Here is a 70606-nt window from a genome sequence, read left to right on the forward strand (position 1 = left end):
AACCATTTGACACAAATGTGAGAACTACCCAAAGCACTGGGGTAGTGTTGGAAATGGGCATCTCACTACAGCTTGTTCCATTAACAGTAAATCAGGAATGATCTGTTGAGGGAACTGTGGGAGCAATATCCTCTAAGTATAAGCTGAAGGGATGGCCTTCACATCATCTAGCTGTACAACAAATTCCTATCTAGAACATGTGCATCTGAGAGCATCATCTGAGGCTCCCAGTGTGATCAGTGGAGAGAAGGAAGAGGCAGTTTTCAGACATGGTTCATCATCCTCAGTTGGGTAGATTTAAGAGAGAATAAATGCTGCCTGGAATTCTATTGTCTGTACTTTGCAGATTACTGCTGGCTGTAGGATGGCGTCTGTTGCAAGTGCCTCTCTAACTTATCTCCAGCATGTAGATGCGTGTATTTTGAGAGAGGCATCCTACCCTAAGTGTATGTTACTCAAAAAGCAATGTTTTCTTTCAGAAAAACCTACTGAGGTAACAAAACAGCTGGAGGATAAGACAGCAGCAGCAGGGCAGGACATCAGCCTGAGCCGTGAGCTGTCGAAACCAGATGTGAACATCAGGTGGTACAAGGATGGCAAAGCAATCAGAAAAAGCCAGAAGTACGACTTGCAGCAGGAGGGATCTGGGGCCATTCTGATCATCCATGACTCTACCGCCAAGGACAGCGGGGAGTACACCTGTGAGACAGAGGACTCTGAAACAAAAGCCAGGGTCACTGTGCAAGGTGAGTTGAAAAGCACACTGGGGATGGCATGTAGAGAAGTCGAGGTAAATATCTGCAGCCTGTGGGTGATGTTTTTCTCTTCTGTTTCCTTGAGCGGGATCAATTCTTAGTTTTCAGAAAATATGGTGGATTAAAATATTTTAGTTAAAATAATCTCTAAACTGAATGATAAATGGCATGAGAAAGCAAAGCTGAGAACTAAGCTCCAGAAGAGAAAACAAAGTCAAGTATGGCATATTTAGAGACAGGTGAAGAACCCTTGAGCGCACTGAGGAGTACTAGCATACTCTGGAATGTCTCTTGGGCTCCCTACAGCACACATACTTGCTCTGGGGCATGTCTGGATGTCTGTAGAGCTAATTGCAGGGCCCTGAGAAACCTCTGGGGCACATTAGGGGGCACTGGTTTCCATGTGAGTGTTTCCAGGTTCCCAGAAGTCAACAGGGAAGCCTTTGGAGACCCCTTGGGAAGATTCAGTGGGGCCCTAGAGTGATGTAGCAGCTTGTGTTGGTTGCATCTGCTTGGCAGGGAAGCGATTTCCCTGGTGGGAGCTGACTGACTGGGAGGTGATTCCCTTGGCTTAATTAATTTAATTACCTGGATTATAATTAAATAACACTGTTCAGCGTTCAATCAAGATTATATTTTTCCAAAGTACTGCAGTCGTGCATCTGTAGCAGCTTTCCTAAAATATATCGAGTTTATTCAAAATTCCAGTGATGCTCCTAAACCACTTGAAGTGCATTTGAGGTGGCGAGTGACAAAACAGCTCTGAGAGAATCATCATCAAATCAGAACATTGGAACGGTAACTAATAGCAGAGATTCTGATAAGAATATTTAAATTTTCAAATTGCCTTTTTCTAAAGTTGTATTTCACCAAGTTTCATCAATATGCACACTGAAGAGCTGACTTGCTGTTTCTTTTTATAAAAAATCATGTGTTACAATTGAGAAAAGAATGTATAGCATGTAACATCCTCCAAGTAAAGTGCAAAAAACATTTCTTCACAGTTCCAATTAATGTCTTATGTTTTGTTCAGACTCACTAAATGATGTATTTCAGAGTACATCACATGGGAATATAAGAAGACTATTCAGAACAGGAGCTGCAGAGAAAGATGAACAGCAAGTGAAGGTAAGGCCGGGAACCAAGGACACAGCTTTTGTGTCACTCAGCCACCTGTGGCAGAGGTCAGGATTTCAGCAGGGATTTCTGCAGACGTTCCTTGAACACCCCCAGGGTGGGTGACTCCACCACCTCCCTGGGCAGTCCATTCCAGTGCCTGGCCACCCTTTCTGAGAAGTAATATTTCCAAATGTCCAGCCTGAACCTCTCCTGCCGCAGCTTGAAAACATTCCCTCTAGTTCTATCAGTAATGACACGAGAGAAGAGGCCGACCCCCAGCTCACTGCAACCTCCCTTCAGGAAGTTATAGAGAGCAATGAGGTTTCCCCTGAGCCACCTCTTCTCCAGGCTGGACATCCCCATCTCCTGCAGCCTCTCCTCATATGGCCCCATTGTGCTCCAGACCCCTCACCAGCTTTGTTGCCCTTCTTTGAACACGTTCCAATGCCTCAGTGTCTTTTTTGCAGTGAGGGGCACAAACTGGACACAGAATTAGAGTTGTGGCCTCACCAGTGCTGAGTACAGGGGGACAGTCACCTCTCTGCCCCTGCTGGCGACACTGTTTCTGATGAAAAATGTATGTAAGTGTCACATGTGTGACATCCTTTTTGATGGAGTTCTGTGACTGGAGTTCAATGGATTTGAGAGCTGACTTGAAGCCTGTGGGCATCACCCAGGAGTTGGGGTGAGAGGATGAGGCGTAGGAACAGGAACCTCTTTGGTCGTTATTAACTCCCAACTTTTTGGTCAGGAATCTCTGTGTGTTTCTTTATCATGTAAAGAACAGAGTCATTGTGCAGCTTGTGAATGAATTGATTCACACCTGCTGATTGGTGCTGTTCTCTACAGGGAGCTGTAATGGAAATGGACACTTGTGGTCCACTGTCCAGCCCCCTCCCGTGTTGGATTTTCTGGGCTTTGAGACACGTCTTCCAGATGCACTTTGTGTTATTTCTGATGTGTGACCTGTTGAGCTCCAGCCCCAAAGGAGGATTCAAGTACTACCATTGGGAATGTAGTATTTCTTGCTAAACAGAATTCGTGTGCACCCTTGTCTTTCGTCTGCACAAAGGATCTTGTAATCATCTCTGTCTGTGTTTCTTTTAGACCCAGAGATGGAGCAGAGAGGAACACAGACTTGGGTGAATCTTCATTCAGGAGCAGGGACACGTCATGCTCATCTGAGGTGTCTGGCTGACAACAAGAGCAGAGAGGTAAGTTTCATAGGGTCGCGTGCCCATTTTATTTTATTTTTCATTCATGATGCATAGAGGCGTTCCCCAGACAAAGTGAGCATTTCTCAACTGGACTTTCTAGAAATGAGCTAGGCAGTGAAAATGGGTTTGAAGCATTCCTAAGAGCCCCGCAAGAGAATGCTGAGAGTTAATCTGGCACCCTCCTTTGGAAACGTCCGTTGTCTGTCAGCTCTTCAGCTGTGCCCTAACACCTCCCATTGCGCTGCCACACCAGGATAGAATTCCAAGCCCACACTGAGTCCTGGAATGTTGTGGTGCCGTGTTGGAATCAGACGTGACCACGTGGTCTTGGCTCCCCGCCTTGTGGGGGGTCATGGTGGACCAGGCTGTTGGCCGTTGGTGATGTCATAAGCGGCTGGAATGAGGGGAGGAGCGGTGCGTTCTGTGTTCCTTTGTGGGTGAGCTAGTGGTCGGAGTGGTTGGTTGTCTTGTTGTTCTTGTGCCTTTTGTGCCGTTAGTTAGTTAGTTTTGTTAGTTAGTTTTGTTAGTTAGTTAGTGTTGTTAGTTAGCGTTGTTAGTTAGTTACTGTTGTTAGTTAGTGCCGTTAGTTAGTTAGTTCCGTTAGTTAGTTAGTGCCTTTAGTTAGTTAGTGCCGTTAGTTATTTAGTGCCTTTAGTTAGTGGCTTTAGTTAGTATCTTTAGTGCTTTTTCTTCTCACCGTCGTGTGCAGCAGCTTGTAGGTAAGCTGAGCTGACGTGGGATGGATGGGTGGGCAGTGAGGTGTTGAGAACTGCTGGCTGTTTGAGCTCACAGCACCGTATTGCTTACTCTTGACGATCAGACGTAATTTTCCCCGGTACACACGTTCCAAAGGGGGTATCCGTAAAGTTGGCACCTGTCCCGTGCTTCTTCCATTGTCTTTGCTCAGTAGTGGAAGCATTGTAAAGTTGCTGGGCGGACAGGCATCACGTAGCCTGAGACTCAGCATGTCTTGCAGCAAGTGGGTGGGACAGTTGTGCTGTGTGTGTTATTCCATGACTGTCTTAGCCCTGCTCACTGACCTGCTCTTTCTCTCTCCTCTCCTCACCCTCCGCCCACTGCCTCGGTGCAGCTTTTGCTCTCATTTCATCCGAGCAAAGCGACAAGGAACTGCTGCAGATAGCTTGAGGTGATCTCACTGCCAGGTACGTGCCATGTTTTGTCCCCCCGCATGGTTTTGCCGCAGGGTATGCGCGGGTAGCTCTGAAGAAGTCTGTCCATACTGTGCTGTGTGAATAGAGAAAACAGAAGTGTGTTTCTGCTCTGTTCCAGCTGTTCACACTTGCTGTGATGGGTGCTGCGTGCAGTGGGATCAGCCGTGAGCCTGAGTTGGCGGCAACGGAGGTACAGTATGAAGCTCTGGCCAGTCTTTTTTCCCTGTGTTGAGCCATTAGAAGGAGCTGCAGGTGTACTCTCCTGCAGGAAAGAATGGGCCAAAAAGGGCCTGGCCACTTGTCTGTGCCAGTGCCATTGCTGATTAGTCTGGGTAGAGAGAGATGCATCTTTGCATGGCCTGGCAATGCACGCCAGAAAGGGAAATAACTGTGATGAGACGTGCAGCTCCTTCTGAAGTGCTCCTGATAAGGACGGAGTGCATTTGCTGCAGCTTTCTTTGCAGATGTGCTCCTCACCTTGAAATCCTCCTGGTTTGTCCTCATCTCCTGACCACGGCCTGTGCTCTGTTTTGCAGGCTGATAACATGCGGGAGCCGCAGCTGGTGCGTGCTATGTCATCTTTAAACGTACCAGCGATTGCGGCAGCCCATGTTATTAGGAGCCACGTCGCCCAGGGGCCGGATGAGCTCTCTCTGGAGGTAAGCAGTTCCAGGCGTTCCTTGTTGTTGTGCACAGAATTAGTATAGAGTGTGAACGCCTCGGGAATACTCTCATATTTTGTGTCATAGAAGAAGGCTTTTGTTTTAGCTGTGCTGAAGCTGGGATTGATGTTTCAATCTTTTGCAGGTTGGAGACATCGTGTGCATTGTTGATATGCCACCAAAGGAGATGAGCCCCTTTTGGAGAGGCAAGCGTGGCTTTGAGGTAGGCACACATTTTTGACTAGAGAGCACAGCTTCAGTAGAGTCGGGAATCTCCGGTTGGAGCTGCTCTGCCTGCACAGGATGGCTTCTGGATGCAAACAGTGGCCCTGTGTCGGTGTCAGAGGACCTTCCCTTTGGCTCTGGGCTTGGGCTAATGCCCACCTGTCTTTTTGTTCTTATTACAGGTTGTTTTTTTCCCTGGTGAGTGCGTGGAACTCATCAGGGGAAAACTGCCCGAGTCCATCCTACATTCGTTGCCAAAGCCAGGTGCGTATTTTACATTTGACAATGCGGGTTAGTAAAATGGGGTCTGAACGTGGCTTTCAGGGGGTTCATTAATGCCCGAGTTGAGCAAGCTTAGAAAGAGAACTGCATTAAGCTCCTTGGGCACCTCCAGGGATGGGGAAAATCCGTTCTTGCGTGTCTTTGTTGGGAACATGCTTTCTGTTGTTACGTGTTCTGTTGAATGTGTTGCACTCGGCCTCGTCCAACCGAGCCAGGGCTGAAATGAACTTGTTTTTTTGTTTTGTTGCGCAGAGCCAAAGAAACGGGGCAAGTTCATCTCCTGCCTTCGTTCCCTGTTGAAGGCCTGCCCCAGGAGAGCGAAGCAGCCTGAGCCTCCAACATTCTCGGGATCCATGTCCCTGCTTGACATCGTTGAGAGGTATTTAGCCAGCAGGACTTGAGGGCTGAGCTGTAGGAATGGAAGCATCCTCTGCTGTTTGAAACAGAGCGCTTTTCTAAGCTGTGTTTCAGCAGAAACCAGGCATTGCCAGGAACAGGCAACTATTGGCAAGGGTTCGGTGCAGCTCTTCCCTCACCCTGCACCACGACTGACAGCATGCTCTGTTTTCTCTGCAGAATGAGTTCTCCCAGTAAGAGGGCAGAGTCAGCAGCTTGCAGTTGGCGTTCCTGCTTCTGCCTGGGCAAACCATCCCCTGTGGCCAAACGCCAACTGCAGAGCAGTGCCAGGGAGCCCTCTGAAGCTGAAGTCTTGGTCCTGGCAGGTAAGGGTGCAAATCCAGCTTTCAAAACACTGTTTGTCAGCAACACAGGTAGAATTCATGCTTTCAGTGGGCTTGTACATCCTTCTGGCATTCAAGCCTGTGCCTGACATCTTCAGTTGACCCCTGTCTTTCCCAAATGAGTCTCTTGTCAACACAAGAGCTGGACCTGCACGAGGATCACTTTCAAGACAGTGACACTGTTGCTAGAAGCCTATTTGCTTCTGCCCACCATCACTGCATAGCCAAATGTCAAGAACCTGTTTCATGATTCATCTTGTGAAACTTTGACACTAACTGCTGTGCGTCTACTCCTTCCTAGGTGACCCGAGCCCTTGTATATCTCCAAGACGCCAGGCATGTTACGATGCAGCATCCTGTGATTCCATCAATGAAGAACTGTTACTGAGCACAGGATGCTGCAGTTCAGATGAAAGCCTTCCGTATAACATCAGTTATAACGAGAAGAATGCCATCATCGTTGAAGCTCTCGTTCATCCCATACCTGTTGAAGCTGCTGACCTGAGCCTGCCAGACTCCTCAGGCACCAGCCTGAGCCGAGTGCCTTTCGAGGACAGCCCAGCCCAAGCACAGCACGAGTGCCTCGACAGCAGCACAACCATGCAGGCTCAGGTCAGCATTACAGAGGAGAAGCCAAACATCTTGGAGGGGGAGGTAGAATCAGGCCAAGAGTCCCAGGCTCCGGGCAACAGCACGACTTCTGAGACACTCTCGTCAGACAACAGAGAATGAGTCCCATCTTTCCTCCAGACCTCACACCCCCTCCTTTTTCCTATTGAATAAAGGCACGCTCGTGCTCAATCAACGCCTTGACTGAATTCTGAGTTTTCATTCGCAGAGATTGGGATGAGTACAAGAAACAGCAAGACAGCTCAGCTTGCAACGCTCTGGCTGTGGGGTGCGTGCAGGGACACTGTAACCATACAGGGAAAGGCTTCCACTGCTTCCTCAAGCTGTAGTCCAGCCCTGCTACTGCTCTGTGGCACAAAGCCCTGAGGGATGTTCCATATTGTTAACCTAAGTGAAGCCAGCTTCATGCACTGTGTTTTGTTGTTGCTGGGTGAGAGGGGGATGCACGTTGGTGAGAAGATGAGCATTGCTGGATCTGCCACGAGTGTCCCTTCTGCCTCTAAGAATATGTCCTAAGTAGGATGTGAACACTGCTGGCCCTTCCTCATTGCATGTGCTTGGAGGATCTTCAGTTCTTGCACATTTCAGGATGTCTGTCAGTGATTACGAGGAAATTCTCAAGTACTAGGAATTCCATGAAACAGTTGGAACGGGTAAGTGTCATCTTTGTACAGAAACAGCACGCCTAACAGTCTGTCTCACCACTCTAGAATTAATCTGAGAATAGATTAACAGCTCTTGTCAGTTCTCTAAGTCAGGTTTCATTTGTATAAATTTGAAATTCGTTTTTTAAACCAGTTGGAAATTGTAATGTTATATTAGAGAAGAATTCACACTCAACTTTAAGCATCTGTGTTTTGATTTGTAGGTGGTTTTGCCAAGGTAAAACTCGGGCGGCATCTTCTTACTGGTGAAAAAGTTGCACTAAAAATCATGGAGAAAGTTACTGTAGGGGTAAGCCAAAAGGCATTTAAATATGATAATATCTTCTGTTGGAGTTGTGGAGTTCTCAAGAACACGGGGGCAGGTGGGATGGTACATACGAATGCAGCCTACTGGTCCCATTGCCTTTTGAAAGATGCTGTAGAGCTGGAAAAAGTTTAACAGAGCACCACAAATCTTGTTGCTGGTTGTTCAGAGGGCAGAATTCTCTGGCTTTAAAATGGAGGAAGTTATTACATCATTACATTACATTACATTATTGTTACATTATTACAGCAACTTTACCAAAATGCCAATGAAAATGCTGAATGTTTTACTTTTCATTTTTCACAGCTCTGTTTCAGAATTTCTATGGGAGTGATGTCAGTCATTGCTGAGTTGATGTTGAATTGTGTACTGTCCCATATGTGCTTGTTCTGTTCCACAGCAGTCAGATGTGGTACCTGGTATGTCACAGTAGTTAGCGATTTCATCGCTTGCTTTTATGGTCTCTTAAGGATGACTTGCCTCATGCTAAAACAGAAATTGATGCCATGAAGAACTGAAGTCATCAACATGTTTGCCCATTGGATCACGTAAGAGAGACATCAAAGAAATATTTATAGTCATAGAGGTAAGAAATAGTTTCTGCTTTCTGTGCTGTCTTTCTTACTTATCTTTCTCTGATACTCTCTAAATGCATTTTCAGATAACCTTATCTTACAGGGAAGCTGTTTGATTGCATTGTTTCTAAGGACCGCCTTTTGGAAGAGGAAGCTCCAGTCTTTTTTTGACAGACTGTTTCAGCAATTGCTTCTGTTCACAGTCAGGGTTATGCCCAGAGACCTCAAACCAGTGAGCCTGAACTGCAGTCAGTCTTCCATAAATAATAATGAATGTGTTTTTATTTTTCTGTTGGCAGAGAGAGTTACAGTACTCCACTCCATTCCAGTGGACTGCAGGAGAGAACTGAAGGGGGGAGAAGTAACACAAAGTAGAACTCATGGGTTGAGATAGAATTATGTACTGAGATAGAGAAAAGGATAATAGTTATGATGAATGCAAAAGCAATTGCTCACCACCTACCAATCAGTGTCCAGTTAGCCTCCTAGTAGTGGAAGAGATTTACATGAAGTTATACCCCCTTCAAAACTCCTTCCACAATATGTCATATAGTATGGAATATCCTTTGGCCAGTTTAAGTCAGCTGTCCTAGTTCTGTTCCTTCTCACTTCCTTGGGCTCTCAGCTGAGATTGACTGTGGCTCTGTACAACGCTGCCTGGCAGCAACTGTAAGCATCACTGCGCTATCTCCATTGTTTCTCTAGAATGAAAACGTAGTATTATATCAGACACTGAAGAAGATAATTCAGTCCCAGCTGAAACTCAGACAATAACTTGTGCTTAGGATTCTTTCCCTACAGGAAATGTTAGATATTTATTGCTATGTGGTACTGTGTTCTGTAGCTGAGCTGGATTTTGTTATCCTTGAAGAAGTATCTTCCTCTGAAAGGGGAGTAAAACATGATGCTCCTAATGAGCATAATAGATAATCTTGTAGGTATATCACCTGTCTTATGCAAGGGTCTGTAATAGGAGCATGGGGTTGGTGTGCCTAAGGAACCCTCTAAGGAACTGCATGTAGGATGAGATTGTGGATAGAATAAAATGACTTTTGCAGGTGACGTACAAATCCTGTGATTGCATATGCTTGAACTGAATTGTTTCTTGATCTTCAAACTGATTTCCAGAAGCCTTTATTAACATGTAAGATGGGTGCTGGTAAGAAAGAATGGGAAGACTGCCTTACTGATTCCAAGAGAATTACTTGTCCTCAAATGATTTTTCCTGGCCAAAGTTAGAGCCTCTCACAGGTAACTGAGACCAACAGGCTGTTGTTGCACAATCAACAGGCACAATCTAGATGATCAGCTGAGGAAAATAAAGCATCATGCCAAGGGTACTAGATAAGTGAGCAGCTTGAGATCTGCACATTATGTGATACTCATGGTCTTAGACAATATTTGCATAGTGAGGTCACATTGAATGAAAACAAAATCTAAGATTAATGAAAATATACAAAGGAGAAGAAGCCTCTGAGGCTTCTGAAGTGTTATGACCAGAAGACATAAACTCTGTTTTTGAAAGAGCAATTTGCTCTGTTAATTATCCATCATTTTTGTGCAGTCTGTTTTGTCAGACTTGTCTTTAGCTTCCAAGTTGTATGTGAAGACTTGTTTGCACTGTAATGCACAATGTACGAAAAATTGAGAGATGAAAATGTGAAGAGTTTTTCTATCTTTGATTTCATGTCTGGAATTTTGGAACCCACTACTTGCAGTTGTTAATCTGTCCAAACTGGTCTGGTTTGCAATGCCCTCATACTTCTTGAAAAGCTCTGCTGTTAAAGGCGGAGCAATTCCTACAAGTGCCATGGCCCCACTGTTGTTCTAATTCTTGTTTCTTTGTTTTCCACACGCTGCTTTTCAAGCCTCCTTTTTCTTTACAGTCCAAGTGAGAATTGCACTGTGAGGTGTCTGAACCTTGTTGTGCCTCTACATAAAGAGAACAGCAGCAAAGCCTGACAGGTGACTGTGCTGACAGCTCTCGTAGCCAGTAACACGTAACTGTGCTAAATCCCTTGTGACGGCTTTGATTTAATTTTTGCCAGTGAAATCCTTGTAAAAGGAACTGCAGCAGTGTGATGAGCTAAGGTGAAGATGCTGGTTTTAGTAGTGCTCTAAGCTGAGTGGAAGGGCAATTGAATGAGGGTTATATGCTTTCTGTGGACAATAAGGTTGTGGTGCTGTTGGGGTGGGTCCAGAGGAGGGGCCACTGTGATGATCAGAGGGTTGGAGCAGCTCTCCTATGAGGAAAGGCTGGATTGTGGCTCTGGGCAGCCTGGTCTGGTGGTTGGCGACCCTGCACATAGCAGGGGGTTGGAACTGGATGATCTTTGAGATCCTTTTCAACCCAGGCCATTCTATGGCTGTACAGTTCCATACTGGAACAAATATAAAATGCTAACTATGTAAAACATGGAGTCAAACCTGTGTGATTTGTCCACACCAGGAGGTGATTAGAAAACAATTTTTTAAGCTACAAAGCTGCTTGCATGAAAGGAAAAGAAAATAAAACTACAAGAAAAAGGGAAAACCTTTCTTCCTGAAAATAGGAAGAATAATGGACCTGACATGAAATTTGGGTGAAGCTGCCTGATTTTATGAAGCTATACCCATTATTTTCTTGGTGCTGTGTTTCCCAAATGAGTGGTTTCTGGCTGTGCTGCAGCACCAGTCTGCATGTGAACATCAACTCTATTCACCATCTGGGAAGATTAGGACTTCCCTTCTCCCACCAGCACCACTGAATTACAGTTACTCAGTGGTTAAACAAAGGAATCCTTAAAGAAGGGTTTACAGCTGTCGTGTTATCTGAAGTGCTTGGGGCATTCTGATGCTATTAAGCTCTATGTATTAACAAGTTCAAAAAGAAAAGGTAGGCATCTGATTGTTGTGCCAGTTTCTAAGTTATTTGGAAAGCTGTACCACCCAACCACTCCTTCTGTTGATGGAGGTGACAAAGCTCAGTTTAATTTCTGACTGCTGTTTAAATTCTGAAGCTGGAGCTGGTTCCTGGAGCAGAAAAAGCTCGGAAGCTGTCCCTCCTACAAGCAGGCACCTCTGAGCAAAATATGACATCTCAATTTCTGATGGTAAGGTCAGGAGATCTGATTCCAGCGTCTAGCTTTCAGCTTCATGCTATGTTAGTGGGACCTTTGGCATCTAGCACTGACCAACAGCAACTGACAGGCTGGTAACAGTGCACCCCAAAACAGTTATGCGTCTATTTATGTTATGAGGGAAAATTGCATTGCATTGAGATTTCCTATTTTTACACTTTGCAGATCTAACTCGATGCTGGAAGAATCCTGTACGCCATGTTCACACCATTTTCCATGAGCTGGATGAGTCTGTTGTTGGCATTTTAATACCATTGACCAGGCAGGCAATATGTATGGAGTATTTGGCTCTCTCTACAGTCATGAATGTTTGAGTATCTTCAACATGTGGCTCATTGCTTCCATTTCAGGCTGCCCAGAGAAGCTGTGGGTGCCTGTCCTTGGTGTTGAAGGCGAGGTTGGATGGGTGATGGGCAGCCTGAGCTGGTTAGTGGGCAGCCAGCCCATGGCAGGGTGTTTAGAACTGGATGATCTTGAAGGTTTCTTCCAACCCAAGCCCTCCCGTGATCCTATGATTCTGTGATTTCATTCAGGTTTATTAAGATGAGATGAGTTCTCCTAAATGCGCTGTTCTCCATATGATTATAATTGGAGTCTAGATGGATGACTTAAACCAGACTCCAAACTTTTTGATGGCCAAAAGGAAATGAAATCAATCCTTTACTGTGTCAGTAGTCTGTAACTAGAGCCCATCAGGTAACTCCCAGCCTCCTGCCTGTATCAGTGGCTGCACACAGTGAAAAAGTCTGATGGGATTTTAACCTCTAAAATGTTCCAAAGCAACCAGAGGGTGAATATATTCACTATGCAAATACCTGCAGGAATAAGCTTGTCATGTATGTCCTCAGGTAGCACAGTAGTTAATGGTGGGACTCAGTAGGTCATGCTGAAAGTTGAGTCTGCTGATCTTGAAGGTCTTTTCCAGCTTAAATGACCTTATGCTAATATTTCTGTATTTATTTCTGTTCAGCTCCCAGAAAACCTCCCACCCAGCCCCCAGCTGACCCCGTGGTGAAAAATAAAACAGAAACCTCAGTGACGCTGGCATGGTCCCCTCCGAAGATGCAACCCCCATTCCAATCGATGGCTACATTGTGGAACGCAAGAAACTAACTGGCTTCACGTGGGTGAGGTGCCACAAGTCTCATGTCCCTGTCCCAGAGTTCACGGTGAGCAATCTGTCTGAAGAGGCTGATGATCAGTTCCGAGTGTCTGCAGTCAATGCGCATGGACAGAGCCCGTCTCTGGAATTCCCAGGGAGCGTGCACCTTGGTAAGCACAAAAACCCCAATGGAAATGGGTCAGTGTGAGCTGAGCAGCTGTGTTGGTTCCCTAAAGATGTTTCCTTTGACTTTAAGGATAGTAGTGCATTAACACACCAAAGGCTTTCCTTTATTACTAGTTCTCCTGTCAACCTCCAGCTACCACTAAAGTGATACAAGTTCTGTTTCTGTGAGAGAGACATGAATATACTTATCTTTTGATATCTCACATGTGCAAGAGGCAGAACTTTCTGTAACAGATCTTAAGCATAGAAGTGCTTCTTCCAGCACTCATGCAAAGGGAGAAGTAGAAATGTCCCTATGATTTAATCTTCCATCTCTAAATGAGATCCCAGACTTGCATCTAAAGAGCATTAAGACATCCATGTTGTTCTTCCTCAGAACCAGTCCTGGCTGTGAAATCCCCCCTAACAGCTGGTGAAGCTGTACCTGGAGGGAATGCCATGTTTACTACTGATCTTACAACAATGTGTTGCAGCACTTGGTACCTCAGTGGTAAAGTCTTACAGGAAAGCGAGACCTGCATCATCAAGAGAACCCAAACTACTCACAGCCTAATCATAAAGAACATCACCAAGAATGATGGTGGAGCAGAAGTGAAATTTGTTGCCGAAAATGTTGATGTCAGCACCAAGATGAGAGTGAGAGGTATTTGCTTTGATCCTTCTCCTTTCCTCTTACAGTCAAGGCATAGTTGCTGTGATCTGATGATTAGAACTGGGGCTGCAGGCATTCACTACCTGTACCAAATACCTGAAATTGCATCCCATGGACTGATGTGAGTCCTGGTAATGACCTAAACATGATAGCACTGAGTGTAGGGTAAGCCAGTCTACCCAGCTGCTTGGTATCTGAACCAGATTGCTTCATGCCAGCTGATAAATGTCTGCAGTTCACAGCTCTTGGCCAGTGCATTCAGTCACCAGGTTTACCACTGCATCACCATAGAGCAGTACTTTCAGCTCCAGGTTCAGACAGCCTTTTTGATTGCACTGGAATAGTTTAGAAGTAGGGGAGCAATCATTCCAATAATATCTCTGTCAATCAGCTTTGCATGACAAAATAGAACAAAGATTCATGATGGGAGGACCTGTTTGTCATTGGGTGGAAACCTCTGCAGAAGCATGTTTAGAGCATTCTTAATCAGTAGAAGGAGATGTTTGGTTGATTTTTACTTAGTAAATCCGGCAAGAAGACCAAATTAAATATCTTGAATTGCTCAGCACTGACACAATGATGAGTGCAGGAACAGAAGGTGATACTTTTTTAGGGATCTTGCAGCAAACATTGACCACGTTAGCCTGATCTAAATTGAAATAACGAGGCCTTTGCTCCTGACAGGTGCTGCAGTGAGATTTACCAATAAGAGCAAAGATGTAGAAAAGATCTCCGCTCGGCTGCGTGAGGAAGCCAAACTGCAGGCTGAGCTTTCAGACACAGGCGCTACTGTGGAGTGGATGAAGGATGGGAAGGAGCTCAAGGCCAGTGAAAAATATGAACTGCACATTGTGGGGAAGAAACACACCCTGAAAATTCACAACGTCTCAATGGATGATGCTGTAAGTTGTCAGTGCATCTGTGAGGGGGATAAAATGCATGAGTTTGCATGATGAGGCTCTTCATAATCTTCTGCTGGCTTGTCACCCTTGTTGATCCATGGAGAAACAAGAAAGGCCTAGAGTAGTGTATGCACTTTGGCATTGGAGAGCTTACTTAATTGCTTCTTCTCAAAGAACAAACTCCAGAGAGTCATGGAGACATCTCCAAACAGAATTGAATAATGAGACTAAATTGATGGAGAGCAGAACTTCCTGCCACGGCTTGTCAGCTAGTCTTAATTTTGCTTTTCTTCTCTCTGTTATGTTAGCATAATATTTCATACTGGCAGGTCTGCCCAAAGAATTAAATGAATTAGCTGATGGACGTTTCCATGTGCTTTGCACTGTAATGTGACTATCAAATGAGTAATCAATGCTGTTATTTTAAAATCTGTGTTGGCAAGCTGTAAGACAAACAGCTGCTGTTGGTAGCTTGGTTACTGCAGAATCAGCTTTTGTGTATCTCATAGATAGGGAAGAGACCCTTAAGGGTCAGCTAGTTGGACTCCCTTGCAATGAACAGGGGCACCGCAGCTCCATCAGGTGCTCTGAGCCCTGTCCATCCTGACTTTGAACATCCTCAGGCTCACAAATCTTATACCTATGCCACACACTCGCAGTATTTCACCATTCAGCATCACCACTTGTATCTTCTCTTGCTGTAAATCAGAGCGAGCTGGTAAATCATCTGCTGTGCGGGTCAGCTGTGTCTCTCCCATGGGCATCACGTGGCTGCTGGGAGGCTCTGAAGAGCTGCAGCCAGAGGTGTGTCACGCGCTGGGCCTCGTGCCCAAAGGAGCCCACAGGAAAGTGTTGTTGCAGTTTGTCATGCACTGCACTGCCATGAGACTTGACGTGCCAGACATCCTCTGACACGTGAGCTCCTGCATCCAGGCAGGACATCTGAGACGTCTCCTTCAGCCTGACGTGGCTGCAGTTTCACACTGGTTTTACTAAGGAAGGAGAAGGCACGTGGATGAAACTCTTTTCCTGCTCTTCCTGGCATTAGCTCATAGTACAAGTAAAGCACTGTCAGGTCAAGCCTGGAGGAGTAATGCTTGTCACTGACCTGTTCCTGTTCAGGGTGGAGCTGGAGGGTAAAATAACACAAGAAATTGTCATTGAAATTCAATATCTGTGAAATTCAGCTGGCTGCATTCACAGAACCTGGCGTTAAGATCTGTTTTCTGGTTTATTTCTTGAGCCTATTTTCCATAACCCAGTCCTCATTTATGAACCGAAGCTCTACTGAAAACCTTTCGCTGTGTATGCTCATGCTGCAGTGCAGCTCTTGTGACCTTTAACAGCACATTCACATTCCTCTGATCACAGGATCCTTAAGGTTGATTAAGACCCTCTAGTCCGACTGCTCACCCATCTCCACCAAGATGCTCACCATCAGCTAGCTAAAAACTCAGCAGAGATGATAGATCAAGCCCAACACTGGATTTGGGATGGCTAGAGATTCCTAAGATATTGAAGGATTGCTTGCAGGTGGTGTTGGCTCAGGTATTCACCCTGCATCCCACCTCCCGTTCTGTTTGGTTGAGAATCATGCATTCTGCAATTTCACTTTGTAATTCAAAGCCCCTTTCTTTATCTGTTAAAAAACTGATCTAAAACAAGCCGAGAAGACTCCGTTGGAACTGGTTGATGCAGAACAAAGGCATCCCCAAAGGACAAGTTGCACTGTTTGATGAACATTATTGGATGAGAGTTAAGCTAAGATTTAAAAAGTTCTGGGGCTGTCTCTGAGCATCAAATCCAGAGGAAGCCTGCATGATTCCCTGAGAATGGATACCTCCTACTTTGGTGTAGGGTGAAGGGAACACTAGCAGTAACTCCTATCACAAAATGTCACATGGCTCAGACAAAAAAGCCATCAAGAGGGCTTAATTAGGAGCACCAAATGGTCACAAGATGGTCTTAGGGCAGGGAAGTAATCTATCTACGTGACATTGATTGATGCTATTAGTTCTAAACAGCTTGACTCTAGAGGGACTGTTCTTCTTTGGTCACCTAGTTTTACAAGAATAGATGACTCCTGTCTATTACAATTTTTAATGCATTATTTGTTCACTGATGCCATAAATGTGCCTGGCATAGCAATTGGCCTTGGTATATTCAGTGACTGAAAGCAACAGTTGTTGCTCTAAGAAATGCAATGCTAAGCTAGGTCTGCCTGTAGCTGACAGCCATCAGCTTGCTCCTCAGGCAGGTTCTGTCTGGATGGAATGAAGGGCATGAAATACTGATGTGCTCTTCAAACGCTGCTTGTTAGCTTAGAGACAAAGTGTTGAATAGGTTTGTTCATGCATTGCAAACACGTTACTTATCTGCCTTCATTTTAGCTTCAGAAGAACGTGTGCAGAATACAGAATTGATTAAAAGAAATAAGAACTGTCTGCATAGAACTTACTCTTTCCTTACACAGGAGAATCAAGCACACGTTTGTATGTGAGTACCTCCAGAGGTGAAACTCAATCACCCAAATGTAATGAGCAGAGACATTACAATCAGTTCTAACTGTATCTTCATGCTGTGCTGAATAAGCCTGAGTCAGGATGTAAACCACTTTGTCTTTTTTTCTTCAGATGAAGCCATTAATGTTGTCAGCAAGCCCAAAACCACTTCAGAAATATCAGTCAGTCCTTCTGAAGACCTGGAGCTGGTGTGTGAGGTGTCAGCTGCAAGCGGAGCTGTTGTATGGAAGAAAGATCAAACAGAGGTGAAGCAGGACCAGAAGACAACCATCATCTCCCAGGGGACGCACCGCAAGCTCATGGTCAAAAATGTGACCCTGAAAGACCAAGGGAGCTACAGCTGTGAAACAAAAGATGACAAAGCAACATTCCAAGAGAAAGTCAGAGGTGAGAAAATGCTTGGAATCCCAGAGATAAAGGAACGGTTCATTTTGTGTGTCTTGCATTTGGAGGATCAACTGACAGCCTCTCTGGTGCAAAACATTTTGGCTATAGGACTTTCTTGGTCATCTAGTATCATAGCAACACTTTTCTACATGTGATTTACATCCAGGAATGAATTACTGCAACAAAGGGGAGTACAGCTGCGAGGCTGCTGGCTAGAAACTCACCTTCAAGATTCATGTAACTGGTAGGAAACACGTTTTGGTTGATATTCTTTGATTATTCCCTAGTCTGGCCGTGGAAATGTCTGTGTGAACGTGTCCTCTTTATTCTGCCATGAAACTGTTTTGAGAAGGATGAAAAGAAATGCTTACAAACGTGCAGCTAAAATGATTATTTGTTTTTAACAATATTTCATCCAGCTCTTCCCCTACAATTACTTTTATCATCAGCTGTCCATGGATGTCCAACTGTGATTTGTACAATGTGCAACACTGCTCTACCAGTTGATATTTCAACAGTACTATTTACACAGACGTCCTTTTCTGCTCCAAATCCACACCAGCCATGGGAGAGGGAGTAGGTGAGCATCTTCCTCCATTAGCTTGATCTAAATCTGACAGCTTCATCCAATCCAGGGCTTCTCCAAGACCTTTGAAAATTCTGTTACTGTTGAGGAGACAGCAGGCTTCTGGGCTTAGGTTAGAATATGGTGCCCTGTTGATGGGTCCTGAGAGTGTCCAAGCCTTACATAGAGAAAACCATCACTGCTCTTAAGATGTTTTGCAAGCAGGTGAAACTTGATTGAAGTGTGGCAGTGATGCTTTCTGAGATCTCTGGCCCCTAGTTTTTCTAGGCTTTTTGTTTGCCTCTTAAGATACAGTGAGCTGCTCTTAATTGTGGCTGTGTCCTTTGCCACGAGCATACCTCTGAGCACACAGTTATTTTGAGCTCCTCTTCTTCCAGTGGCTCGGATGAGCAATTCTGAGAGATATGCAGAATGGGGATTGCTGTGCTGCTGCTTCCTTTTCTGTCTTAGCTGTGGTTTTCCCTTGCAGGGCACAGTTCTCTGCCTGGGCCCAAGTCTGTGTGGGTCTCTCCATCCACAAAGCTGCTCACCGTGCAGGCGGCACAGGCTGAGAGGAGAGGCCAGAGCAGCTCTCCTGTTGCAACACGGAGCAGCAAGATACAAGTGGAGGAAGGGCCTGCAGCTGTACTGAGGAACTTCAACGCAATCATTGATTTTCCATCTGAAAGATAAAGAAAGAGGAATTCCCTTTCCAGCCCCTACCATCATTGTTCGGATGATTTTTATTGGTTTATTTTTTGTCCATTATATCTTTGAGGATTCAACTAACACACAGTTGCCCTATGGCCTCAGTGGAGCCACACAAGGTGCCTTTCCTTCCTGGTTGGGCAGGCAGTCACAAGATGCAGAAAGCCATGCTGGCGTCTATCCTGTTCTGTGCTGGCTGTACATGGAAATCTTGGGGTTTTCCAGATTTCAGGGCCATGTGCCTGAAACCAATTGTGCTTCTCCTGTAAGCAGAGCTGTTGGTCAGACTTGCTGGCACTAGAAATTAAAGGTGGCAGTGAGCTGAGGCCGAGGAGGTGTTAACGTAAGAGTCAGGGATGCTTTTGAGCTTCCCTTATAACTGTACGGTTCCTCAGAAAGCAGTTACGCCTGCCAGCTCCTTTCCTGTCCGGCTGTGGAGCCTTTGCTCACATGCTCCGAGTCTTGCTTGAAATCATTGAGAGGAATGTAGCCAGCAGGACTTGAGGGCTGAGCTGTAGGAATGGAAGCATCCTCTGCTGTTTGAAACAGAGGGTGTTTCTAAGCTGTGTTTCAGCAGAAACCAGGCATTACCAGGAACAGGCAACTATTGGCAAGGGCTCGGTGCAGCTCTTCCCTCACCCTGCACCACGACTGACAGCATGCTCTGTTTTCTCTCCAGACTGAGTTCTCCCAGTAAGAGGGCAGAGTCACCAGCTGGCAGTTGGCGTTCCTGCTTCTGCCTGGGCAAACCATCCCCTGTGGCCAAACACCAACTGCAGAGCAGTGCCAGGGAGCCCTCTGAAGTAGAAGTCTTGGTCCTGGCAGGTAAGGGTGCAAATCCAGCTTTCAAAACACTGCTTGTCAGCAACACAGGTAGAATTCATGCTTTCAGTGGGCTTGTACCTCCTTCTGGCATTCAAGCCTGTGCCTGACATCTTTGGTTGACTCCTGTCTTTCCCAGATGAGTCTCACAAGCTGCTTGAAACCTGTTTGACAGGCAGCACCAAGCCTTTGCCTCCTTGGACAGTGAAAGTTTGACGCTAAATGCTGTGTATCTACTCTTTCCAGGTGAATCGATCCCTTGCCAATACAGGAACCCACCAGCAAGTTGCAATGATGCACGTTGTGCTTCCATCAATGGAGTGCAGTTAGGATGCATGAGTCACTGCAGTTCCAAGGACAGCCTTCCACGTGACAGCAATGATGGAGAGAAGGATGTTTGACCTATTCAGTTTTGGGCCCCTCCCTGCAAGAAAACCTTGCGGTTCTGGAACGTCTTCAGCTACGAAGGTAGTGAGGGGTCTGGAGCACAGGCCTTACGAGGAGCTGCTGAGGGAACTAGGATTGTTCAGCTTGGAAAAGAGCAGGCTCAGGGGAGACCTTATAACTCTCTATAACGTCCTGAAGGGAGGTTGTAGTGAGCTGGGGTTTGGCCTCTTCTCTCGTGTGATCAGTTATAGATCTAGAGGGAATGGTTTTAAGCTGTGCCAGGAAAGATTCAGGCTGGACATTAGGAAATATTACTTCCCCTAAAGGGTATTCAGGCATTGGATAGCACTGCCCAGGGAGGTGGTGGAGTCACCGACCATGGGAGTGCTCAAGAAACGTTTGGATGTTGTGTTGAGAGGTATGATTTATCCGGGAAGTATTGGTAATGGTTGGACCAGATGATTTTGTAGGTCTTCTCCAACCTTGATAATTCTGTGATTCTGAGCTGAGAAACTTTTCTTGCTCAAGTCCAGCTTCCAAGCTTAACCACCTACAATGAAGTTGATGTCGTTTTTCTGGTAGCCCTCAAGACAGTGTCCGCATTTACCCAAAATCAGGAGGTAACCAGCTGCAGTGAAGTGAGCAATTTCAGTGCCTATTTCTGATGGTGGCAATGAGTTCAGAGGTCACACTTAATTGACGGTGCCTGTTTCCATTCTGACAAAGGATGTAGTTGCAGCTGACTTCCCGAGGCTGCCATACGTAGTGGTGATGCAGCCTTGGGCTTGTGCGTTTGCATGACTCCCACCTTTCCTTTCTGTGTCTTGCAGGTCAGCTGGTGCTGGAAGCGGCCGGTATCTGAGTAGGAATGAAGGTGAGTGCAGGAGCAGCTGCTGAGGGGAGGAAGGAAGTCCATGCTAATGAGCTCTGAAGCATCTGCGGGTTCGGTATCAGAAGAAGCAGAAGTGATGCAGGGGGCTCCCCAGCAGGAAGCTGTCTGATCCAAATGCTTGCTGAGAGTTTGGAAGCCCAAACCCTTATGGTCTCTGTAAGGGTGGCTAGTAAAAAGATGTTAACCAAGATGGTGGTAAATAGTCAAAGATTATTAGCAAAGGAAAACTGACCAATGTTGATGCCTTGACCAGAAAGCTGAGGCAGTCTCAACTGGGGAGCAGTCTCCAAGAGATTCTGCCTTAGTGGTGGTCAGCCTTTAAATGAGGTGAGGTCTCAGAAGAGGTGCAGTCGAGGTCCACCCCTTCTGGGAGCACAGCTAGATTACTCTCACCTGTGCTCCCGCAGCTGACCCAACACTTGCCTCAGCTGATTAATCAGAGGTTCAAACTGTGATTTCCCATACAGTCTCTAAGCTGAAGGCAGCATCTCCTTGATCTGATGGTGGTGTGCCTGAGTGAGGGAGTGATCCAAGCTGGATGCAAAAGAGTCATCTTAATTTCTCTCCTATTTTACTTCAGATGACACCTATTGGGTGTTGGTTTCTTAAAATTTGGATCTAGGAGGTGGCCTCTCCCTTTGCTTCTGGTGAAAGCACAGATGTGCAGCAGGAGTAGAAGACAAAGAGGTTTTCTTGGTGACAGCAACACCAATTATTTGATTCAAATGTAGAACTGTGATGAAGATGGTGAAGAGCAGATCCGCCTCAAAGACATGCTTGATCACATAAGGAATGAGCATGTGATCCAAGACAGTCAGCGTGGCTTTAGCAGGGGAAGGCCATGCCTAACCAATCTGGTGCTCTTCTATGATGGAGTGACGGCATTTGTGGACAAAAGGAAGGAAACTGATGTCATTGACCTGGACTTGAGCAAGATCTTTTACATGGCCCTCCACCACATCCTTATCTCTAAACTGGAGGGATGTGGATTTGACAGGTGGACCACCTGGTGGATAAGGGATTGGTTGAAAGGCCACAGACAGAGGGTGGTGATTCATGGTTCTGTGTCCAGGTGGAGGCCGATAACAAGTGGTGTCATCCAGGAGTCTGTCTTGGGACCAGTGCTTTTTTACATGGTTATCAGTGACACCAATGATGCAATGGAGTGCACCCTCTGCTGTTTGCTGAGTGGTGCGGCTGATGCAGTGGAAGGAAGGGATGCCATTCAGAGGGAGCTCAACCGAGAGGTTGGCCTAGGTGAATCTAATGAGGTTGAACACAGTAAAGTGCAAGGTTTTGCACTTGGGCTGGAGGAATCCCAGGCATCTGTACAGCCTGGGAGGAGCAGTCCTTAAGAGAAGCCCCGCAGAGAAGGACCTGGGGGTCCTGGTGGATGAAAAACAGAACGTGAGCCATCAGCGTGCTCTTGCAGCTCAGAGAGCAAATGGTCCCCTGGGCTCCATCAGAAGAGGGGATGGCCAGCAGGGACAGGGAGGCGATTGATCTTCATGATCCTTGAGGTCCCTTCCAGCCCGGGCCATTCTATAATTCTGTGATTACACTCGCTGTCAGAAATAACAGCAGCTGTACAGAAGCTTGTTTTTTCTTTCTTTTTCTGGCTTTGAAGGAGAAGGGGTGGAGCAAGGGGAGACCCACTGGTCATTTGTCACCTCATGAACAGGATGGATTCTGCATTGACTGTGAAAAACCTGGGCTAGTAGCATGGGCATGTTTCAGGCTGGACTCTTCTTTTGCTGCTTGGTTTCCTTTTGGCTACAGGGAGACAGCTGTCTAAAGGTGTGTTTTCAAACCCACTCTCCAAAACCATGTTTCATTGTTGCAGGTGGTTCAGTGAGCTCTTGCAGTGCAGATGCTGTAGTTTGCTGTAGAATCTGAATGGTTTCTGTTCCTAGGAGAGGACTGGGAGGAGGTAGTGAGAAGAGAATTCAATGCCTAAGGGGAGGGGAGATCGGGGATTGGTGGGAGAGGGAGCCAATAGGAGGGAGAGAGGAGTTGGGCGCAGGGTGATGGTAACACCCCTTTGTGATGTCATAATGCCCCTTTGTGACGTCATAATGCCCCTTTGTGATGTCATAATGCCCTTTGTGATGTCATAATGCTCCTTTCTGACATCACGATGCCCCTTTCTTACGTCACGATGCCCCGTTGTGATGTCATAATGTTTCTTTGTGACGTCATAACGATCCTTTGTGACGTCATGATGCCCCTTTGTGATGTCATAATGCCCTTTGTGACGTCATAATGCTTATTTGTGATGTCATAATGCCCCTTTTTGACATTATAGTGCCCCTTTGTGACATCATAATGCTTATTTGTGACGTCATAATGCCCATTTGTGACATCATATCACCCCTTTGTGATGTCATACTACCCCATATGAAGTCCAGGCAGAGTCAAAACTTATGGACCTGCACGAGGATCACTTTCAAGACAGTGGCTCTGTTGCTTCAAGCTTATTTGCTTCGTCCTGCCGCCACTCTATTACCAAGTATCAGCAACCTCTTGCATGATTCAACTTGCAAACGTTTGACACTAACCCTTGTGTTTCTGTGCCTTCCTAGATAATTCGAGCCCTTGTCAACCCCAAAGATCCAAACCAAGTAGTGATGTGCAGTGTGTTTTCATCAATGGAGAGTTCTTATTAAGCACAAATCGCTGCAATTCGGATGACAGCCTTCCACATGGTAACAGTGATGGACACAAGGGGCTCATCCACGTTCATGCTCTCATATCTCCTGGCTCTGCTGAAGCTCCTGACCTGAGCCTGCCAGACACCACAGTCACCTGCCTGGATTGTGACCCAGCGCCTTTGCAGTGCTGCCCATCCCAAGCACAGCCCCAACAGCAGCACCACCATGCAGGAGCAGGTCAGCATCAGTGAGGTGAAGCTGAGCATCTTAGATGGGGACTTAGAGTCAGGCTGCCAGTCCCAGGCACCAGGCAGCAGCACCAGCTCTGAGCCACTCTCATCTTGACAAGAGGAGTCCCATCTTCACCCTTGACCTCTCAAGCCCTCCTGTCTTTTATTGAATAAAGTCACTCTCATGCTCAATCATCGCCTTGGCTGCATTCCGAGTCTTCATTCACAGGGATTGGGATGAATGCAACAAACAGCAAGGCAGCTCAGCTTGCAATGCTATGGCTGTGGGGTTCGTGCAGGCAGAGCTCTGGGTTCCCATTTTGCATGGCTTTGGGATGTCAGCAGCAAGATCTCTACCATTTTGTATGGCAGCAAATAATCTCTAGCATCCAGGTTGCTGCTCATGATAATCCCAGTCTTCCTGGCTGTCGCTTTGTGATACCTTTTAAAGCCTTTTGATACTCTTTGATGCCTTGGCTGCTCCCTAACACCTCTGTCCTCCTGCCATGTTGACTCATGTCTCCCACTTTGAAGCTGGCTTTGCAGATCATCTCCAGCCCTGTCATCATCACGCTGCAGCAGGAGGTGCTCACCTGGCCCAGTGTCTGGCAGTGCTGCTTGTTCTGCAGATGAGCAGCTGCCTCCTCATCTCTTCAGCTACAGTAGTTTTTCTCAGGGCAGTTAGATGCAGTCATGCTCCTCTGGATTTGGTGTGTTAAATCCATGCTGCATGGCAGCAGTCAGTGCAATACAAAGGTGTTCTGTGTGCCACAGCATTTCTCCAGGGGCTGCCAAAGGTAGAAGCACAACACAGCACCATCCTTCTGACAGTAATGTCTGTGAGTGTTAGACATGTGAGCACTGCATCATCCCCAGCGTGTCAGTGCTTTTCCACACCAACCTGACTCTCACACTCTGCACTGAATGTAACTCTGCTCTTGTGGAGACAAATGCTTTCTGTCACATCCTCCATCCCTGCAACCATTTGCCGGTAGGCAGCTCTTGCAGAAGAATCAAGCAGCAGAACCTTTTGCTCACCCTACAGCATGCAAATGCTATGAAAGCAGAAATAACCTGGCATGCTCTGGGTCTGCAAGGCTGCACAGATGGGAGAGGTAGATTGTGTTTTTGCAGTGGAAGTTTCCAGTATTTTCAGTACATAGTGTAGGCCCTAACTGAATGTATAACCCTCTTGTAAAACAGCTGTATAAGTAGTTTTTCCACCAAGAAAGTTGCTGAACAGAGTTAAGTTCAGACTGGGGGCATTCTGACATGGGGAGAATTGAGACAAGCACAAGATAAATACGCAGGGTGGGTAGAGCCCAGCACAGCACAGAATGAATGTACTGACTTTTGGAAACATTGCCCTTCTCTGTCCGCAGAAAAGTACAAGGCAGACCTAAAAACAAGAGGTTGGTAACTGACCTATATATTAGGTCAATTCAATTTCAATATATGGAAAGGAATCCTAGCAACAATCTGGAGGACTATGGCACAAGGCCATATTATATCAGGCTCTAGCAAATTTACAGGCAGTCACTGCACGAAGAGGTAGATCTGAGTTGCACATTATATGATTCCCACAAAGATTAATGAAATCTGAAGCTTTCAATATATTTTTTTATTCTTTTTTCATTTCATTTTTTAAACACCTGACCCAGACCCCAACCCTCACAGGAGCTGTAAAGACAACAGCATTAACCCGCAATGTAACTCTAATCCTAACCCTTACCCTGATTCTAAAATCGTCCCTAACTCCAAATGTAACAACAAAAATGATGCTAGAAGTTTGTAGCAAAAGGAGCCTTAACCCTGATCATAATCCAAAAAACAATCATTAAGGTAACAATAATCTTTACCTTAGAAGTAATATTAATCGGAGCCCAGATGATGCCTGCATCCAATCAGAAGCATGCTTTGCATTATTTAAGAGTTGTATTTTTTCCAATGAACTCTCTCTATTATCACGTTTATAAAGTAACAGAGTCTGTTCTTTTTCTCCTGACACTGTGCCTTACTCCTGACATCCCCTGGAAATGACCCAGATAGGGCACCATCAAAGTAATGCTAATAGTAATGTCAATCCTAAGGGTATCTCTAGCCTCAGTGTTAATGGGACGCTAACAACAATCCCAACAGCCTTAAACATTCTGGTGGTGTGAAAGAGGTGCTGCCTTGCACATGCTGGGCAGTCCCATTGCCTGTTAAATGCAGGCGGCAGCGTAGAAACATGATGCCCGTGGTCAGAATGCCCTGTGGCAGATCCTGGCACCGGAGAACTGACCGGAGAACCATGAGAGAACTGACAACAAATCACTTGACATCAGAACCTGATCAGAATCAGAATCTGAGTTACTGGATCTACCACCTGTAGTGTATAATAGGTAGCCAATAAATGCTTTTCAACTGTGATGTATCTTTATTCTGCTCCATGCCAAACCTGTGACCAAAACCTCATAGGGGTTCACAAAGAACTCTGGCTCTGCCAGAGCCCCCATCCAGACCCTTCTTGAGTTACATTCACATCTAGTTTGGATCCTCTGTATTTCCTGTGGAATTCTAAGCACAGTTTTCTAACAGATTTCTCATAAGCAACCAAAGCCATTTCCAGTTAGCCTCAAAGTCCATCAGTTCTAGTGCTCATGAATGTTGTACCAGCACACTGTTTGTTTTCTTCTTCCACAGAGCCATCGTGTCACATTTTACTTCACATTAAATCATGGAGATGAAAAAAGAGTGTTCTTGTGGATTAACACAGGACTTAGCCCCAGGAAATACTGGTTCTATTCTCATCCTGGTCACATATGCAGCAAACACATCATAAGCCTCTTGATCTATCTGGAATCAAATTTGCTGGCAAAATGGCAAAGAACCCTGCAGGTCTCATTTCTCTATTTGTATCATGAAGCAATCATGGTATTCTAATCCCTTGGGGAATCTGAGGGTAGTCATTCACCCCAGTACCGAGATTACCCTTATACTTAGTAAGTGTTAGATAAGAATCAGGAGAGAAACACTAATCATACATGAGATAAACAAGTAGCAAATGGATTATAAGAGAGTAATCCTATGTACAGCATAGTCTAATAAAATTAACATTGGAGTGGTTGGAGATAGAGAGCCTTTGGGGATGAGAGCACTGGAAACAGAAATATTGTAGAGATTCCTTGGAGTTGAGAAATAAAACAAAACAAACTCAGTTTTTTTGTGACTTCTCCATTTTCCTACATGCAAAATTTAGGAAGTGATTGAATTATAAATGATAGAAGCAGAAAGAAAATTGGTCTGCCTCTGTGCCAGACTTCATTAAATATTGGCCATAGCAGTATATAAAGCCACAGAAAGGTAAAGTAAATGCAAAGCACTGAATGAGAGAAATGACGTTTTACCATATGCACCATCACAAGAAGTAATTTCCTGCCTTCAGGGGTAACGAGAGCAATGACATCTTGACTTCAGATGTTTCTGTCTATAAAGAAAAGTAGACCTGTGGAAGGAGGGAGAGATTTCCTGAAGCTGAGGATCAACCACTGTGAGACTGAGGGTGACTCTGTAGTGAAGGGATGTGGATCAGATCTGTGGGTGTCAGAAGCTCTCACAAGCTTGTCCAGTCAGCAGTGTAGTTCTTACTCTTTTTATTTTTATTTCCAGTACAATCCACTTGGAGAAGAGCAGGATTCACAGAGTTATCAAAGTTGGCCATTAGATTGGTTGTGCAAGGACATTTCATGAAGGCTACACGGAACTTGTCTCCTGCATTCTCTACAAGCCAAGGTGCTGTCCTGAAATGCAGAAATCCCTTCTATCAAAAGTGGAAGACATCAAATATTGATTCTTTTCCATATTAAAAGTAAAACACCATTTGATATCCTGGAGGAAAAGGAGAGTTCATAAGAAAATGCCAGTTCCTGCCTCCTGTTAAGATTTGAAGATAGGGAAGGACAGGTTCTCATTTCAGCCAGTGCCCATACCATTAAACCAATGATCAGTCTGTGTGTCTCCCTAGGCTTCCTTTCCAGAAGACAAACCTATGAAACAAAGAAACTTTCCTATTACCATATTTCATTAAAATATAACTTTCTGGAAGAAAAATAATCAAGAAATCACGTTTCTATCCATCAGAGCAGAACTGACTAATCGTGGAGGTGGAACCGAGAGCAGAAAAAGAATGTGTGGCCCTGTGCAAACCTGCTCCATCCTGCTCTGCTTTTGTGTGGTTCATCTTGGTTGAATACTTTTCATCTTGCAGTAGGTGTGACTTTAATTTATGGAAGACCTTATGAGAACTGGACTGGCTTCGGGGCTCATGGCATTTCCCCCAGCTAAAAGTAAATGTTTTCTGGGTTGTTTACTAATGCACTTGACTTGCTCCTATTGAGTAAAGGTGGGATCCCAGGATGCCCAGTTCATACAATGACTCCTTTGCTGAAGGCATTCTTGGCTAGTTAGAAGAAGAAGCTCACTGAGGGATGGGCAACTGCAAATCATCTGTGCCTTTAAGAAGTTCCCTTACTGACTGTGTTGCTAAATATCCTAATGGAAATCTCTTTTATTTGTATTTCTTTCTCCTTTCCCCTGTTAAAGATTTCATGGCTGCTCTCAGGTCACCGTGGAGCCTTTTGTACTCCAGGCTGAACAGCCCCAGCTCTTTCAGCCTGTCCTCATAGGAGAGGTGTTCCAGCCCTTGAATCAGTTCTATGGCATGTATCAGTGACCTGTCCATGCTCCAACAGGTCCATGTCTCTCCTGTACTGAGGACTCTGCATCTGGATGCAGTACTCCAGATGAGGCCTCATCAGCACAGAGTAGAGGGGCAGGATCGCCTCCTTTGCCCTGCTGGCCGTGCTTCTTTTGATGCAGCCCAGGATATGGTTAACTTTCTGTGCTGTGAGAGCACACTGCTGGCTCATGTTCAGCTTCCCACCAACAGGAACCCCAGGTATTTTTCGCCAGGACTTTGCTCAATCCTTTCAGGCATTTCCCTTCCACTGAAAGCTTGATCCAGGATCTTGCCTTGTTCATGTGCACGGTGCTTTCTCACTTCATTGTGTGCACGGTGATTTCCCAAATAAGTCCAGATTTGCAGCATTTCCTTTCCAAAAAGAATTGAAGGTGGGGAATAAAGTGGGGAGGAGAGAGATAGATTCCAGCTGTATCTGCTGATCCATCTTTGCCTCATAGCAGGAAATAATCAAACACCTGTCTTAGTTCCTGGTGCTGTGCAAAGAGGAGCTCCTCATGAAAGATGAATTTCTTCCTCAAGTTCTATTGATCACAGTACCGGTCTGTTTATCAGTGTTCTGTTTTGGACCCCTCACTATAAGAAAGATATTGAGGCCCTAAATCTTGTCCAGTGAAAGGCAACAAAGCAGTGAAGGATCTGGAGCAAAATTAAGCTGGGCAGTTCTTTTTTTTTTTTTTTGAGAACCAAAGCAATAATATTTTTATTTTGTTTATTTATTTATTGCTTACATCCCACTGAATGCAGCAAGAATATTCAGAAATATAAGTGTGAGGTGCCACTTCTCTCTTGCTGGTGCAAAAGCAGATCAAACCTCTGCACATCAGGAACAAAAAGAGACAGATTGTGCAGAGCACTCCATAGCTGGGACTGCAGGAGGGCTCAGCCTGCTGTGCATAGCAAAGTTTCTCTTGTGTGCCTTGTCTCACTGCAGCTTTAAGGAATTCCCGAGGGGAGCTGCAGGCATGTAGTTGTCCAGAGATTAATGACTTGAACAAGGCTTGTGAAGGGCTTGGAGAATATGCCCCACAAGGAGCAACGGAAGGAACTAGATAAATGTTGGGAGTAATATTCAAATTGAATTTCTAAGCGCCAATATAATATTACAAAGTCATTTTCGCTCTCCCTGCTAATGCTTGGGGACTCAGCCATACCAGGTCTATATGCACAGGTGGTATAAACATGCAGTTAGCATAACTAAATGGTAGCTGATATGCGTCTGAGATCAGTGCTTCCAGCTCAGAGCTTGCTGTGGCAGATGGACTTACTGACTTTCTGTCTTTGTTATCTCATGGATTTCACTGTACAATGGAATTTTATCTCTCACTATCTTGTTTATAAATAGGTGATAATTCTTCCACAGCTTCCAAGTGAGCTGTTAAAATAAATGGAGAGATTTCTTGTGACATATTTGGATTATCTTCTAATCTACAGGTCATATGCCTTCCCATTCTTGATTGGATAGAACAGCCAGCTCCTTTCGACTCCATATGAATATTCCCCCAAAACACACTTCTTGTGAGAGGTGGTAGAGGTGGGTGAAGCTCAGAAATAAAGGGAGGAACAGATTCTCCTTCAGGAACAGCAATAGTAGAGGCTACACGGTGCCTGGGTTAGTTCACTCAAGAAACTAACAACTATTCCCTCCATGTTGTTCTTATGTGTTTGCTCTTATAAATGAAGCTTATCGTTCGTGCTTGCTTGTGGATTTGACCAGCTGCACTCTTAGATAGCTGAGAGAATTTCTATCAAAACACTATTTAAAAGCTCCAGCCATTCAAGGAACTTCAGGCTTAAGGTCTGGGATTTTAAAATACATATATATAAATATATATGTTACATATGTTATAGTTATTTGACTACCTTCTATATTTAGTTTACATACCACCGGGTCAGGGAAAGTATAAAGTCCTCCCAGCTCCCAGTCTTAGCCACAAGTTACCTAGAAAAGACAAAGCTTTCATCCTCTGCCTTGAGGATTAGATATAAAGGATCCTGACACCTTGCGAGGTATATTCTTTTTCTGTCAGTGTTTTTTGCTTGTTTGTTTGTTTGTTTGTTTGCTTTGTGTGTGTATGTTTTTATTACTATTGTTCTGTTTTTCCTTGCTTACTATGGGAGCTGGAGAAAACTACAAGGTATAAAACATCCCATGTACTGTAAAGCTTAATGCCCTTCTTAAATGGTTTAATATGTTCTGAATTGGTCAACAGGGAGAAGTGTTTGGAGGCTGAATGAATGTCTTGCATGTTGCTGTGTGTGCCCTTTATTGCTGTACACTGTAGTCTGTGTAAGGACTTGTTCTCCAAACCATCTGAATGTTTGTTTACCATGATGCAGCAGCTGTCTCCTTTGTAAAGAAGGAAGCAAGAAAAAGACTACATTAAATTCATTCATTCTTAGCAGAAAGGAAACAAAGAAAAGAATTTTTAACCTGCTGTTAGCCATGTTTGGAAATAAAAAATCACTGTTTAGAAATACCTGGAAAGTAAGTACACCATTCTGGAAAGTCAAATAAATGTGGTGCAAAGCAAACTGTCTCTGGCTTTGCCAAATCAGGCCTTCATTAGCCAAAGGATCCCTCCCTTTTTCTCATAGTGATAAAGAAATTCCTTTTATGGTTCTACTATTTTCATTAGTTATTTTGGGAAGATTATCTCCAGTCCAGCAACTCAAAGGTTTTGGGATGTACCTCTGGTCCCAGTTCACCTTGCTGAACCTGTCAACAAAACTAACATCACCTGTCACAGAATGATAGAATCATGAGAGCTGGAAAAGACCACTTAGATCATCCAGCCCAATCATCAGTCCATCACCACCATGTCCACTAAGCCTCCTCTCCTCCTTCTTCACTGACCTTGGTGACTGCAGGGCTGTTTGTCTCACATCATTCTTGCTCATAGCTCTCACATATGCTATGCAGTGGTTTGAACCTTCCTTAACAAAGTTATCACAGAAGTGCCAGCAGCATCACTCCTTGACTCAGCTTTGGCCAGCACTTGAACTGGTTCTGTCTGACATGGGGCAACTACTGGCCTCTTCCTACAGAGAACAACACTGCAGCCTCTTTGCTGCCACAGTCCAGACATTAGACACACATGTGTAACCCCTTCCTTTCACTCCCAAAGTGCACGCACACACCGGTACCACAATGTCCTTGTGCAGCTCCAACACTCTGCACACCCCTGTGCACACACATATATGTGCATGCTCGTCCTTGCACACATACCCACAGACCTATACACACCTGAGCAACCCCACTGGTTTGGGCAAAGGACATCTGAACATCAAGACAGTAGTTTCGGTCTCTGAGTTTACACTTAGAGAAGTCTAATCTGGGACAACACAAGTCAGTGAATATTGGGCCAAATCCTTCTGTACTTAATTTTCTTCATCATCATTGTGAAGACGAATAAAACAACAGCACGTTTCTCATTGTTTTTAATGTTCTTTTATTTCTATTGTACAATAAAATTTACATATAAATATGTTCAATATAAATTTATTTTTCCCATGAAACACCTAGACGTTTTATAGTTTGAATAAGAACTGCGTCTGCTTTGTGTTTCTTTCCCATTTACAAAACTCAGTGCTTTTAGGTTTATGCAAAATTGTTGAGGATGAGATCACATTGATCTGCTTGGTTCATGCAATCTAACCTGGATACATATGACATAGGAACGTGGTCATCCAAGAAATTCTCAGGAATCAGTGAAGTAAGATTTAGGGTGATTAGGCCCTGGAACAGCCTCCCCAGATTAAGTAGTCACAGCACTGAGCTTGCCAGATTTCAGGAAGTATTTTGGACAGTGCTCTCAGACACAGGGTCTGATTTTTGGGTAGTCCTGTGTGGATCCAGGAGTTGTACTTGATGATCTTTTTGGGTTCCTTCCAAACTGGGATATTCTATGGTTCTATGGTGCTAAAAGTATGTTTAGTCAACAATGCAAACCATCTCTCATACTCTAATAACAGAGCATAAGATGATTCTGTCTGTATTAGGTGGGATGAACTCAGGATATATTCTGAAGTAGGAGCAGTGTTTGGTCATGTGTTATTTCACTCGGAAAATCTGGTAAGACCATACCATAATTCAGGGCAGACAGCAGGCCAAATCTTCACTGAGCTGAGAAGGTAGCAGGATCTTTGGCAGGTACAAGTGGAGTTCAGACACAGTATTCATGTGAATGAATCACCACATCTTTCTGTTTTGCAAAAGGTGATGTTGATCTCTTAAAAGAGGCCTACATATGCCACAAAGACTTCTGACCACATTTCTAGTGCTCCTACCAGGAAGTTTCAGAGAAAATATCAACTCGTTGTTCCTGTAACATTTCCTCTGAATCTTGTTGGATTTGATGAACTTTGCTGAATTCAAATCAGGGTTTCCAGGGGAACTCTGCCAGTTTTTCAGCAGTGCACCGTGACGTTCACAGCTCCGAGGCAAATCAGTTACATGGACTAACTGAGGACCAAGGATTCTTTTACTTCAGGGTCTCCAGCTCAGGAAGATGCCCTCTGTGATGACAGCTCTTGAAATGAAGAAAAGGGTCTGGGGCCATGAGCTGGCACTCAGGGTGGTATTTTTAGTGATTGGGTATATCCATAAACAGTTATTTTCTGCTCTTATCCAAGTTTCCTCAAGATGGACTTTCCCAAAATTTGATGAGGTGCCCTTAATCTGTCAACATCTGCTTATTCTATCTTCTTCTCTTTTTAAAAATGCCATATTTTAAAATGAACACTGGAAATTTTCTCTTCTAAGCATTTCTTCTTCCAACACCCCATCCCGTTGACTGAGCATGAGCGTGCCTTTAGTCACTTGGAAAGACAGGACTCATCCTTTGCTGTTGAGGAGAGAGTGGCTCGGAGCTCGTGCTGCTGCCGGGTGCCTGGGACTGGAGGCCTGACTCCAAGTCCCCCTCCAAGAGGCTCGGCTGCTCCTCAGTGACAGTGACTTCGTCCTGCTTGGAGGTGCCGCTGTTGGGGCACTCGGGTTGTGTTTGGTCTGGGCTGCTCTGCAAAGGCACCAGGCCACAGTCCAGGCTGGTGACTGTGTTTTCTGGCAGGCTCAGATCAGCCCCTTCAGCAGAGCTGGGAGAAATGAGTGCCTGAACAATGACCTCCTGCTCTCCGTCGCTGCTGGCACACGGGAGGCTCTCATTTGAATTGCAGCAACTTGTGCTTCCCATGAGGTCTCTGTTGATGGAAGCACTCTCTGAGCAATCAGCACTTGACCTGGCTCTTCTGGGTTCACAAGAGCTCGATTCACCTAGGAAGGAGTGGATACACAGGGGTTAGCATCCAACTTCCTCTGCCCATGGAGGCAAAGGCTTCAGAGAAAGCCTTTTTCATCCTTTGGGAAAACAGGGGTCAGCTGAAGATGTCAGGTATGGGCTTGAACGCCAGAAGGAGGTACAAGCCCACTGAAAGTGTGAATTCTACCCATGTTGCTGACAAGCAGTGATTTGAAAGCTGGATTTGCACCCTTACCTGCCAGGACCACGCGTTCTGCTTTGGAAGGCTCCCTGGCACTGCTCTGCAATTGGTGTTTGGCCATATGGGATCGTTTGCGCAGGCAGAAACAGGAACACCAACTGCCAGCAGGTGATTCCTTCCTCTTGCCGGGAGAACATGGTCTGCAGAGAAAACAGAGCAGTCGTGGTGCAGGGTGAGGGAAGAGCTGCACCGAGCCCTTGCCAGCAGTTCCCTACTCCTGGCACTGCCTGCTTACTGCTGAAACACAGCTTAGAAACGCGCTCTGTTTCAAACAGCAGAGGATGCTTCCATTCCTACAGCTCAGCCCTCAAGTCCTGCTGGCTACATTCCTCTCAACCGTGTCAAGCAAGATGCGGAGCATGTGAGCAAAGGCTCAGCAGCAGGACAGGAGCTGGCAGGCGTAACTGCTTTCTGAGAAAATGGTGCAGCCATAAGGGAAGCTCAAAAGCATCTCTGACTCTTACGTTAACACCTCCTTGGCCTCAGCTCACTGCCATCTTTAATTTCTAGTGCCAGCAAGTCCGACCAACAGCTCTGCTTACAGGAGAAGCGCAATTGGTTTCAGGTGCGTGGCCCTGAAATCTGGAAAACCCCAGTGTTTCCAGGTACAGGCAGCACAGGCCAGGATAGACACCAGCGTGGCTTTCTGCATCTTGTGACTGCCTGCCCAACCAGGAAGGAAAGGCACCTTGTGTGGCTGAACTGAGCCCATAGTGCAACTGTTTTTTAGTTGAGTGCTTGGAGATATAATGGACAAAAAATAAACCAATAGAAATCACCTGAACAATGATGATAGGGGCTGGAAAGGGAATTCCTCTTTCTTTACCTTTCAGATGGAAAATCAATGATTGCGTTGAAGTTCCTCAGTACAGCTGCAGGCCCTTCCTCCACTTGTATCTTGCTGCTCCGTGTTGCAACAGGAGAGCTGCTCTGGCCTCTCCTCTCAGCCTGTGCCTCCTGCAGTGTGAGCAGCTTTGTGGATGGAGACACCCACACAGACTTGGGCCCAGGCAGAGAACTGTGCCCTGCAAGGGAAAACCACAGGTGAGATGGAGGAGGAAGCAGCAGCACAGCCATCCCAGTTCTGCATTTCTCTCAGACTTGCTTATCCGAGACACTGGAAGAAGAGGAGCTCAAAATAACCGTGTGCTCAGAGGTATGCTCGTGGCAAAGGACACAGCCACAATTAAGAGCAGCTCACTGTATCAAAAACAGGCAAACAAAAATCCTAGAAAAACTAGGGGTCTGGGATTTCAGAAAGCTTTGCTGCCACATTTCAATCAAGCTTCAACTGCTTGCAAAAAATCTTAACAGCAGTGATGGTTTTCTCCATGTAAGGTTTGTGTTTGGACACACTAAGGATCCAGGAATGGGGCACCATATTCTAATCTAAGCCCAGAAGCCTGCTGTCTCCTCAACAGTAATAGAATTTTCAAAGGTCTTGGAGAAGCCCTGGATTGGATGAAGCTGTCAGATCAAGATCAAGCTAATGGAGGAAGATGCTCACCTACTCCCTCTCCCATGGCTGGTGTGGATTTGGAGCAGAAGATGACATCTGTGTGGCTGATGAGTAATTCCACAACAGCTGACTGTATCTGCAGCTCCATGCAAGCAGCTTTTCATGCGCAGGAAGATTGGCTCTGCTGGGATCTGAAGAAAAGGCAGATCTTACAAGTCATTTCCCCGAGGTCACTTCCCCAAGTCTGAATTTCTGTAGCCAAAAACTGTCAAGCTGGGCTCTGGAGACTTCCGCAGTGGGCAAACAGCGATGCCACTGATGTGATGCCACTAATTCTCCTGGATGATCAGAGACACAGCAGTCCCAGCTAAACAAGTGAGTAGAAACTGTCATCTAGAAATTGTGCACCTGGGTTGGGGGACAGCAGAACTAAGCATCGTGTTGAAATGGAAGAAGAAGTTTACCTTAAGAGGTTTGGAGCCCACACTATCGCTAAGTTCTTAGCATGCATGTTTATCACCGAGCAGATCCCTGCCAGAGAAATCAAGTGTCTTATTAAGTCCCACGGGGACAGTGCACTGGTGGTCAGCACTGAGGCAGACTTGATGCCTTCCAAGAGGCATCTGGGGAACACAGAAACACAGAATGACCCGGGTTGGAAGGGACCTCAAGGATAATGAAGCTCCACTCCCCCTGCCTGGCAGGGCCACCTATCTTCCACATTTACTAGACCAGGCTGTCCAGGGCCACATCTAACCTGGCCTTGGACACCTCTACGGATGGGGGATCCACAACGTCCCTGGGCAGCCTGTTCCAGGACCTCAGCACTCTCCTAGTAAAGAACTTTCCCCTAACATCCAACGTTAATCTTCCCTCTTTCAACATAAAACCATTTCCTCTTGAACTGATATTATCGGCCCTTTCAAAGAGTTAACACCCCTCCTGATTATACACACAGCCCGTGCCATCAAGGCCAAGCGGTGCAAGCACTGGGCAGCTTTACAGCCTGATTGCACAGTGCAGCTCCTCGCAGCAGGCATTCGTCTCCAAGTCCACTTTGCTATTAACCCCATTCTACCAATAGCAGGAGAACAGCAAAGGAAAAGGAATTCTCACAACCATTGTGAATAGCTTAAATAAGCACCTCCTGGCACCACCACAAGTGCCATCAGTGAGAGGCAGGATGTGGCAAAGACGTGACTCATGGGGCTAACAGAAAGAAGACCTCAGAGCTGGGGCACTGCTACAACCACTAACCAGGATGGCCAGGGAACTGGTACGTGTCATTTCCAAGACATTGCCCTGAGCTTATAGAGATCCTGGCATACAGCTGCTCGGTCAGCAGAGGGTTCAGGAGCTCCCTGAAATACATCTTACACAGGGAGCTCACGCTGTGAATGTCTTGGACGCTGAGCTCAGGAACCTGCTCCATATTGAATTCATGGCTGCAGAGAAGGACACAGAATTGGGCAGAGGGCTTTGAGGAAGATGAAAACAAGTCCAAAGCCACACAAAATACAGTCAAGAAAAGGAAGGACTTCTGCAGAGCCTTCCATACAGTCTCACATCACAGTTAGAAGCAGGAGAGCTCTTGTGGCACAAAGCTTGGAGCTGGAGAAATCAAGGCTGCCTCTAAGATAGTGCTTGCTAAAAGACTTGTGCTCTAGACACCTCACACCTTCAGTGTTCTTCTTTGGACATATCCCAGGATTTCGGTGTCCTTCTTGCAGTGAGGGGCCAAGAACTGAACACAGAACTCAAGGTGAGGACTCACCAGTGCCAAGTACAGGGGGATGATCGATTCCCTGCTCCTGCTGACTCCAACCTTCTGCATTCCAGTTCCAATCTAAACCATTCCTGCTGTGGTAGTACTTGAATCCTCATTTGGGGCTGGACCTCAACAGGTCAACACATCAGAAATAACACAATGTGCATCTTGAAGACGTGTCTCAAAGCCCAGAAAATCCAACTCTCTGACCTTGGCACAACTCACCAACCAAGAGCCAGGCCTTGACAACTTGGCTGATCTGAGCACATAGGAGGGGGCCAGACAGTGGACCAGAAGTGTCCATTTCCACTGAAGCTCCTTGTAGAGAACAGCACCAATCAGCAGGCGTGAATCAATTCATTCACAGGCTTCACAATGAGTCTGTTTCTTTATAAAAGAAACCCACATCAATTCCTAATCAAAAAAGGGAGGAGTTAATATGGACCAAAGAAGTTTCTGTTCCTACGCTTCATCCCTCACCCCAACTTCCCTTGCCCCATCCCCAACTCCTGGATGATGCCCACAAGCTTAAAGGCAGGTCTCAAACCCACAGGGCTCCGTTCACAATACTCCATCAGAATGGATGTTACACTTCTTCTATACACTCAAACAGACTGAGCAGTGGTATCTCAGTCACTTAAAACACACAGAAGCATCCAAACCCAGAGCACACACATCCCTTCCTGTGGTACTGCAGCCCACAGCTCACCTTCACACCTCTGTTGATTCCTGGTGTTTTACACACATGCAGCCTCGCTACGGTTCCATGGGTGTCACACAAGACCTGCAGGACCTCTTTATCCGCAAACCCCACCTGTTGGGTGTTTCCTGTTGGCACTGAACATGAACAAATCTACCGCTGAGCAACAGGACGTGAGACAAACAGCAGAAAACAACCAACCTGCAGAACTAACTCGTTTGGGTTGGCCCAGATGTTAGCATGCTCCCTTTCCATGGCCCAGGCCAAGCTTGATGAGCTGCTCCTCGTTTGCAGAGGGGGAGAACGCTGCAGATGGGATGTGGTGGCTATGCACACATCATGCCTTTCTCTTGCTTTTCCTCTCTCCATCTTCCATTAGCAAACAGCATCTATAAGCTTTCCTTCCTGAAAAAATCACTGGTTAAAAACGAATTGGTAAGCTTGCTTTTAAAACTGCCTTCTTTATGCAGCTTGATGCTTTAAAGCAGAAGCTCACCTAGCAATGGTGGGTCAAGTACAATTTGCCCTTGGTCAATCCATGCTGACTATTCCTGAAGATTCTTCCTCTTTAAAGCTCTGTGTACATCCAACCTAACTCCAAAATCTTATCAACTGTGCCTTATCACTTTCCATTGCGTTTTAAAATCCTCACTGACTCCTTTACTTGTTCCCTTGCTTGCTATTTCTGTGCAAACCAAACACTGGAGTTAGGGTTCTTGTAAAATGAACCATGGCCTACAGGTAGAAGGCACCAAAATTTATGCTTAACATACTTTGCTCAATCTGTATCTTACTTCGGTCAAGGTTTACTAGATACTGAAGTATGGAGTAAGCACTATATACAATGAGAAGTAAATTTCTGGATTAAGTGCTATATTTTTTCTGTAAGAAACTAGCACTACATCTTTACACACCTGCTTTGTTCTCTGAGTATTTAGATCAAGCGGAGATTCTTCAAACACTGAAGCTACATCAGAAAATTCCATGGATCCAAACACATCTGGCACATGGCTGCAGTCTGGCACATCTTCATTATGTCAGAGCCTTTTCAGACTGAAAAGAAATGTGCCATTGAGATTCTTTTGCAGAATTAAAAGAAAGATTTCATCAAAAGATTTCATCACTAAAATCTAAATAAGATTGCTTTGCAAGTTCCAAACTATGGCTAAGAGCTAATGCAGGTCCACAAGCCAGCAGCAAAAACTTTTATATTATGTTCTTAATACTGTAATTTTGGATTTGACGTTCATATCAAGAGCAGAAGGGAAATTACTCTTAGAGCTCAAGTCATCTTTCACAGCCTGTGTCAACAAGAGCAGCACCTCATAGCCTTTGGTTTGAAGACCCGGACCACAAGCTAGCTAATGATTTTACACAGAATTCCAGAGTTCAAGTCATTGTTTCTATTAGGGCTGCAATTCTACTGAAAGCCTTCAAGTTCATCACACTGAATTATCACTGGCACCACACATAACTCCACGTTACATATGTGATCACAAGCAACCTGGCAACTTCAGACAATTCCAAAGCACTCCACGTGCACTTTGCTACTAAAGTACAGAAAAAGGAATTAACATCAGAAATAGCTGCAGTCAAAACCATCTAAGAATCCAAGTCTCCAGGAAACAAGGAAAGCAAATCCTCTCCAGGACTGTCTTCTAAAAGGAAACAGATCAGAAAGGTGAGATCTTTCCCCCTTTGATCACCCACTCATGTAACGTCCATGTCATTTCTAAGTATGCTGCCCAGACCAAGACTGAGGATGCTTCAGAAGAAGACCTTCCCTGCTAAGCCAAACAGAACAAGTAAGGTACCAAAATATGTAGAGCCAAACATGGAAAGGTGCTCTAAGAAGGTAAGCATCACAAGAGACCAACAGGAATGCTTACACAATCCAAACAATGCACAATGTCTGTTCCACAAGCTGCCAAGAGGAATGTGTGCAGTACTCACAGCGCACCATGTACACTGCTTACTGCAGTCATACAACTTCGTAGGACCAGACCAACTTACTGAAACATTTTAATGAACAGACCGAACTGTATGGAACTAGGAGGACAAGTGGTGAGAGACCACAGGCTGAATGCAAGCCAGCAGTGTGCTCTGACAGAAAAGAAGTACAACAAGATCATCAGCTGCATTAAAAAGCAGCACAACCAGACCACGACAAGTCATTCCTGCTTCAACACTCACTGGACCACATCTACAATACTGTATCTGGTTTTTGGCCAGGAAGGATAACAACCTGAAGCAAGTTCTGGGGATGACCTCCAGCCTGTGCAGGGGGCTGAAGCTCCCACTCAGAGAAGAGAAGCTGGGGAGAATGATCTTTGTTCAGAGTGCCTTCCAGTAGCCTTAGATAGAGGGATTTCATAAGATGCCTAGGAAAATGCTCGTGCTGTAATGATTTGCTTTACTGAGAGATACCAGCAGCTTACAAAATGCCAAGCTCTAACCTATTGGTGAGGAAATATTCAAGCCTTCCAGTACCTAACCTGTGCTTCAAGACTTCAGTGACAGAAAATCCATTGGATGGGGCCAGAGGAATGCATCTCACCCCATACCCTCTGTACAGCCACCATTTGTTTAAAGGATCTCTCTTCCTTGAGGCACAAAACTAGAGCAGGTTACACAACAGACTGACACCACAAGGGCTTCTCTCTAGATACAAACTGCAGCAAAGAGCATCACAAAAATGGGAAACCAACACTCAGATCAGATCTGTGTCTCTGCTCCGCTCATTAGGAGCATCATGTTTTACTCCCCTTTCAGAGGAAGATACTTCTTCAAGGATAACAAAATCCAGCTCAGCTACACAACACAGTACCAAATAGCAATAATTATCTAACATTTCCTGTAGGGAAAGAATCCTAAGCACAAGTTATTCTCTGAGTTTCAGCTGGAACTGAATTATTTTCTTCAGTGTCTGATTTAATATTACGTTTTCATTCTAGAGAAACAATGGAGATAGCGCAGTGATGCTTACAGTTGCTGCCAGGCAGCGTTGTACAGAGCCACAGTCAATCTCAGCTGAGAGCCCAAGGAAGTGAGAAGGAACAGAACTAGGACAGCTGACTTAAACTGGCCAAAGGATATTCCATACTATATGACATATTGTGGAAGGAGTTTTGAAGGGGGTAGAACTTCATGTAAATCTCTTCCACTACTAGGAGGCTAACTGGACACTGATTGGTAGGTGGTGAGCAATTGCTTTTGCATTCATCATAACTATTATCCTTTATCTCAGTAAATAATTCTATCAATTCAATCAACCCATTAGTTCTACTTTGTGTTACTTCTCCCGCCTTAAGTTCTCTCCTGCAATCCACTGGAATGGAGTGGAGTACTGTAACTTTCTCTCCCAACAGAAAAATAAAAACACATTCATTATTATTTATGGAAGACTGACTACAGTTCAGGCTCACTGGTTTGAGGTCTCTAGGCATAACCCTGACTGTGAACATAAGCAATTGCTGAAACAATATGTCAAAAAAAGACTGGAGCTTCCTCTTCCAAAAGGCGGTCCTTAGAAACAATGCAATCAAACAGCTTCCCTGTAAGATAAGGTTATCTGAAAATGCATTTAGAGAGTATCAGAGAAAGGTAAGTAACAATGACAGCACAGAAAGCAGAAACTATTTCTTACCTCTATGACTATAAATATTTCTTTGGTGTCTCTCTTACGTGATCCAATGGGCAAACATGTTGATGACTTCAGTTCTTCATGGCATCAATTTCTGTTTTAGCATGAGGCAAGTCATCCTTAAGAGACCATAAAAGCAAGCGATGAGATTGCTAACTACTGTGACATACCAGGTACCACATCTGACTGCTGTGAAACATAACAAGCACATACGGGACAGTACACAATTCAACATCAACTCAGCAATGACTGACATCACTCCCATAGAAATTCTGAAACAGAGCTGTGAAAAATGAAAAGTAAAACATTCAGCATTTTCATTGGTATTTTGGTAAAGTTGCTGTAATAATGTAACAATAATGTAATGTAATGTAATGATGTAATAACTTCCTCCATTTTAAAGCCAGAGAATACTGCCCTCTGAACAACCAGCAACAAGATTTGTGGTGCTCTGTTAAACTTTTTCCAGCTCTACAGCATCTTTCAAAAGGCAATGGGACCAGTAGGCTGCATTCGTATGTACCATCCCACCTGCCCCCGTGTTCTTGAGAACTCCACAACTCCAACAGAAGATATTCTCATATTTAAATGCCTTTTGGCTTACCCCTACAGTAACTTGCTCCATGATTTTTAGTGCAACTTTTTCCACCAGTAAGAAGATGCCACATAAGATTTACGTTTGCAAAACCACCTACAAATCAAAACACAGATGCTTAAAGTTGAGTGTGAATTCTTCTCTAATATAATATTACAATTTCCAACTGGTTTAAAAAATGAATTTCAAATTTATACAAATGAAACCTGACTTAGAGAACTGACAAGAGCTGTTAATCTATTATCAGATTAATTCTAGAGTGGTGAGACAGACTGTTAGGTGTGCTGTTTCTGTACAAAGATGACACTTACCCGTTCCAACTGTTTCATGGAATTCCTAGTACTTGAGAATTTCCTCGTAGTCACTGACAGACATCCTGAATGTGCAAGAACTGAAGATCCTCCAAGCACATGCAATGAGGAAGGGCCAGCAGTGTTCACATCCTACTTAGGACATATTCTTAGAGGCAGAAGGGACACTCGTGGCAGATCCAGCAATGCTCATCTTCTCACCAACGTGCATCCCCCTCTCACCCAGCAACAACAAAACACAGTGCATGAAGCTGGCTTCACTTAGGTTAACAATATGGAACATCCCTCAGGGCTTTGTGCCACAGAGCAGTAGCAGGGCTGGACTACAGCTTGAGGAAGCAGTGGAAGCCTTTCCCTGTATGGTTACAGTGTCCCTGCACGCACCCCACAGCCAGAGCGTTGCAAGCTGAGCTGTCTTGCTGTTTCTTGTACTCATCCCAATCTCTGCGAATGAAAACTCAGAATTCAGTCAAGGCGTTGATTGAGCATGAGCGTGCCTTTATTCAATAGGAAAAAGGAGGGGGTGTGAGGTCTGGAGGAAAGATGGGACTCATTCTCTGTTGTCTGACGAGAGTGTCTCAGAAGTCGTGCTGTTGCCCGGAGCCTGGGACTCTTGGCCTGATTCTACCTCCCCCTCCAAGATGTTTGGCTTCTCCTCTGTAATGCTGACCTGAGCCTGCATGGTTGTGCTGCTGTCGGGGCACTCGTGCTGTGCTTGGGCTGGGCTGTCCTCGAAAGGCACTCGGTTCAGGCTGGTGCCTGAGGAGTCTGGCAGGCTCAGGTCAGCAGCTTCAACAGGTATGGGATGAACGAGAGCTTCAACGATGATGGCATTCTTCTCTTTATAACTGATGTTATACAGAAGGCTTTCATCTGAACTGCAGCATCCTGTGCTTAGTAACAGTTCTTCATTGATGGAATCACAGGATGCTGCATCGTAACATGCCTGGCGTCTTGGAGATATACAAGGGCTCGGGTCTCCTAGGAAGGAGTAGACGCACAGCAGTTAGTGTCAAAGTTTCACAAGATGAATCATGAAACAGGTTCTTGACATTTGGCTATGCAGTGATGGTGGGCAGAAGCAAATAGGCTTCTAGCAACAGTGTCACTGCCTTGAAAGTGATCCTCGTGCAGGTCCAGCTCTTGTGTTGACAAGAGACTCATTTGGGAAAGACAGGAGTCAACTGAAGATGTCAGGCACAGGCTTGAATGCCAGAAGGATGTACAAGCCCACTGAAAGCATGAATTCTACCTGTGTTGCTGACAAGCAGTGTTTTGAAAGCTGGATTTGCATGCTTACCTGCCAGGACCAAGACTTCTGCTTCAGAGGGCTCCCTGGCACTGCTCTGCAGTTGGCGTTTGGCCACAGGGGAAGGTTTGCCCAGGCAGAAGCAGGAACGCCAACTGCAAGCTGCTGACTTTGCCCTCTTACTGGGAGAACTCATTCTGCAGAGAAAACAGAGCATGCTGTCAGTCATGGTGCAGGGTGAGGGAAGAGCTGCACCGAACCCTTGCCAATAGTTGCCTGTTCCTGTCAATGCCTGGTTTCTGCTGAAACACAGCTTAGAAAAGCGCTCTGTTTCAAACAGCAAAGGATGCTTCCATTCCTACAGCTCAGCCCTCAAGTCCTGTTGGCTAAATACCTCTCAACGATGTCAAGCAGGGACATGGATCCCGAGAATGTTGGAGGCTCAGGCTGCTTCGCTCTCCTGGGGCGGGCCTTCAACGGGCAACGAAGGCAGGAGATGAACTTGCCCCGTTTCTTTGGCTCTGTGCAACAAAACAAAGAAACAAGTTCATTTCAGGCTTGGCTCGGTTGGACGAGGCCAAGTGCAACGCATTCAACAGAACACGTAACAACAGAAAGCACGTTCCCAACAAGGACACACAAGAACGGATTTTCCCCATCCCTGGAGGTGCCCAAGGAGCTTAATGCAGTTCTCTTTCTAAGCTTGCTCAACTCGGGCATTAATGAACCCCCTGAAAGCCACCTTCAGACCCATTTTACTAACCCGCATTGTCAAATGTAAAATACGCACCTGGCTTTGGCAATGAATGTAGGATGGACTCGGGCAGTTTTCCCCTGATGAGTTCCACGCACTCACCAGGGAAAAAACCAACCTGTAATAAGAACAAAAAGACAGGTGGGCATTAGCCCAAGCCCAGAGCCAAAGGGAAGGTCCTCTGACACCGACAAAGGGCAACTGTTATCATCCAGAAGCCATCCTGTGCAGGCAGAGCAGCTCCAACCGGAGATTCTAGACACTACTGAAGCTGTGCTCTCTAGTCAAAAATGTGTGCCTACCTCAAAGCCACGCTTGCCTCTCCACCAGGGGCTCATCTCCTTTGGTGGCATATCAACAATGCACACGATGTCTCCAACCTGCAAAAGATTGAAACATCAATCCCAGCTTCAGCACAGCTAAAACAAAAGCCTTCTTCTACGACACAAAATATGAGAGTATTCCCGAGGCGTTCACACTCTATACTACTCTCTGTGCACAACAACAAGGAACGCCTGGAACTGCTTACCTCCAGAGAGAGCTCATCCGGCCCCTGGGCGACGTGGCTCCTAATAACATGGGCTGCCGCAATCGCTGGTACGTTTAAAGATGACATAGCACGCACCAGCTGCGGCTTCCGCATGTTATCAGCCTGCAAAACAGAGCACAGGCCGTGGTCAGGAGATGAGGACAAATCAGGAGGATTTCAAGGTGAGGAGCACATCTGCAGAGAAAGCTGCAGCAAATGCGCTCTATCCTTATCAGGAGCACTTCAGAAGGAGCTGCACGTCTCATCACAGTTATTTCCCTTCCTGGTGTGCATTGCCAGGCCATGCAAAGATGCATCTCTCTCTACCCAGACTCATCAGCAATGGCACTGGCGCAGACAGCTGGCCAGGCCCTTTTTGGCCCATTCTTTCCTGCAGGAGAGTACATCTGCAGCTCCTTCTAATGGTTCAACACAGGGAACAAAGACCGGCCAGAGCTTCATACTGTACCTCCGTCGCTGCCACCTCAGGCTCACGGCTGATCTCACTGCACGCAGCACCCATAACAGCAAGTGTGAACAGCTGGAACAGAGCAGAAACACACTTCTGTTTTCTCTATTCACACAGCACAGTATGGACAGACTTCTTCAGAACTACATTCACATACCATGTGGCAAAACCATGTGGGGGGACAAATCATGGCACGTACCTGGCAGTGAGATCACCTCAAGCTATCTGCAGCAGTTGTCGCTTTGCTCGGATGGAATGAGAGCAAAAGCTGCACCGAGGCAGTGGGCGGAGGGTGAGGAGAGGAGAGAGAAAGAGCAGGTCAGTGAGCAGGGCTAAGACATCCATGGAATAACACACACAGCACAACCGTCCCATCCACTTGCTGCAAGACATGCTGAGTCTCAGGCTACGTGATGCCTGTCCGCCCAGCAACTTTACAATGCTTCCACTACTGAGCAAAGACAATGGAAGAAGCACGGGACAGGTGCCAACTTTACGGATACCCCCTTTGGAACGTGTGTACCAGGGGAAAATTATGTCTGATGGTCAAGAGTAAGCAATACGGTGCTGTGAGCTCCGACAGCCAGCAGTTCTCAACACCTCACTGCCCACCCATCCATCCCACGCCAGCTCAGCTTACCTACAAGCTGCTGCGCACGACGGTGAGAAGAAAAAGGCAATAAAGGCACTAACTGCCAACACTAACTGCCAACACTAACTGCCAACACTAACTGCCAACACTAACTGTGGGAATACAAGAAAAGCTGTTCAGAGCAGCAGCTGTGGAGCAAGATAAACAGCATGAGAACCAAGGACACCTCTGCAAGGAGAAGAAGAGTCTCACAGCTCTGATTGGTTATGTGCCTGCATGGACAGTTGAAAAGTGTTTTGTAGAATGCTTTGTTGACATGTAAGATGTTTGGGAAAGTTGTAAGGGCGGATGGGAAAGTTAGAAAATAACAACTTGTGAAGGTATATAAGGGATGTGAGAACTTGTAATAAACGATTTGGATCGTTCACATCTGAGTCCGTGCCGAGTCGCTGCAAATGGCGCCCAACGTGGGGCAAATCAACCCGCGGCTGAGCGAGCCCGGTCCGGCAGCGTCGCCCGACTGAACTTCGGAGAGACTGTTTCGCGCGCACCCGCACCGTTCTGCAGGACAGAAGGTGAGCAGTCGGGAACTATGGGGAGCTCACTAACGAAGGAGCAGAAAGTAAATCTCGAAGTATTGCGGTCAGTGTTACCGTATCAGGATAAGACTGTGTCTACTAAAGCATTAGCTACTCTTCTTAAATGGATAAGCAAAAATGTCCCTGAATTTCCAAAAACTGAGTTCTCTCTCGATGGAGAACTTTGGGACAAAATCGGCTCAAAACTCTACGAGGCTTCTCTCGCTAAAGACAGAAAGGCTGCTAAGCTGTTGCCCGTTTGGAGCCGGATAAAGGAAGGGATTAAGCAATCACGACGGGAAAGAATTTATTCCGACCATTCCCTGCCGCCCTCCGTCCCAACCCCGCCGCTGCCTCTCGCTGCGGGAAGCGGCCCGTGCCCGGATCCGACTGGCGGCTCCGACCCCTCCCCGATTCGGGGAGACGAGGGGCCGCGGCCGCCCCCCTTCGCGCTCCCGCCGTTCGCTCCTCCCCCGACGTTCGCCGCGTTGCCGCCCTCTACGGCGCCCTCGCCCTTCGCTCCGCCTACGACGCTCGTCGCGCCGCTTCTGCCCTCCTCCCCCCCACGTCGTGCGCTGCTGCGTCTGTGCAGCCGGCGTGTAACGTGGTTAAAGACACGGACGGATCGAAACCAGGGGATCGTTGTGACCCCGGTCCAGAAGATCCAGAAAGAGAATCGGACGCATTTCCTCCTGATGATACTTTGAAGGAAGCAGGAATGACAAATTTCCCTACAGCGTACTGTGATGTCTTAGAGCAATGCAAAAAAGAAACAATATTAAGGGGTGATGCTGACACGTTGCAGACCTTTCCTAATCAGGTCCCCCGTTTGGAATCTCTGCCTTATGAGGCAGTGAAGGAGCTAAGGGAGTCAGTGAGAACATTCGGAGTTCAGTCAGCCTTTACATACAATCTTTTGGTTGCAAACAGTGACAGTTACGCTATGACCCCTCATGATTGGAAAACTGTGTTAAGAATGATCCTCTCTCCTATGCAATACACCGTGTTTATGACTGAATATCAGCTACATAATTTGACTGATAGCTCTTTGCCTCCGACTCGGACAAATCCATGTGGCACAGCACCTCTTCAACTGTGTCAGACAGATGTCACTCACGTTCCTGAATTTGGCCGTCTAAAATATGCACCTGTAACAATAGATACTCATTCTTCTTAAGTATTTTCCACAGCACATACAGGTGAATGCAGTCTCAAGATTTAGAGTTTAAGGCATTAGCTAGGATGTTGTGTGCTTCTTCTATTTTAGTAATAGATCAGATGTGTATTAAACAGGATTTGATCTAATCAATGCTAGAGTCTACAGGAATAGCTCTTTTAATGTTTTAGTACTGTTTGGTTATGATGTTATTAGCCTATTAATTAGCTTTTCTTAATTTGCAAAGACAAAACCTGGAAAGGAATCCCAGGCAAAGAGATGACCCTGTATCATAGAACGGATACCTCTTTTACATCCAATTAATTGGGATCTGAAAATATAACCATGCATCATTTTAGACAAAAGTGCACGCTAATAGAACTAAATTTGATGGTTTATTCTGTTTTCCAAGCAGGTGTTCCACTTGGGCTCTATATCACGCACTGGCCATGCGGATGTGGTGTACAACTGGAAGAAATCCTTCAGACCCTGAATGCAGGAGAGAATCTGTGATGGGTGAGAGAGGAAAGGTGCACCTTGAAGCAGGGGACGCCCTGCTGGCACTACCTGTCACATCCACCACCAACATGGCTTGCTGTTTCTCAAGGGTCAATAAGTATTAATGCCCCTAGTGATACTCTAGTACATTTGTCCTCTAAAATTGGTTCTCTTTGACATGATATTCCATTAAATTGTGCGATCATTAATCAATTATTAGCCCGGATAACTCAGTTGGTAGAGCATGGTTATGAACATCTTAAAAGCATTTACTGCACAAATTTTAGTGGTCATTAAAAATCAATATATCAGAGTATATAAAAATTGAAGACTTTTCCTGATCAGTTACAGATTAACCCAACTGCCAACACCAACTGCCAACACCAACTGCCAACACCAACTGCCAACACCAACTGCCAACACCAACTGCCAACACCAACTGCCAACACCAACTGCCAACACCAACTGCCAACACCAACTGCCAACACCAACTGCCAACACCAACTGCCAACACCAACTGCCAACACCAACTGCCAACACCAACTGCCAACACCAACTGCCAACACCAACTGCCAACACCAACTGCCAACACCAACTGCCAACACCAACTGCCAACACCAACTGCCAACACCAACTGCCAACACCAACTGCCAACACCAACTGCCAACACCAACTGCCAACACCAACTGCCAACACCAACTGCCAACACCAACTGCCAACACCAACTGCCAACACCAACTGCCAACACCAACTGCCAACACCAACTGCCAACACCAACTGCCAACACCAACTGCCAACACCAACTGCCAACACCAACTGCCAACACCAACTGCCAACACCAACTGCCAACACCAACTGCCAACACCAACTGCCAACACCAACTGCCAACACCAACTGCCAACACCAACTGCCAACACCAACTGCCAACACCAACTGCCAACACCAACTGCCAACACCAACTGCCAACACCAACTGCCAACACCAACTGCCAACACCAACTGCCAACACCAACTGCCAACACCAACTGCCAACACCAACTGCCAACACCAACTGCCAACACCAACTGCCAACACCAACTGCCAACACCAACTGCCAACACCAACTGCCAACACCAACTGCCAACACCAACTGCCAACACCAACTGCCAACACCAACTGCCAACACCAACTGCCAACACCAACTGCCAACACCAACTGCCAACACCAACTGCCAACACCAACTGCCAACACCAACTGCCAACACCAACTGCCAACACCAACTGCCAACACCAACTGCCAACACCAACTGCCAACACCAACTGCCAACACCAACTGCCAACACCAACTGCCAACACCAACTGCCAACACCAACTGCCAACACCAACTGCCAACACCAACTGCCAACACCAACTGCCAACACCAACTGCCAACACCAACTGCCAACACCAACTGCCAACACCAACTGCCAACACCAACTGCCAACACCAACTGCCAACACCAACTGCCAACACCAACTGCCAACACCAACTGCCAACACCAACTGCCAACACCAACTGCCAACACCAACTGCCAACACCAACTGCCAACACCAACTGCCAACACCAACTGCCAACACCAACTGCCAACACCAACTGCCAACACCAACTGCCAACACCAACTGCCAACACCAACTGCCAACACCAACTGCCAACACCAACTGCCAACACCAACTGCCAACACCAACTGCCAACACCAACTGCCAACACCAACTGCCAACACCAACTGCCAACACCAACTGCCAACACCAACTGCCAACACCAACTGCCAACACCAACTGCCAACACCAACTGCCAACACCAACTGCCAACACCAACTGCCAACACCAACTGCCAACACCAACTGCCAACACCAACTGCCAACACCAACTGCCAACACCAACTGCCAACACCAACTGCCAACACCAACTGCCAACACCAACTGCCAACACCAACTGCCAACACCAACTGCCAACACCAACTGCCAACACCAACTGCCAACACCAACTGCCAACACCAACTGCCAACACCAACTGCCAACACCAACTGCCAACACCAACTGCCAACACCAACTGCCAACACCAACTGCCAACACCAACTGCCAACACCAACTGCCAACACCAACTGCCAACACCAACTGCCAACACCAACTGCCAACACCAACTGCCAACACCAACTGCCAACACCAACTGCCAACACCAACTGCCAACACCAACTGCCAACACCAACTGCCAACACCAACTGCCAACACCAACTGCCAACACCAACTGCCAACACCAACTGCCAACACCAACTGCCAACACCAACTGCCAACACCAACTGCCAACACCAACTGCCAACACCAACTGCCAACACCAACTGCCAACACCAACTGCCAACACCAACTGCCAACACCAACTGCCAACACCAACTGCCAACACCAACTGCCAACACCAACTGCCAACACCAACTGCCAACACCAACTGCCAACACCAACTGCCAACACCAACTGCCAACACCAACTGCCAACACCAACTGCCAACACCAACTGCCAACACCAACTGCCAACACCAACTGCCAACACCAACTGCCAACACCAACTGCCAACACCAACTGCCAACACCAACTGCCAACACCAACTGCCAACACCAACTGCCAACACCAACTGCCAACACCAACTGCCAACACCAACTGCCAACACCAACTGCCAACACCAACTGCCAACACCAACTGCCAACACCAACTGCCAACACCAACTGCCAACACCAACTGCCAACACCAACTGCCAACACCAACTGCCAACACCAACTGCCAACACCAACTGCCAACACCAACTGCCAACACCAACTGCCAACACCAACTGCCAACACCAACTGCCAACACCAACTGCCAACACCAACTGCCAACACCAACTGCCAACACCAACTGCCAACACCAACTGCCAACACCAACTGCCAACACCAACTGCCAACACCAACTGCCAACACCAACTGCCAACACCAACTGCCAACACCAACTGCCAACACCAACTGCCAACACCAACTGCCAACACCAACTGCCAACACCAACTGCCAACACCAACTGCCAACACCAACTGCCAACACCAACTGCCAACACCAACTGCCAACACCAACTGCCAACACCAACTGCCAACACCAACTGCCAACACCAACTGCCAACACCAACTGCCAACACCAACTGCCAACACCAACTGCCAACACCAACTGCCAACACCAACTGCCAACACCAACTGCCAACACCAACTGCCAACACCAACTGCCAACACCAACTGCCAACACCAACTGCCAACACCAACTGCCAACACCAACTGCCAACACCAACTGCCAACACCAACTGCCAACACCAACTGCCAACACCAACTGCCAACACCAACTGCCAACACCAACTGCCAACACCAACTGCCAACACCAACTGCCAACACCAACTGCCAACACCAACTGCCAACACCAACTGCCAACACCAACTGCCAACACCAACTGCCAACACCAACTGCCAACACCAACTGCCAACACCAACTGCCAACACCAACTGCCAACACCAACTGCCAACACCAACTGCCAACACCAACTGCCAACACCAACTGCCAACACCAACTGCCAACACCAACTGCCAACACCAACTGCCAACACCAACTGCCAACACCAACTGCCAACACCAACTGCCAACACCAACTGCCAACACCAACTGCCAACACCAACTGCCAACACCAACTGCCAACACCAACTGCCAACACCAACTGCCAACACCAACTGCCAACACCAACTGCCAACACCAACTGCCAACACCAACTGCCAACACCAACTGCCAACACCAACTGCCAACACCAACTGCCAACACCAACTGCCAACACCAACTGCCAACACCAACTGCCAACACCAACTGCCAACACCAACTGCCAACACCAACTGCCAACACCAACTGCCAACACCAACTGCCAACACCAACTGCCAACACCAACTGCCAACACCAACTGCCAACACCAACTGCCAACACCAACTGCCAACACCAACTGCCAACACCAACTGCCAACACCAACTGCCAACACCAACTGCCAACACCAACTGCCAACACCAACTGCCAACACCAACTGCCAACACCAACTGCCAACACCAACTGCCAACACCAACTGCCAACACCAACTGCCAACACCAACTGCCAACACCAACTGCCAACACCAACTGCCAACACCAACTGCCAACACCAACTGCCAACACCAACTGCCAACACCAACTGCCAACACCAACTGCCAACACCAACTGCCAACACCAACTGCCAACACCAACTGCCAACACCAACTGCCAACACCAACTGCCAACACCAACTGCCAACACCAACTGCCAACACCAACTGCCAACACCAACTGCCAACACCAACTGCCAACACCAACTGCCAACACCAACTGCCAACACCAACTGCCAACACCAACTGCCAACACCAACTGCCAACACCAACTGCCAACACCAACTGCCAACACCAACTGCCAACACCAACTGCCAACACCAACTGCCAACACCAACTGCCAACACCAACTGCCAACACCAACTGCCAACACCAACTGCCAACACCAACTGCCAACACCAACTGCCAACACCAACTGCCAACACCAACTGCCAACACCAACTGCCAACACCAACTGCCAACACCAACTGCCAACACCAACTGCCAACACCAACTGCCAACACCAACTGCCAACACCAACTGCCAACACCAACTGCCAACACCAACTGCCAACACCAACTGCCAACACCAACTGCCAACACCAACTGCCAACACCAACTGCCAACACCAACTGCCAACACCAACTGCCAACACCAACTGCCAACACCAACTGCCAACACCAACTGCCAACACCAACTGCCAACACCAACTGCCAACACCAACTGCCAACACCAACTGCCAACACCAACTGCCAACACCAACTGCCAACACCAACTGCCAACACCAACTGCCAACACCAACTGCCAACACCAACTGCCAACACCAACTGCCAACACCAACTGCCAACACCAACTGCCAACACCAACTGCCAACACCAACTGCCAACACCAACTGCCAACACCAACTGCCAACACCAACTGCCAACACCAACTGCCAACACCAACTGCCAACACCAACTGCCAACACCAACTGCCAACACCAACTGCCAACACCAACTGCCAACACCAACTGCCAACACCAACTGCCAACACCAACTGCCAACACCAACTGCCAACACCAACTGCCAACACCAACTGCCAACACCAACTGCCAACACCAACTGCCAACACCAACTGCCAACACCAACTGCCAACACCAACTGCCAACACCAACTGCCAACACCAACTGCCAACACCAACTGCCAACACCAACTGCCAACACCAACTGCCAACACCAACTGCCAACACCAACTGCCAACACCAACTGCCAACACCAACTGCCAACACCAACTGCCAACACCAACTGCCAACACCAACTGCCAACACCAACTGCCAACACCAACTGCCAACACCAACTGCCAACACCAACTGCCAACACCAACTGCCAACACCAACTGCCAACACCAACTGCCAACACCAACTGCCAACACCAACTGCCAACACCAACTGCCAACACCAACTGCCAACACCAACTGCCAACACCAACTGCCAACACCAACTGCCAACACCAACTGCCAACACCAACTGCCAACACCAACTGCCAACACCAACTGCCAACACCAACTGCCAACACCAACTGCCAACACCAACTGCCAACACCAACTGCCAACACCAACTGCCAACACCAACTGCCAACACCAACTGCCAACACCAACTGCCAACACCAACTGCCAACACCAACTGCCAACACCAACTGCCAACACCAACTGCCAACACCAACTGCCAACACCAACTGCCAACACCAACTGCCAACACCAACTGCCAACACCAACTGCCAACACCAACTGCCAACACCAACTGCCAACACCAACTGCCAACACCAACTGCCAACACCAACTGCCAACACCAACTGCCAACACCAACTGCCAACACCAACTGCCAACACCAACTGCCAACACCAACTGCCAACACCAACTGCCAACACCAACTGCCAACACCAACTGCCAACACCAACTGCCAACACCAACTGCCAACACCAACTGCCAACACCAACTGCCAACACCAACTGCCAACACCAACTGCCAACACCAACTGCCAACACCAACTGCCAACACCAACTGCCAACACCAACTGCCAACACCAACTGCCAACACCAACTGCCAACACCAACTGCCAACACCAACTGCCAACACCAACTGCCAACACCAACTGCCAACACCAACTGCCAACACCAACTGCCAACACCAACTGCCAACACCAACTGCCAACACCAACTGCCAACACCAACTGCCAACACCAACTGCCAACACCAACTGCCAACACCAACTGCCAACACCAACTGCCAACACCAACTGCCAACACCAACTGCCAACACCAACTGCCAACACCAACTGCCAACACCAACTGCCAACACCAACTGCCAACACCAACTGCCAACACCAACTGCCAACACCAACTGCCAACACCAACTGCCAACACCAACTGCCAACACCAACTGCCAACACCAACTGCCAACACCAACTGCCAACACCAACTGCCAACACCAACTGCCAACACCAACTGCCAACACCAACTGCCAACACCAACTGCCAACACCAACTGCCAACACCAACTGCCAACACCAACTGCCAACACCAACTGCCAACACCAACTGCCAACACCAACTGCCAACACCAACTGCCAACACCAACTGCCAACACCAACTGCCAACACCAACTGCCAACACCAACTGCCAACACCAACTGCCAACACCAACTGCCAACACCAACTGCCAACACCAACTGCCAACACCAACTGCCAACACCAACTGCCAACACCAACTGCCAACACCAACTGCCAACACCAACTGCCAACACCAACTGCCAACACCAACTGCCAACACCAACTGCCAACACCAACTGCCAACACCAACTGCCAACACCAACTGCCAACACCAACTGCCAACACCAACTGCCAACACCAACTGCCAACACCAACTGCCAACACCAACTGCCAACACCAACTGCCAACACCAACTGCCAACACCAACTGCCAACACCAACTGCCAACACCAACTGCCAACACCAACTGCCAACACCAACTGCCAACACCAACTGCCAACACCAACTGCCAACACCAACTGCCAACACCAACTGCCAACACCAACTGCCAACACCAACTGCCAACACCAACTGCCAACACCAACTGCCAACACCAACTGCCAACACCAACTGCCAACACCAACTGCCAACACCAACTGCCAACACCAACTGCCAACACCAACTGCCAACACCAACTGCCAACACCAACTGCCAACACCAACTGCCAACACCAACTGCCAACACCAACTGCCAACACCAACTGCCAACACCAACTGCCAACACCAACTGCCAACACCAACTGCCAACACCAACTGCCAACACCAACTGCCAACACCAACTGCCAACACCAACTGCCAACACCAACTGCCAACACCAACTGCCAACACCAACTGCCAACACCAACTGCCAACACCAACTGCCAACACCAACTGCCAACACCAACTGCCAACACCAACTGCCAACACCAACTGCCAACACCAACTGCCAACACCAACTGCCAACACCAACTGCCAACACCAACTGCCAACACCAACTGCCAACACCAACTGCCAACACCAACTGCCAACACCAACTGCCAACACCAACTGCCAACACCAACTGCCAACACCAACTGCCAACACCAACTGCCAACACCAACTGCCAACACCAACTGCCAACACCAACTGCCAACACCAACTGCCAACACCAACTGCCAACACCAACTGCCAACACCAACTGCCAACACCAACTGCCAACACCAACTGCCAACACCAACTGCCAACACCAACTGCCAACACCAACTGCCAACACCAACTGCCAACACCAACTGCCAACACCAACTGCCAACACCAACTGCCAACACCAACTGCCAACACCAACTGCCAACACCAACTGCCAACACCAACTGCCAACACCAACTGCCAACACCAACTGCCAACACCAACTGCCAACACCAACTGCCAACACCAACTGCCAACACCAACTGCCAACACCAACTGCCAACACCAACTGCCAACACCAACTGCCAACACCAACTGCCAACACCAACTGCCAACACCAACTGCCAACACCAACTGCCAACACCAACTGCCAACACCAACTGCCAACACCAACTGCCAACACCAACTGCCAACACCAACTGCCAACACCAACTGCCAACACCAACTGCCAACACCAACTGCCAACACCAACTGCCAACACCAACTGCCAACACCAACTGCCAACACCAACTGCCAACACCAACTGCCAACACCAACTGCCAACACCAACTGCCAACACCAACTGACGGCACTGACGACACTAAACGCACAAGAACAACAAATCAAGCAACCACTCTGACCACTAGCTCACCCACAAAGGAACACAGAACGCACCGCTCCTCCCCTCATTCCAGACGCTTATGACATCACCAACGGCCAACAGCCTGGTCCACCATGACCCCCCACAAGGCGGGGAGCCAAGACCACGTGGTCACATCTGATTCCAACACGGCACCACAACATTCCAGGACTCAGTGTGGGCTTGGAATTCTATCCTGGTGTGGCAGCGCAATGGGAGGTGTTAGGGCACAGCTGATGAGCTGACAGACAACGGACGTTTCCAAAGGAGGGTGCCAGATTAACTCTCAGCATTCTCTTGCGGGGCTCTTAGGAATGCTTCAAACCCATTTTCACTGCCTAGCTCATTTCTAGAAAGTCCAGTTGAGAAATGCTCACTTTGTCTGGGGAACGCCTCTATGCATCATGAATGAAAAAAAAAATAAAATGGGCACGCGACCCTATGAAAATTACCTCTCTGCTGTTGTTGTCAGCCAGACACCTCAGATGAGCATGACGTGTCCCTGCTCCTGAATGAAGATCCACCCAAGTCTGTGTTCCTCTCTGCTCCATCTCTGGGTCTAAAAGAAACACAGACAGAGATGATTACAAGATCCTTTGTGCAGATGAAAGCACAGAGTGCACACGAATTCTCTTTAGCAAGAACTACTACTTGAGAATGCATAGAATCCACACATAAATTTACTTTCTCTTTAACCCTTTTTCCTTTGTACATGATTCCACTATTTATACCCTCAATTAATGATTCATACTGCACATGATGTTATGATGTAGAATATTGACAGCAACAGCACAAAACTATGACAGAATCCACAGACAGTTTTTTGAGAGGTAGTATGAAAGATGAACAGAAAGGAAATAGATTCATTAAAATAACCTTGTTAATCCTCTCCCCGTCAAAAAAGGAAGACTTCTGGGCACTGTTACCAGCAGCTCCTAGAACACCTTGCACCACAAACTGCGGCACATACATTTTCTTCCCACAGGTCCCTCACCTCCCTCATTAGTTTCAGATTCACTCAGGTTAAAATACATGGATCAGAACAGCCATTCAGTTCTGCTTAGGCAGGATCCCACCGCCGGGATGTCTCCCAGTCCCATTCCCTGCTTTTCCCAGCACCAGTTGGGGAAAGGAACAGCAACTGACATCACCTACCCAGACTTCTGCAGGGCCTTCCATTTGGTCTCACATCACAGCGAGAAGCAGGAGAGCTCTCGTGGTACAAGAGAGTGGTGGGCTGGAGAAATAAAGGCTGCCTCTAAGATGGTGCTTCAAACAACATGTGGAACTGGACATGAGACATGAAAGACAGGGCTACATGCCCCAAAAGGGGGGAAGTTCCAGTTGCTGCAAGCCATCGAGGTAACCAATAGAGGGGCCCTGACTACAGCCTGGGCGGGGAAAGGGACAATAGAGTATACTGGGCTGTGTGGATTAGGTGGCCTGGCACATCTCAACCACAGAAATATAAAGCCTTGGTGGACACTGGCGCACAATGCACCCTAATGCCCTCAAGTCACCAAGGGACACAACCAATATAGATCCATGGAGTGACTGGGGGTTCCCAAGAATTGACTATGTTGGAGGCCGAAATAAGCCTCAATGGTAAAAACTGGCAAAAACACCCTACTGTGACTGGTCCAGAGGCTCCATGTATTTTGGGTATTGATGACCTTAGGATGAGATATTTTAAGGATCCCAAGGGCTATCGATGGGCCTTTGGGATAGCTGCTGTTAACACAAACTGTGTTAAGCAGCTGTCAGCTTTACCTGGTCTGTCAGATGATCCTTCTGCTGTGGGGTTGCTCCAGGTAAAAGACCAAGTGGTACCAATTGCCACCAAAGTGGTACAAGACAGCAGTTCCGCACCAATAGGGACTCATTGCTCCTCATTCACAAGCTAATTCGCCAATTAGAGAATCAGGGATTGATTAGCAAAACTCACTCGCCTTTTAACAGCCCCATATGGCCAGTGCGTAAAGCCAATGGAGAATGGAGGCTGACGCTGGATTACCGTGGCCTGAATGAATTCACACCTCCATTGAGTGCTGCTGTACCAGACATGATAGAACTCCAGTATGAACTGGAGTCAAAAGAAGCAAGGTGGTTTGCCATCATTGACATTGCTAATGCCTACTTTTCCATCCCATTGGCTGCAAAATGTAGGTCACAGTTTGCTTTTACCTGGAGAGCTGTTCAGTATACCTGGAACTGTTTACCTCAAGGGTGGAAGCACAGCCCAACCATTTCCATTGGTTGATCCAAGCTGTCTTGGAACAGGGTAATGCTCCCGAACACTTGCAGTATATTGATGATATTGTCGTGTGGGGCCATACAGCAGCAGAGGTTTTCAAGAAAGGAAAACAGATAATCCAAATTCTTTTGCAAGCTGGTTTTCCCATTAAGCGCAGCAAGGTGAAGGGGCCTGCCCAGGAAATCCAGTTTTTAGGTGTAAAACGGCAAGATGGGCATCGACACATCCCAGCAGATGTGACTGACAAAATCACTGCTATGTCTCTGCCCACCAACAAGACAGAGACCCAATCTTTCCTGGGAGTAGTGGGCTTTTGGAGAATGCATGTCCCAAACTACAGCCACATAGTGAGCCCCCTCTATCAGGTAACGTGGAAGAAGAATAATTTCTCATGGGGTCCTAAGCAGCAGCAGGCTTTTGAGCAGATAAAACAAGAGATAGCCCATGCCGTGGCCTTGGGGCCAGTACGGACGGGACAGGATGTGAAAAACATAATCTACACTGCTGCTGGAGAAAAAGGTCCCACTTGGAGTTTGTGGCAAAGAGCTTCAGGAGAGACCCAAGGCCGACCCCTGGGATTTTGGAGTCGAGCATATAAAGGGTCTGAGGAGCGCTATGCTTAAACTGAGAAGGAGATCTTAGCCGTGTATGAGGGGGTTCGGGCTGCTTCTGAAGTAGCTGGGACTGAGGTTCAGCTCCTTCTAGCACCTCGCTTGCCTGTGGCCCCCCTGTCACGAACACAGGTAAATTTTTGTTTAAACCGTGACAACTACCCAGAATGCTGCATCAGGGAATTTTTGCCTAGAACTTTAGAGAACTATTTTTAACTCAGAAAGGTCAGAGATAGAAAGTTCACACTGATTTCTGGGTCACCAGCCTCACCGTACATCAGCATTTTTGGTTTTTAAATGATACATAAAGTTCTCAATGGCACTGCTCTAGTTGGTAGTTCTTTCCCTTTCCATGCAGCTCGCTCTGTGCATGGCTTGTGAACCGCTATTCAGGCCAGACAGCTGCAGCCCCAAAGACCTGCCATAAATGTACAAATTCTACCAGGATAATGTCTTGGGAGTGGAGAAACAGGATGCGCAGTCATATGGCTCTCACACATACCTTGTACAACCAGCTTGGCTCTGGACTGGGCATCACCAATGTCACAGGTGTACACGTCACTGTCACTTTTCTCCAGATTTCTTATGCTCAGCTGCAGGTCTCGTCCTTTCTGTGCCATCTCGTATTTCCTGCCAGGCCTGAGCTCAGCAATGCCTTTCCTCCATATGACGGTGTATGAGCATTTCTCGCACTGAAATGAAAAAATTGTAGTTCCACTTTCTTCAGTTTTCAGATCTGAAAGTTCCTTGATAAAGTAATTAGGTTTTTCTGGAAGGAAAAGAGGGGGATGAGGGTGTGGGACAAAGGGATTTGTTACCCGAACAAGTCTCAAGCATACAGAGGTGTCCTGAATCTCCTTTGCCCTCACTTCTAGAACATCACATAGAGATGCAAAGAATCTAAGAAGTCCACAGAGTCCACCCATTTACATAGGTTTGATAATTCCAGTAGATATCTGGAAAGTTCAATACCATTATACATGCGCTGGTAGGATCTCATCTGATAAACTGCATATAGTTTTGATTACACATATTCAATATAGACTAATTCAGATTGCCATCTTTTCTTGGCTCACTAACAACCAAGATCATAGAACCATAGAATGATCACAGAATCATAGAGTGGCCTGAGTAGGAAAGGACCTCAAAGAGTATCTAGTTTTAAACCCCCTGTCAAGGGGCCACCAACCACCAGACCAGGCTGCCCAGATCCACATCGCACTGGAGAATCATTCGGTTTCCAGATTATTTTAAGGAAAAGATTTTAATCCATCGTATTTTCTGAAAACTAAGAATTGATCATGCTCAAGGAAACAGAAGAGAAAAACATCACCCACAGGCTGCAGATATTTACCTCGACTTCTCTACATGCCATCCCCAGTGTGCTTTTCAACTCACCTTGCACAGTGACCCTGGCTTTTGTTATGGAGTCCTCTGTCTCACAGGGGTACTCCCCACTGTCCTTGGCAGTAGAGTCATGGATGATCAGAATGGCCCCAGTTCCTTCCCTCCTGCTGCAAGTCGTACTTCTGGCTTTTTCTGATTGCTTTGCCATCCTTGTACCACCTGATGTTCAAATCCGGCTTTGACAGCTCACAGCTCAGGCTGATGTCCTGCCCTGCTGCTGCTGTCTTATCCTCCAGCTGTTTTGAAACCTCAGTAGGTTTTCCTGGAAGAAAACATTGCTTTTTGAGTAACATACACTTAGGGTAGGATGCCTCTCTCAAAATACATGCATCTACATGCTGGAGATAAGTTAGAGAGGCACTTGCAACAGACGCCATCCTACAGCCAGCAGTAATCTGCAAAGTACAGACAATAGAATTCCAGGCAGCATTTATTCTCTCTTAAATCTACCCAATTGAGGATGATGAACCATGTCTGAAAACTGCCTCTCTCTTCTCTCCACTCATCACACTGGGAGCCTCGGATGATGCTCTCAGATGCACATGCTCTAGATAGGAATTTGTTGTACAGCTAGATGATGTGAAGGCCATCCCTTCAGCTTATACTTAGAGGATATTTGCTCCCACAGTTCCCTCAACAGATCATTCCTGATTTACTGTTAATGGAACAAGCTGTAGTGAGATGCCCATTTCCAACACTACCCCAGTGCTTTGGTTAGTTCTCACATTTGTGTCAAATGGTTCCTCCTTTTACTTATTTTTAAGAGAAATTCTCAGTGCTTCAAGGTTCAAGTAGAAGGTTGCTATTCACTTTAACCATATTATGAGTTAGCTCTCACGACAATCTTATCAGAAGACAGTTGAAGGAATCAGACCCCAGAATCTCTCCCATCTCATTACCTTTCACAGACAGAGAGGCTTTGGAGGTTAGACCACGGGCAGTAAAAACGACTTCCCCAGCGTCAGTAGGAGTCACACTTTTGATAATGAGAGTATATTTCCGACTCACATTAGAAGCTTTAAATCGCCCACCATTTTTCACTCTGCTTCCATTCAGTGTCCAGTTGAACTCATCAATGCTTTCATGGGACAGAATGCATTCAAAAGTACAATCTTCTCCCTCCTGGATTTCAGTGGTTTTCAGCCGTTTGGTAATGCCACTATTCAGCTCTGGAAGGTAAGAGATACGTTAGTATGAGGTTTATATGGAGAAAAGGCATTTGTGACTGACATGAGTAGCAGTACTGGTGTTTTAACTTAGGATTTGCAGAACATGGCTGCATTCCTTACTGATGTATTCTCTAAGACATTCTCCACTCAGAATTACCAGAAAGCTATAAAAAAAAAAGAGACATGAATCTCTTGTCTTTGCTCTGGAAGAACTACAATTAGAGCAGCTCAGTCCATGGAGCACAATGAAAATTCAATGAGCTACAGAGGGAACAACCTAACAGAGAGGACAACTCTAGGATGCTGCGTGAGAAAAAGGGTTTTGCCTACGACAAGACATTAAATGTTTCTATTAGCTAATTTGTTACCATCCTACCCCTACTGGTGTTCAAACCATTTCTCCATTTTAGGGATGTTTAGAAAGGAAATATTTCCAGGACATTCTTGATGTGTTTGGTGATTTTCATGGCAAAATGAGATACATTCACATCAAAAGCAATGGGAATTTTCCAGACATCACTGTGCTAAATTGCAGTAATACACTTCTATTTTAGAAACTATTAAGGCTCACGGGGGAATAGGTGTAAGACATAGTGACCACACTGAATGTGCTTTCAGCACTCCTTTACTTTCCACAGTACTTACCCTGAATGCCGACCTTTGACTTGGCATCATCACGGACAATATCACAGGTATAGAAACCTGCATCTGACTTCTCGAAGTCATGGATAAGGGGATATAGGGTCTTCCCAGACTGTACCAGCTCATACTTGTTGCCAGAAGTGAGCAGAACACCGTCCTTCTTCCACACTGGTTTGACCTTCTCTTTAGAGACTTCGCATTCCAATTTAATCACACCCCGCTCCTCACCAAAAACATCATCCAAGGACTCCATGAAGACAGCAGGCTTCTCTGCAATTAAAAGGGCAAAACAGAACAATGTGATACAGTAGTTGAGACATTTCCAGTTGCTTTCAGATTTTTAAAGAGGGATAAATAAATCTTTACCAGTACTGACAACACCAATATAGAACCTAAAGCGGTTTCATGTGTGTTGACTGAATGCACTTTATGGAATTCTGAACTAATCAGTAGGAGAATACAGGGAACAGGAGGGACAGCCTGCATTGCCGGTGGGTGGGACTGATATCATATGAAGTAATTGGGATGCAGCTCTTCTAAAGCTGGAGAGCTGGCATTGCCCTCACACGGAGCACAGCTCATACAGCAGGCCACAGGATTAAGAGGATAAGATGCTGAACACTTTTGATTTTCCTGTTTTATTGACTCCTTTTATCTATCTTCTATTTCACACATCAGATGTTTATACTGGGGAAAAAACTTCCACCAAATGCAAAAGAAAGGAGAAAGAGGAAATCCTTCAAACTCTGAGCGCATAGAGTAAAAGAACTTAATTGCTGGGGAGAGCAGATTAGAATCACAGTACCCTTAGAATTGGAAGAGACCCTTAAAGGCCATCTAGCCCAGCTCCCCTGCAATAAAAAGGGACATTCACAGCTAGATCAGGTTGCTCACAGCCTGGTCATTAGTCATCCCAGAGGCAAAACACACACTGAATGATCTCTCCCTGCAGTCATAAATCCTTGGAGACAACAGCATTGACACTGCATGTTACTGAAGCAGTAAAAGAAACTGCTCTTGTAACTCTCCTTGTGCTAAATAAAATGACGATAAAAAGCAATGGAATGCTTTGGCAGGACACCAAAACCATCCTCCTTCGTTGATATCTGCTGCAATGGAACCTTCCACTGGAAGAAAGCCTCTGATGACTTGTCACCCCAGAGAGGTCAGCTTTAGAAGCAGGACTGCTGCACAATAGAATGAACTGGAGCTCCTTAGCATCTCTTACATCCAGGAGGGCTGTGATCAGACCCACCTATCACCTTCAGGTGCGCTTTCTGACACCTTGTCTGACTTCACTGTCACTGTGCCAGCATCCTCAGGCTTAACCTGCTTCATTGTCAGTGTGCAGCAATTGCCAACGTTCTTGATGTCATTGTAATTGTTGGTGTAAAGGAGGCTGCCATTCAGGAACCATTCCACGTCCTCGTCATCATGGGACAGCTCGCAGGAGAAGACAGCAGAGCTCTCTTCAATTTCTACATCCTGCAGGTTACTTCTACATTGCGGGCTGTGATGAAACAAGGTGAACTGTTACCACTGTTACTATAAATCATACTGGGATGTGTTAGAATGGTTGGACTAGATGATCTTTGTGTAATCTTCTCAGTGAAGATTATACATTTATAAAGTTAGCAGGAGAGAACGGCAGAAATCAACCCCAAGAAGAGAAATCTGAGGTGAAATAGGACATGTAAGAGACCACCCCCCCTGCTCATACCTTCAGCTGTCAGCGTGGCCTCAGTCTCTGCAATTCCTTGCACTTGTACACACCAGCATCATCGGGCTTCAGCTTCAGAATCTTGAGCTCTGCTGAATGCTTATCCCTCTTGATCTTGTACTTCTCAGAGGGCTTGATGAGTGTGTGGCCTTTGAACCATTTCACAACCTTTGGAGAAGGCCTGAAGTCACAGGACAGGATGACAGAATGATGTTCCAAAGCTGTCTTGTCCTCCAACTTCCTGGTGATTTCTATATGGTAATCTGCAAAGCAGGGGTGGAAGAGAAGAAAGGATGAGGACAATTGGAAGAAGAGGAAAGTCTCTTGCGTGTATTCCATTCCAATTAATGTCATGTTCACAATGGTTCTTTGAACGACTCTAAAGATAAAACAAACGATTGTCTATAGGGAATGCCATTGACTACATTTCTATAAAGTAATACTGTATATTATCTACCAAATGCAAGGTCCAGCTCTTGTTCTGTGCTTATTAAATTGCTCCCAATTGTTGAGGCTTTTATTCAAATAAGAGTGAGTTGAAAATATAACAAGTACTTTAGGGTGTGAATGGAGACTCTTATGCTGGGGACAACAGCAGATAAAAAGCCTGCAAGTTTCTTTCAGATGAAATCAATGACAAACTGCATCAAATTTAGGTGCTACCAAACTTAACCTTGTCTAGTTCAGAAATACAATTAATTTCACCTGATTTGACTTCTTTGGTATAGCCAAGGACAAAACCTCAGCTCTGTAGATCTGAATAGTAAGCACATCACAGCTATTCAAACAGATCTTTGCACAGTGCAGTGTTTTCAAAGCCTGGATATGTTACCTCTGACAAGCAGATTGGCTGTGGATTTGGATTTGCCAATTGAGAACTGAATGGTGCTTGTCATATCAGTGGTGGTTATCACTATGGCAAGCTGGTGGATAGTGCCTTCTTGCTGCATAATCAAGTTTCTGCCAGCCTGTAAGACTTCCCCACGTAGATACCACTTGGGAGGTTTCACAGAAGGAATGGATATCTCGCATTCAAATTTGGCTTTTTCAGGCTCAGTCACATCCTCATCACACAGCTCCTTTACTAGATTAATGGATTGCTCTTTAAGAAGGATGGAACAAGAGAAAGCAGAGATTTAGAAGGAATGTAAAAAACCCTTACATTATCACCCCACTTACTCACATCAGCATTACTGCACATGAACACTACACCTATCAGCTCAGAATGCCTTGAAACATCATTAAAAAATAATAGAAAGAAAAGAATGTTGTTAAGAAGTCAGACAATAAGATTGACAACCTGAAAAGAGCCCAGATCTTCTGATTCCCAGTCCAACATCTAAATCAAACCATGACCTTCCCATCCCAATATCAAACTCCTCGCATTACGAAATGGAAAAGAGGTTCATTGAAACACGGACATTGATAATTACTTTGGTTAAATACAGCAACTTAGCTCTGAACAACAAGTTTTCACCTAGTAAAGGTCTCTGTAGCTCAAATGTAATGACTCTACTTAGGAGAAATTCATTTTCCAGGAAGTTCTTGCCCTTATAATTTTAACAGTGGCAAAGCTGGGGACTGAACTCTTGAGTAGTGTGCTAACTCAAATGTCTCCCTTTTCTTTATCACACTTAACATCATATATATACCCTGACATTGTATATATTAAAAAAAAAACCAAAACCCTGTGTTCTTTTCAAACAGCAAGAGAAAATGAAGAAAAGGTCAAGCTATGTTTTTTATCCCTCAACGTTCAAACACAAATCTGAAGTCTAAACGTAGAAAATCAACCTCCTAAGAAAATAATCCATCTTACTTTGCAAAAGTAAATTCCAAAAGAGAAGCTGGATGTTTTGTGGGCAGAAAGGTAGGTAGGTAGGAGTTTTTATTTCTGTGAAAGGCCCTGGTGGTGTTTAACTTCCTTGACATTAAAGCAAAGGATGTTAGCTCGTTTATAACATAAGATAATTTAATCAAAATCATCATCAGAAGCATAATTACCTTTAACTGTAAGATGGGCACAAGATTCACGAGATTCTGCCTTTTCTGCTACAGATTTTATTTCTGATGCATCCTTGACTTGGACACGTGTGTAAGTCAGCAAGTAGCTCTTTCCTGAAGCAGAGAACCAAAGAGTCACTAAGGCTGGATAAGACCACTAAGGTCATCTAGTCCAGCCACCAACTCATCCCTACCAAACTGTGCTCTTGAGAGCAAACCCACAACTACACTTGGCTTCCTTGAGCAAAGAGCTCTGAGGCACATGGCCAGGCTGAGCATCATCCATCTGGTTTCACAGCATCACTGCCTGTTCTCTCATGTCAATGAAACCACCCATTCCCCCATGTCCACATCCCCACCAAAGTGTAATCTAAACATGGCTTCTACAAGGACTGACCAAATGTGGCCGTCGTCACCTTCAAAGTACCTGATACAGAAGGATCACACTCACTGTCAGACAAAACCTCTTTGGAGAGGTGAACTGACTGCCCTGTTCACCCCCACGTTGGAAATAACTGCACTCATTTCCTACCTGCTCCTGGCAGTGTGGGATGGTGGGATAGCATCACACTTCCCACACTAAGCTTCCCACCTGTCACTTGTTCCACCTAAACCTCAGTCCCAAAACAAAAGGGGAACTCGCTTCTGAACCCTCTTCACTTCATTTCAGATGTCTTATATGCTTGATCTCCAACCCACCCCCCACTCAGGAGAAAGATCCCCCTCTTACACCCTATCATCTTGCTGCATTCTAATGTTGTCTTCAGCCTTCAGCTTGTTGTCATCTTTGTACCACTGGGTCTGAACCTCATCATGTGAAATCTCACAGACAAAAGATGCACTCCCATATTCATTCACTTCCACATCTTCCAGTGGTTTAACAATCTTGATATCTCCAGCTGTGAAATACTAGAGACATATTTGTCAGGGTATTTCCAGAACTGAGTGCAGCATCTTTTCCTTACACATATTTGCATAGAAAATAAGTAGGATTATGTTTTATTCTAAACCATCATCCATTCCTGAGTCATTTCCCTTTTCAACACAGTCAATGCATTATTGCCCTTGAAATTAAAGATAGACTTACTAGCTACAATGGAGCTCCCTGCAAACAGTTTTCATGGAAACCAGAATCTCATTTATTCTAAAACCTTTCAAGCAAAATTAAGGGTAGAAAAACAATAGAACTGACTGAATCTTTAAGGTCATTTAGTTCCAGTCCCCCTGCTATAGGCAGGGACACCTCCCTCCACACCAACTCTTCTCCTCAGGGTCGAGGCTTCTCTCAAATCATTCTCCTCTAAGCCTGTGCCTGTGCTTGGGATTGCCCTGACCCAGGTGCAGGGCCTTGTACTTGGCCACACTCAAGTTCATGAGGCTGCCAAGGGCCCACCTCTCCAGCCTGTCCAGGTCCCTCTGGGTAGCATCCCTTCCCTCTAGCACATCAACAGCACCGCTCAGCTTGGTGTCATCTGCAAACTTGCTGAGGGTTCATTTGATTCCCCTCTCCATGTTGCCTACAAAAATATTAAATAACACTGGTCCCAACACCACCCTCCATCTGGACACTGAGCTATTGACTGCAGCTCTCTGAGTGTGACCATCCAGACAGTTCCCTATCCTGCAACTGGTCCATCCATCAAAACCATTTTTCTCCAGTTCGGTGACCAGGACGTCATGCAGGACAGGATCAAATGCTCTGCACAGGTCCATGTAGATGATGTCAGTTGCTCTCCCATTATCCACTGATGCTGTTACTCCATCATGAAAGGCCACCAAGTTTGTCAGCCCTGGCTTGACCTTGAGGAAGCCCTATTGGTTACCACCATCACCTCATCTTTATTTTCCAAACTATGCCAAGGAGAACTAGACAGAACTCTACAATGTCGTGTCACTACAAACCTGTCTGAACCATTGGCTTCTCTGCATGCTCATCACTAGTCTCTCCTTAGCTTGTGTGCCCACAATGTATGGGGAATGTCAGCCACAAATCTTACCTAGGGGACATCTTTGCTTCAAAGTCCCTTGAACATCACACAATCCCTTTTAACTCTCCAGGTCTGCACTTATTTATGTCAGAATCAGACCATATTTCTGTGCTGCTATTTCCCTTTCCTTCTGAAGGGCCTGGATACAACTTGGATTAACCTCAGGAGCAGAGTTCCTGCATAAAACAGCCAGTACTGAAACAGCAACCCAGCCTGGTTGCAGACTGAGAGAGAAAATGAGAGTTCACCACCTGTGAATAATGAGACTTCTCTTATTTCCCTGGGAAGTAATGCCCACTTTTTTACTTTGACGGAGCTCCTTCCCATCCTAGAAGGGAAAATATCAAGTCAAATCTACATTAGTCCTTCCATCTCTGCACTGGGCAAAGGCAGCCTTCAGATCTATGCTTAATTCACCCAATTCCCTAGAATTAATGGAACTGTACTTACTGGAACATATGCTGACGCTTAAGCACAGTGCAGTGTTTTCAACATGTAGGAATGGCTATAGAACACGCATAAATTCTGGCTGACATATGACAGCTTAAAGCACTGCAGAGGACTGTTAACAAGCCCGTTTGGACATCACCTTGAATAAATGATGTTATCCCCAAGTAAGGGAAGGAACAGCTGAGCACCGGGGAGGTACACAAAGGGCCAGAGCAAATTCTCACACTGTCAGGTGCAAAGAAAACTGAGATTTCACCCTAAAACCCAGTTCAAAACAAGGCTACAAAATCCTGGCTGAGAATTTCTGAATGCTCACCAGTTGTTTCCAGCTCAAAGGTCATCTTCTGGCCAGCAGCCTCGCAGATGTATTCTCCAGCATCTTTCTTCACCAGCTGCTCCACAACCAGACGCCGTGTTTTGCCCACAGATTCCATTCTGAACTTTCTGGAGGAGGCAAGCAGTCTTCCATCCTTGTACCATTTTACTCCAGTTGGATCCTGTGCTACTTCACAGCTGAGGGAAGCACTTGCTGCCAGGGCAGCACTCACCTCTTTCTGCACCTTCTCCTGGTTTATAAACACAGGTTTTGGCTCTGAGGGAAGAAAAGAAAAACAGAAGGACTGAAATGAGACCATCTTGCAGGTTTGTATGTACAGGTTGGAACAGGTTTAGGTTACCACTTGTGCCCAAACTAATAGCCTTCACTAGAGAATATCAGCTCTTCTGTTGAAACTAAGTGTCAAATCTAGGCAAGAAAGAACCTAGGAACTGAAGGAACCAAGAGGGTCCTTGAACACCAGTCCCATGGTTGCAAGTCACTATGCAAACATATTGAACCCAAAAGAACATCTGACCTGCAGGCAACCAAAACCTGAGTTCCTTTTGCTTAAGACCCACTGTGAAACATCAAAACACATAAACATGTGATAGTCAAACCACTGGCTGCCTTTTCATGACCCAGAACAGTACTCCTGGCTTCCTGAACAGACTCCTCATGGCCTCTACCATTGCCACAACTGTGACTGTCAAAGGCACAAAGGAAATATGCTCACCAACGCAGTCCTTTGTTCTTTGTGTGTGATTTGCAGATATCTATCTTACTTTGAGCTCTGGCAATAGTCAGCTCTACCAGGTCTCTTACTGTGAGTAGCAGACTCACCTATCCAGATGCAGCCTCCAACATAAAGGCATAGTAAAAAGGCAGTGTACTACTAGGAGAAGTTCCTGCTTCTCCTGCCACGAAAGGCTGCACGTAGAACATGCACTCCAGCCTCACTGCACATACTTTTCTTAGTCAAATGTTTCGGTGAACAAGAATTACAGTTTGGGATCTCAGGCACTGGAGAGATTTGAATAATATCTTGAATATTGCTTCCACTGTACATATATCAGTAATTATTATTCTACAGACAGACTGAAACAGGTCTTTGTGCCATACTAAATCCAAATACTTGCTACAAACCCAGGCAATCAAGTATAGGGGAAAAACCTCAGCACAGACTACTGCAACTGGATCACTGTATAATAGAAACTAGATTTTACTTTACTGATCTCTGCTGTATTTCAGACAACACCTGTCTTACCTGTGACATGAATCTTGAAGGTGAGTTTCTGGCCAGCAGCCTCACAGCTGTACTCCCCTGCATCTTTCTTCTCCACCTGGCTCACCACCAGCCAACACTGTTTGCCCTCTGACTCAGCCTTGAACTTCTTGCTCGAGGTGATCAGTTTCCCCTCCTTGTACCACTTCACCTCCGTCTTCTCCTGGGCCACCTCGCAGCTCAGTGTGGCATTTTCGGTTGGTGCAGCCTTCACCTCCTTCTGCACCTTCTCCTTGTTGAAAAAAGCATCTTCTGCTTCTGGAATTGAAGGCAAATGGGCACA

General features: G+C 46.3%; 5 protein-coding genes and 2 long non-coding RNA genes across 11 annotated transcripts; 4 read left to right on the forward strand and 3 right to left on the reverse strand.

The window, feature by feature from the left end:
* Nucleotides 1-455: 455 nt before the first annotated feature.
* LOC146754844 (uncharacterized) lies at nt 456-3082 on the forward strand. The gene is made up of 3 exons (XR_014938599.1): nt 456-746; nt 1812-1883; nt 2982-3082. It is a non-coding gene; the product is annotated as an uncharacterized LOC146754844 (long non-coding RNA).
* A 1110-nt stretch (nt 3083-4192) lies between these two features.
* Nucleotides 4193-4916, forward strand: LOC146754845 (uncharacterized). Its single transcript, XR_014938579.1, has 3 exons — nt 4193-4254; nt 4382-4453; nt 4800-4916. It is a non-coding gene; the product is annotated as an uncharacterized LOC146754845 (long non-coding RNA).
* A 61-nt stretch (nt 4917-4977) lies between these two features.
* On the forward strand, nt 4978-5844 carry LOC146754846 (rho GTPase-activating protein 32-like). Its single transcript, XM_085526463.1, has 3 exons — nt 4978-5148; nt 5333-5414; nt 5685-5844. The coding sequence occupies exons 1-3, from the start codon at nt 5098-5100 to the stop codon at nt 5831-5833; spliced, it is 282 nt and encodes a 93-aa protein (XP_085382589.1). The 5' UTR covers nt 4978-5097; the 3' UTR covers nt 5834-5844.
* A 5994-nt stretch (nt 5845-11838) lies between these two features.
* On the forward strand, nt 11839-17588 carry LOC146754847 (myomesin-2-like). 2 transcript variants are annotated; one of them, XM_085526630.1, is made up of 3 exons: nt 11839-12737; nt 16941-17216; nt 17383-17588. In XM_085526630.1, the coding sequence occupies exons 1-3, from the start codon at nt 12512-12514 to the stop codon at nt 17430-17432; spliced, it is 552 nt and encodes a 183-aa protein (XP_085382756.1). In that variant the 5' UTR covers nt 11839-12511; the 3' UTR covers nt 17433-17588. The 2 variants fall into 2 exon arrangements, 1 of the variants encoding a protein (XP_085382756.1); XR_014938573.1 differs by lacking the exons at nt 16941-17216; nt 17383-17588 and adding an exon at nt 13227-13370.
* A 14052-nt stretch (nt 17589-31640) lies between these two features.
* On the reverse strand, nt 31641-37364 carry LOC146754848 (rho GTPase-activating protein 32-like). 4 transcript variants are annotated; one of them, XM_085526614.1, is made up of 5 exons: nt 36945-37364; nt 35219-35361; nt 34538-34736; nt 33706-33851; nt 31641-33484 (listed from the first exon to the last, which is right to left on the reverse strand). In XM_085526614.1, exons 2-5 carry the CDS (start codon nt 35316-35318, stop codon nt 33027-33029), a joined length of 903 nt encoding a protein of 300 aa, XP_085382740.1. In that variant the 5' UTR covers nt 35319-35361; nt 36945-37364; the 3' UTR covers nt 31641-33026. The 4 variants fall into 4 exon arrangements, with proteins under 4 accessions (XP_085382740.1, XP_085382741.1, XP_085382738.1 ...); XM_085526615.1 differs by having other exon boundaries at nt 35219-35508; XM_085526612.1 differs by having other exon boundaries at nt 35219-35578.
* A 5304-nt stretch (nt 37365-42668) lies between these two features.
* LOC146754849 (rho GTPase-activating protein 32-like) lies at nt 42669-43632 on the reverse strand. The gene is made up of 2 exons (XM_085526477.1): nt 43488-43632; nt 42669-43168 (listed from the first exon to the last, which is right to left on the reverse strand). Exons 1-2 carry the CDS (start codon nt 43630-43632, stop codon nt 42738-42740), a joined length of 576 nt encoding a protein of 191 aa, XP_085382603.1. The 3' UTR covers nt 42669-42737.
* A 13240-nt stretch (nt 43633-56872) lies between these two features.
* On the reverse strand, nt 56873-60573 carry LOC146754850 (obscurin-like). Its single transcript, XM_085526478.1, has 3 exons — nt 60161-60573; nt 59845-60034; nt 56873-57036 (listed from the first exon to the last, which is right to left on the reverse strand). Exons 1-3 carry the CDS (start codon nt 60266-60268, stop codon nt 56873-56875), a joined length of 462 nt encoding a protein of 153 aa, XP_085382604.1. The 5' UTR covers nt 60269-60573.
* Nucleotides 60574-70606: the final 10033 nt, after the last annotated feature.

This window comes from Coturnix japonica, chromosome 37 (assembly GCF_054131305.1).
Source record: "Coturnix japonica strain WE chromosome 37, WE-NBRP24, whole genome shotgun sequence".
NCBI classification, from domain to species: Eukaryota; Metazoa; Chordata; class Aves; order Galliformes; family Phasianidae; genus Coturnix; species Coturnix japonica.

Coding starts and splice junctions, on each gene's coding strand:
- LOC146754848 (XM_085526614.1), bottom strand. CDS start 35,318: ATGGAGCTGCAGATACAGTCAGCTGTTGTGGAATTACTCATCAGCCAC. Junction 34,737..35,218: donor AGCCATGGGAGAGGGAGTAG/GTGAGCATCTTC, acceptor TTTCCCTTGCAG/GGCACAGTTCTCTGCCTGGG. Junction 33,852..34,537: donor ATTGATTTTCCATCTGAAAG/GTAAAGAAAGAG, acceptor TTTTCTCTGCAG/ACCATGTTCTCCCGGCAAGA.
- LOC146754847 (XM_085526630.1), top strand. CDS start 12,512: ATGGTCCCCTCCGAAGATGCAACCCCCATTCCAATCGATGGCTACATT. Junction 12,738..16,940: donor CCCAGGGAGCGTGCACCTTG/GTAAGCACAAAA, acceptor TTTTTTCTTCAG/ATGAAGCCATTAATGTTGTC. Junction 17,217..17,382: donor ATTCCAAGAGAAAGTCAGAG/GTGAGAAAATGC, acceptor ATTTACATCCAG/GAATGAATTACTGCAACAAA.
- LOC146754850 (XM_085526478.1), bottom strand. CDS start 60,268: ATGGGTGGACTCTGTGGACTTCTTAGATTCTTTGCATCTCTATGTGAT. Junction 60,035..60,160: donor TATGCTTGAGACTTGTTCGG/GTAACAAATCCC, acceptor TTTTCATTTCAG/TGCGAGAAATGCTCATACAC. Junction 57,037..59,844: donor AGCCAAGCTGGTTGTACAAG/GTATGTGTGAGA, acceptor TGTTTCTTTTAG/ACCCAGAGATGGAGCAGAGA.
- LOC146754846 (XM_085526463.1), top strand. CDS start 5,098: ATGCCACCAAAGGAGATGAGCCCCTTTTGGAGAGGCAAGCGTGGCTTT. Junction 5,149..5,332: donor GAGGCAAGCGTGGCTTTGAG/GTAGGCACACAT, acceptor TTCTTATTACAG/GTTGTTTTTTTCCCTGGTGA. Junction 5,415..5,684: donor ACATTCGTTGCCAAAGCCAG/GTGCGTATTTTA, acceptor TTTGTTGCGCAG/AGCCAAAGAAACGGGGCAAG.
- LOC146754849 (XM_085526477.1), bottom strand. CDS start 43,632: ATGAGTTCTCCCAGTAAGAGGGCAAAGTCAGCAGCTTGCAGTTGGCGT. Junction 43,169..43,487: donor AGAAGTCTTGGTCCTGGCAG/GTAAGCATGCAA, acceptor ACTCCTTCCTAG/GAGACCCGAGCCCTTGTATA.